The 72,089-nt window shown below is 33.6% G+C and overlaps 3 protein-coding genes across 4 annotated transcripts; all 3 read left to right on the top strand.

Moving 5' to 3' along the window:
* Positions 1-13,837: 13,837 nt before the first annotated feature.
* On the top strand, positions 13,838-17,343 carry LOC127103559 (uncharacterized). The gene is made up of 3 exons (XM_051040810.1): positions 13,838-16,134; positions 16,213-16,524; positions 16,611-17,343. Exons 1-3 carry the CDS (start codon positions 13,838-13,840, stop codon positions 17,341-17,343), a joined length of 3,342 nt encoding a protein of 1,113 aa, XP_050896767.1.
* Positions 17,344-17,940: 597 nt separating this feature from the next.
* Positions 17,941-21,567, top strand: LOC127103560 (uncharacterized). Its single transcript, XM_051040811.1, has 5 exons — positions 17,941-18,629; positions 18,779-18,905; positions 19,008-19,286; positions 19,393-19,494; positions 21,076-21,567. Exons 1-5 carry the CDS (start codon positions 17,941-17,943, stop codon positions 21,565-21,567), a joined length of 1,689 nt encoding a protein of 562 aa, XP_050896768.1.
* A 1,738-nt stretch (positions 21,568-23,305) lies between these two features.
* Positions 23,306-26,482, top strand: LOC127102485 (probable fatty acyl-CoA reductase 4). 2 transcript variants are annotated; one of them, XM_051039852.1, is made up of 10 exons: positions 23,306-23,504; positions 23,609-23,712; positions 23,802-24,004; positions 24,089-24,189; positions 24,270-24,471; positions 24,572-24,733; positions 24,845-24,926; positions 25,275-25,544; positions 25,880-26,007; positions 26,103-26,482. In XM_051039852.1, the coding sequence occupies exons 1-10, from the start codon at positions 23,426-23,428 to the stop codon at positions 26,254-26,256; spliced, it is 1,485 nt and encodes a 494-aa protein (XP_050895809.1). In that variant the 5' UTR covers positions 23,306-23,425; the 3' UTR covers positions 26,257-26,482. The 2 variants fall into 2 exon arrangements, with proteins under 2 accessions (XP_050895809.1, XP_050895810.1); XM_051039853.1 differs by having other exon boundaries at positions 24,285-24,471.
* Positions 26,483-72,089: the final 45,607 nt, after the last annotated feature.

Below are 72,089 nucleotides of genomic sequence, written 5' to 3' on the forward strand. Positions count from 1 at the left end.
TCTATGGGGATTCAACTTTGATTGTGAATCAGATCAAAGGTGAATGGGAGACGAATCAACCCAGTTTGATACCATATAGAGACTATGCGAGGAGGATTTCAACTTTCTTTACAAAGGTTGAGTTTCATCATATCCCTCGAGATGAAAACCGAATGACAGATGCTCTCGCAACGTTGGCTTCTATGATTATGGTGAAGTTTTGGAATGAAGTTCCCAATCTGATTGTAATGCATCTTGATAGGCCAACTCATGTGTTCGTTGTTGAAGAAGTCAAAGAGGAAAAGCCATGGTATTTTGATATCAAGTGTTTTCTTCAAAGTCAGATTTACCCGCCTGGGGCATCTTTGAAAGATAAAAAGACTTTGAGGAGATTAGCTGGCAACTTCTACCTAAATAGTGATGTGATTTACAAGAGAAACTTCGATATGGTTTTGCTCAGATGCATGGATAGACACGAAGCAGACTTATTGATGACTGGAGTCCATGAAGGTTCCATTGGTACTCATTCCAATGGACATGCTATGGCAAAGAAGACGTTGAGAGCATGTTACTATTGGCTGACAATGGAATCTAACTATTGCAAGTTTGTGAAGAAATGCCACAAGTGTCAAATTTATGCAGATAAGATCCATGTTCCTCCGACACTGTTGAATGTTATTTACTCTCCATGGCCTTTCTCCATGTGGGGAATTGATATGATTGAGCCCAAAGCTTCGAACGAACATCGTTTCACTCTGGTGGCTATTGACTACTTCACAAAGTGGGTTGAAGTGGAATCATATGCAAATGTAACCAAGCAAGTTGTTGTAAGGTTTATCAAGAATCAGATTATATGTCGTTATGGTGTGCTAAGTAAGATCATTACTGATAATGGATCAAACTTGAACAAAAATATGGTGGAAGCTCTTTGCAAAGACTTCAAGATTGCACACCATAATCTTTCTCCCTACAGACCCAAGATGAATGGGGTTATTGATGCTGCAAACAAGAACATCAAGAAGATCATCCAGAAGATGGTTGTGACATACAAAGATTGGCATGAGATGCTCCCATTTGCTTTACATGGATACCGCACATCCATCAGCACTTCAACAGGGGCAACCACTTTCTCTCTTGTTTATGGTATGAAAGTTATGCTCCTCGTAGAGGTTGAGATCCTATCATTGCATGTTTTGGTGGAAGCTAAGTTGACAGATGCTAAATGGTGCCATACCAGATATGATCAGTTGAGTTTGATTAAAGAGAAGAGGTTGTCTGCCGTGTGTCATGGTCAATTATATCAATAGAGAATGAAGAAAGCTTTTGATAAGAAGGTCAGGCCTCGTGTGTTCCGAGAAGGTGACCTCGTGCTCAAGAAGATTCTATCTTTTAAACCAGATGCTAGGGGCAAATGGACTCCTAACTATGAAGGCCCATATGTTGTTAAGAGAGCCTTTTCAGGCGGTGCTTTGATTCTTACAACTATGGATGGTGAAGAGTCCACTCGTCCTGTGAATGCCGATGCAGTCAAGAAATACTTCTCCTAAAAAGAAAATAATATCTCGCTAAGTTGAAAACCTGAAAGGGCAGCTTAGGCAAAAATGAGCGTCTCGGTGAATTGAAAACCCGAAAGGACGATCCAGGCAAAAATTAGAGACATAAAACAGAAAATTTATCCCGATAGATTGAGTACCCCACCTTGGGGAAATCTATGCAAAAAATAGGGATTATGGAAAGTAACTGCATTCGGTTGGTCCTAATCATTGGATCAATTTTGAGCAAGTCAGTCGGTTCTGATTCATCATTCTCAACCGAAGCCAAGAGCGCAGCAGATATTAAAGTTGGTAGAAGGATTAGTGATCATTGTATTCAATGTATCCCCTTTCCATGTAAATTACCATTTTTCAACTTTTGTAAAAGATCTATGGAGTCTTGTCATTTACACACTACCATCCTATTAAATAAAGTTGGGCCTTTTATCCAATTATTTTTACTCTTATTTATTCAGCCAAATAGAATTGAATTTTATGATGATAATTTTGAAATTGAATCAATAAGTAAAAATTATTTTTCTCAAATAATAAGGAAAGGAATTACTTTAAAAAAGAATTCAATGACAATAAGGAATATTAACATCAATTTGAGAACATGTAAGTCCTAAAGTGCGAAGCATTGTTGGTTTCTCCCAAGTGGTTGGTTTGGTAGCCTTTTCCTCCCCAATGGCAAGTCAGTTTCCCCAGCTGAGTTTGTAATTACCTCCCCAGCTGAGTTGTAGGCTCACATCCTCAACAGTTCGCATGGATCCAACATAGAGTTTTATATCCTGTAAGTCCCCAACGGAGTTCCTTTCTGATCCCCAGTAGTGTTGATTCTTGAGCAGTATTTGATTTGGTCCCCTGCGAGATTGTCTCATTTGATATGATGTTGACCTAGAATTCCCCGCAAAGTTGACAGTTCAGGTTCTCACCAGATCTTCTCTCTCTATCCCCAACCAGGTTTGAGATGTTCAGAGCCAGTTAATTTGCATCCATTCCCCAGTATGTTTCTCCAGTTGGTGTTTCCATCTTGTCGAGATTAGCCGAGTGTTGTAAACGATGATTCAAATTAGTGACATTTGTATCCTTTATGATTGTTTTGTCAGCATAATCATCAACCATATACATGCACATTCATACATCAGATATTTTATTATGCATGCTATTGCATTTGATTCCTTATTTTATGATCCTCTGTTATGGTGATATTATTTCTCCATGCAGATTTGGCGTGTCTGTCCTCCTTCAATTGTAGAGTGTCAACCCCTTAAGTAGAAATAATTTAACCTTTCTCACTCCCCACCGAGTTATTTCCTCGTGGATGATTATCATTTCAGTTTCCTCCCTATTTGATTATCTGGATTGAACAACTCCCCCTGAGTTATATCCTCATCAGGTCGAGTCTTTGTTTGATCGTTTCTTTCTAACTCTTACCTAGATAGATACTTTTGGGTCCCCCGAGAGTCTATTATCCAGTAACTGGTAATATTCTTTTCGATTTGCGAGTACCTTACTTTTACCCAATACCCGGTAAGAGTAATCTACTTCCTACATTTTTCCCAACGGATCCATTTTCACGTTTCCTCAGGCAGTCTATCCTTGATATGTTCATCCTAATCGATGACAGATATTCTCCCCTTCATGGTTTTCTACCCAGTAAAAAGGTAGTCGTAATCCCTATTTCATTCCTCAGAGAGTTAATCCTTGATATGTTCATCCTAACCGATGACGGGTTTTCTCCTCTTTGTGGTCTTCTGCCCAGTAATCGGTAGTTGTAAATCCAACTTTCCCCTCTGAGTCTATCCTTGATATGTTTATCTTAACCGATGACGGTTATTCTCTTTTTGGTGTTCTATCCAATAACTGATAGATATAATTCCTACTTTTCTCTGGCAGTCTATCCTTGATATGTTCATCTTAACCGATGACAGATATTCTTCCCTTGAGTCTATCCTTGATATGTTCACTTTAACGGTAACAAATATTCTCTCTTTCGTCTTCTGCTCAGTAACTGGTAGTTGTAAATCCTATTTGATATTTTCCCCAGTAGGCTATTCTTATCCAGTACCGGTAATGAATACACCTCCTTTTTTTTCCTCAGCGATTCATCCTTAATATGTTTACCCTAACCGGTAACAGATGTCTCTCCGCCAAATTACGTTATCTTCCTACCCGGTAACCGGTAATAGATAATATATTTCTGGTACTCCTGTGTTGAAGATCATTCTTCCCCAGTTGAGTTTGATTCAGGTATTCTAGCTTTGTTTTGATTTACCCGTTTCCCCAGTAGATTCTTCTTTATCCCCGACCCAGTTCTTCCATTGATTTATTTTTCATGGAAATCCCCTTGTGTCTCTAGCAGTTTTTAAGTCGTAGCTTGGCCTACGCACAAATTTTATTCCCCAGAGTCTTTGTCTCCCCAGTGAGTGTTCCTTACGGAGTGCATTATGTTCCTATGGACTTTCAATCTATCCTGATTCTTTTCCTTTGTGGAAACTTTTTCCCCATATAGATTAACTTTAACATTCATATCATATGCATCATGAGGTCTCTTAGGGATCAAAATTCATTCCTATATGTAGTTACTTAAGTCCATTCTACTGAGTTGATACAAAGATTTTAACCTTCATATCCTCAGTTAGAATGTCCTTAAATAGGGGCAGCTGTAAGACCCCAATTTTGACCCTAAGATCCCTCATGCTATCTCATCATATGCATTGGAATTCGGATCACACCTTGGAATTCTCCTTACCCCTCATTCATTGGGATTTGCATTGGGAGAGGTCACCAAGCACATTTTGATTGTATCATACTTTGTCTTTCATTATTTACTAACCAAAATACCAAAAAATATGTCAATGTATAGTTTGTTGTTTTTGTAGGTAGTGTGTATGCTCACCTATGCTCCATCAAGCTCATGTCTAGGGTTTGAGACCCTAAATTCAAGGAGACTAATCAAGATATGGTTCACAGTGACTCTAGACATCATATATGGATCCCCATGGTTTTCACATATCATTTTGATCAAGAATTTATCAAGAGTTGGAAGCTTGTTTGCCTTGGAAGCCCTAATCCATATGGGTATCTTGTGTGACTTATTCAACAAGTTTCTTTAACAAGTGATCAAATATTTCAAGGGATATTTCATATTACATCATCTGATGCATATATGATCCTCCATGAGTCCCAAAAGTCAGGCTCGCAAGATGGTTCATGTTGGTTGACCAGAGAAAATTAACTGGGGTTCCCTAGACCCTATCTACTACAATTTTTGTCATATAAAAATGATTCCAAGAGCAAAGTTACTTAAACTGACATTCCAAACAACTTTCATGTTGAAGTCAAGAACTAGTTTTTCTTGGAAAGTCATTTTTATGGTGAAAGATTATAGGTCATTTTGTCTAAATCCTAGTTTGGAAATCAACTTCTCAAGACCATAACTTGCTCAATTTTTATGAGATGAAGGCCATTAAAATTACATGATCAAATTCAATATGTATAATTAAACTTTTATGTTTGGAGGAAGTTCTAATTCAACTTTAAAGTGCATGTGCCAAGAGGAAACATTATAGGTCACTTTGGACCACTACCATTCGACAAGTGATTTTCCTCAACTTCTAAAATGCATAACTCCTTCATTCCAAATCCAAATAAGGTCAAATTTGTGACCAAATTTAAGAGGTTTGAAATAGGTACAAATCCTATGAAGTAACATTTTCCATTTGAAGTCCATATCAAAAGTTATTCAAGATAGAAGAAGTGAACATTTGACTTGGTACTTAGAAAAATTTCAAATATGTTTGATTTCCCAAACTTCCACTCAAAATTTCTCATGATCCAAGCTTCAAATGGAAAAATGTTCAACATGAAAGTTGTTCCCCTGGATCTCACCTTTCTGAAAAGTCCAAGATTATCTCATTTGGATCAATATTGAAGGACTTGCACATGGGTGCAATGTAAGGTACCATTTGGAAGAATTTCATGATCCAGTTCAATTCAACAATGCATGGCTTAATGCAACACTTTCAGCATGACTTATGCATGATTTTGGAACTTCGCAAATGATTGTTTGGGTTTTGTGCATGCCCATGCTAGCTCATGAACAAACTTGTTATTTTTGAACATTTGAAAGAAAGTGTGTGGAAATCAATTGCATTGGCTATAAATAGGAGTTCATTGTGATCAGAACTCCATCAGCACCTTGCCCAAGCTTTGCTAGCTTAATCCAAACCCTCCATTGCATAGAATTTTTGAAGATTTCTTTTGAAATCGAGCTTGAACTTCATCTTCTGTTAGAAGTTCAAACTCCAGAAATTTACTTCCCTTTTCATCTCAATTGGTTTCTGCAAGCAAGAGGAAGAGAAAGCAAACAAATCCAGATCAAAATCAAGTGAATTTGAAGCAACTCGAATGTGATTTTTCAGAAACTTCGTCTCTTTGATTCTCTCTCAATTCTTCACCATTCTTTGTGATTTTTGGTTGTCCGAAGTCCTACCAATGTAGGCAACAAGATTGAGTTGCTTTGAGGTCAAATCGAAGCAACTCAGTTCATGATCCTGAAAATTCAAATCCCTGTATCTTTCTATATACTTGGAATTGGAGAAAATTGAGGCCAGATTCGAGCTCCTGAGCATTTTTTTCTTTGAATCCATGTCCTTGTTTTTTATTTTAGTGATGGTTGATGGTGGACCATTCCGGTGAGGTCCCCCAGAGAAGAAGACCGGAGCCCTAACTCCGGTGGTGTATTGTCATGCCTCTCAATCATCAGATCTGTTTAAATTGTTTTAATCATGGCCTTTGGTTTTAAATACCAAGTTTGCAATGCGTTGACTGCAATGCATCATGGAACGCGCCCGCTTAGCCATCAGATCTGCCACCTCAATTAATGAGGGAGATCTCATGGCCCTTGTTTTTTATTTTATTTTTTATTTTTATGTTTAATCCATTTATTTTGATTAATTCATGTTAATTTCATTTTTAATCCAAAAAATATGGGACTTTCATCAAAAATCTTTAAATATTTTCTCCTTTCATTTTCTGAATTAAATTATTTTTTGGATTAACCTTGATATTTTTCATGAATTAATTGTTTTTGTGCATATTTTAAATTGTTTAAAAATACTTCTGACTTTTCAAAAATCATGAAAAATTTTGTCTAAGGTCCTTTGACCTTGTTTGGACGAGGGTAAATCTCTTGGCCATTTAATTGGTGTTTGGAAGAGATTTTAGGTTTTGACCAAATTAAATTAAATTTAAATGAATTTTTAATTTGATTAATTGTGCAAAAATTATGTTGAGACATTTTTATTGACTTGTGATGTTTGACTAGGTGTTTGGGCCTTGATCAAGGTTGATTTGACTTTTGTTAGATTAAAATCGTTGGATTTAGGGGATTGATGAAATGTACATTTCATCTCCCAAAATAAATGAATGATTTTAATTTGATAAAATTCCTCCCATGACGAATTTGTGTGTCTCTCACCTCCCTTTCCTCTTCATCTTCAATCCCATTCTTTCCCATCCCTTTCAGTTACCAATGAAATCTCAAAATCCCAAGGCTAATTGGTTCATCAATAACTTTGTGTTAGATGAACCAATAAAAGTATGGATGAGATAGGTCCATCCCTTTTGATCTTTTCTTTTACTGTATGGTATATTTTAGGAGTTTGGTTCATTATACCAAATCTCTAACATGCATTAGAACCTAAATTTTTATTTCCCGGCCTCAGATAGTTGTGACTTCTACATAAGTCCAATTACGATTGCTTAACATAGAGCTAAATTTGACCCTAAAGGCATAACATTCTAGTAAGTGAGATTGTAAGTCTCCCCTCTTTCATGGTATTGTGTGGAAACTTGGTCTTTTTTCCTTCCTTTGGAAGATGTCTTGGTTCAAGGATCCATGCATGTGAATAGATGGTTGAGTGTTCTCCAAAGAATGACTTAATCAATTGAAAAGCAAAATTCCACTAACATCTAATTAACTTTGACTAACACTAAATTTTATTAATATTGATTTTACTTTCAAGTCATTTACTTTATGCAATTCAATTTCTAGTCATTTACCATCCATTGTCATTTACATATCATTTAACTTGTTTATGTTTATTCCATTTTCACTTTGCTCATTTGAGCCATATATTGTGATTGTATATATTTGCTTGTACATTTTGTTTGTGTTTGTGGTCTTAGGACCTTAAGATACCTAATAAACAACAAAAAAACCCTAAAAAATGTTTGTGTGGACTGTTGGGTTTGATCTGAACTTTTGGACTTAGGACTAGGAAACATTCCATATGCAAAAGGACTTGGACAATGCCAACATTTTGATACCAATTTATTGTGATTTGAGCCTTCATCTGATGCAACTATTGGGACCTATTTGAACTTATCTGCTACATGGTCTTGATGCAACTGTTATTTTGAGCTTATGTTTGATGCATTATTCTGAGTTAATCAAGGAGTATATTATCTGATACATGAGAAGACAAAAGAAGATTGTTAGCTATTGATTTGCTTGCTTTGATGTGGTCATCTTTATTTGATGCCTTGTTCTTCATATTGCCAATTGCTTGTGGATACTTTCTTGATTCAAACTCCAAAGAGAAAGTGCATTTTCTATATGACATTCTTGTCTGTTGGATTGCATCCCATTGGTCAGATCTTTTCAACTCTTAAATTTTAATTTTATGCTTAGGATTAATCTCTTCATCTTCTCCCACTTCTTCAATTTTAAAATCTCTCCCCCTTTTCAAAAAAATTCTTTGCTTGTGATTTCAAACTTAGACATGTTTTAAATTAGAAACTTTGGTCTTATGCCAATGAATCTTCAACTCTTTTCTTAATCAAAACTTGTAAATGAACTTAACCATATTGACTTAAAAATTTCAAAAGACAAAAAGAACTAACACTCATTCAAATTTCTGGGCCCTTTGTGCCTCTTTTAAACTTAAATTTTGATTAAAAGAAATTCACTCATTTTAAAATTGTTACCATGAACTACGAGGTTATGATCCCTCATTTTTATGTTAGTACGTAGGCACATGTCCGAAGGTCTTGTCAAACATTAAAATATAATCAATGAATTCTTTTCTCATCCCCACACTCTATTTTTCTCAAATATTTTTTATACCAAAAACACATACACACATAAAAAAGGGCTCCCTAGGAGTACCTAGGAGACTTTGGGTGTTAACACCTTCCCTTTGTGTAACCAACCCCCTTACCTGTAATCTCTGGCATTTTATTAGTTTTGATTTGAAAACTTCTTATCTTTGGGTTTTTTTCGTACTTTTTCCTTTTTCTTTGGAAATAATAAAAGCGCGGTGGCGACTCTGGTTTTATTGACGTTAAGTTTATTCATAGCTTAATGGTCATGAATTTACCGCTACAATATGCATAACTCGTTAATAACACACAAAAAAACCATAGTCTTTTAGGGGGCGTTAGCCATATATTTGATGTTCCTCGCAATTAACATCCCCACATTTATTGGATCGTCATGTAGAAATTCGATGAGGGCATGACACCCTTTCACAGAAAATTCTGACTGGTTAGAAACTGCCTATAAGGTTTGGACTAGAAAGGATGCCGAAGCCTTAGGTATAGGTTGCATCTTTCTAGTCCTAAGCTTGATATACTTGTCTTGTGCCATAATCCACTAAGCCCCCGGATTACAAAACTCCGCTAACATTGCTTGACTCATCTCATCTGAAAGACAAACATTCCTCCTAGTTTGAAACTGCGACTAGGAAGAGCTTTGAGACGAAGAAGAGAATTAATTGCTTGAGGAGAGTAACTGACATGTTTACCTCGAACATATGATGAATAATACTGAGGTTCTCGGTTGGCGGCATTTTCATAAAACTCAAATCCAATGGACTGATTTTTTTTCCTTAATCAACTTATTCAAGTGTGTCCACCCTCTCGTTTCTAGAAAGTCACACAAATCTTCGTAACCACTCAGATTTTCCATATCAAAAGCACACTTCCTTATCAGTGTATACTCCTTGATTTGTAGAATTTTTTTGCACTTGCTTGAGTTGCAAACTGATATGTGTGGTATTCTAAGGCAGTTTGAGAAGCTGAGGCAGATGATGTTGGTCCACCAGAGGTTCGTCTTCTTTTTTATGGGGCCAAATTTTCTGCAAAGAGTTGAAAAACAATAAGTAGATGTGAAAATAGAGTAAGGTTAATGAGAATAAGAGAGAATTAGAGGTGGGATGTAGAGAAAAAATGGAAAAAGGCCATTTTTGTAGAGCTTTAGCGTGCCTAGTACGCCCGCATTGAAGTCTAACGCGCCCGCATTGGCCAACGGTCAAATCCAACAGTTATATCCACAACAAGCATAATGTGCCTGCGCTATGCAGTAACGTGCTCACGTTGAAGGCCTGACGCGCCCACATTAAACCTTCTAGAAAACTCCTTTTTTCTGCGCATAATTCTTCTCTCACACATTGCTTCCTTGCTACTTGATACTTCCACATCCCTTTTAAGTATTCTACACATACAACACACACATTAAAAATACCAAACACCTAAAAACACAAAACATGCTAACATTTAAAATTAACTAAAATTAAATGAACACAAATGAAATTAAAATAAGTTACCAATTCATGGGTTTCCTCCCACACACCGCTTGTTTAAGGTCACTAACTTGACTCAAGAGCCTAAGGCTCTACGAGCATTGGAGACACCATCTCCAATGCTTTTTCAGTATGTGGCAAGACTCTCAACTCATTGCCCATAAAAATGAAGACCTTTAAGTATCCAGGATCCTTCACTTCAACACTTTCATCCTCATAAATATTCTGAATTATGTAAGGCACAAATGACTCAAACGTAAACATGCCCAAAAGTCCCTTTAGTCTAGACATCCGCCATCGGACCCTCAATCCAACTTTCAATTATGTTCTTGTCAGCTTTTGCTTGTCGAGTGATTTTTTTTATCTTGCTCACCTTGTAGCATTAAGGTTGTTCATATTGGTACTTTGTGGATTTAAACACACACTACTAGAATAAGTCATTTTAGCCTCCTAGTTTAGAGTCGGCCACCGACACGGACACTATTAGTGTCGGCTAAGCCTACACTAACGGACTCTATCTACGTACATCACTTAAGACAAGTTATTTTTTTTAATAGTGTCGGCCAAACCGACACTACTTGTTATGTTACCTTTGAAGAATGTTTGATTAATTTATTTAGGGTCGGTGTGACCGACTCTATCTAGTAGCATTATTTTTTAATTAGTATTTATTTACTTAGAGTCTGCTTAGCCGACGCTATTATTATAACATATAATTCTTCCATTTATTTATCTATAATATGTATATATATTTAAGGTTTAAGTATTTTATTTATTAAGTAGAGTCCGCTTGGCGGACGCTAAGGAATTTTCTAAAAATTGCGCGACAGCTTATTTCCCTCTTTCCTTTTCCCTAGTCATTTTTCACTCTCCCTCCATTTCATTTCACAACACGAAAATCCTAATTCCCAATTTCGTGAATCCGTTTTTTCCCAATTTCGTGAACCGATTCGTGAATCCCTAATCCGTGAATCCATTGAAGAATCCCTAATTCAAAATCCCTCATTAAAGGGTTTCTGAATCATCAAAGGTAATGCATATTCGGTGAATCCCTAATCCGTGAATCCTTTTCGATGTTTATACATTTGTGTGCGTGGTTGTTTGCCCAGGCTGTCTATTCGGTGATATCTTGCTGTAGGAGGGAATCCTCTCCTCTTATATGCGATTTGTGTGCGTGGTTGTTTGCTGTTAATGTTTGTTCGTTGATATGGTTTGTGTAACTTTGATAGCTTGATTATTTTAGCTCGCCAACTCTTTTCTTAACTGTTGATAGCAATCTGTCTCCTTCCACTGTGGTTTGCTTAATTTTCCTGTCTTATGTAGTAAATTGGTTTTATTTTCTTTTTCTATCTAGTGAAGAATCAAATTAGATTTTTTTTTCATTTAATCAAGAGCTTTATATGATTTTGAAAGTTATTATCATGGTCTGTAAATGATCGCTGAAACTCAAATTTGAGCAGGGAAGCTGAATGTTTGATAGTGTTTTATGAAGTTCTAGGTTCTGAGTGTTTTATCTCTGTCCAACATAACCAGAATTGCATTAATTTCTGTATGGTGCTCTAATGTAAAGTTGATTTGATGATGTTTACAATGATTTCTAATGCCTTGCTATTGCAAATCTAATATGATATTGGTTGATGTTTGCTCTATCATGTGTTTATGAAAGGTTTGAAAATAGCTTGTAAAATTCAATTATTCTACTGCCAGATAAAGCTAATGTGATTGTTTTTCCCTAAGAAAAGAATGTCTTTTAATTTTATTCTCAATTGATTTTGTATGTTAGTTCACAAGATTGGAAGGCAAGACTAAAGATTCCACCAGCTGATACACGCTATAGGACAGAGGTATGATTACAAACAATTTAAAGCTGTTATCATATATATTCCAAGTGATTGTTTATTTAAATTATGTATTATGCTTTGGTTTTGGTCATATATTTTGTTTAAGAATTGCAATCTTTGAGTTTGTCAGGAACAGTACGCATCCCTTGTTGGAGTTGATTCTCTGCATTGGTTTTAGCTTTCATTTTGTTGAGTCATGTCATTTTTAGTGCCCTATGGCCTGTGCTCAGTGCCTTTTAGACATTTTATTTGATATGCCATTTTTCAGTCATTAGATCATTACGGCTTAGAATTTAGAGTATAAACATGCTTGATGAGAGTATAAACATGCCATTTTTCAGTCATTAGATCATTACGGCTTAGAATTTAGAGTATAAACATGCTTAGAATTTAGGGGAATATTCGTTTAAGGAGACTTATTGTACAATTATGGATGGTTTGCTAAGAGGTATCAGGGTTGAAAAAGAACTAGCGTATGCTTGGAACAAATTTGTTTCATTAAGAATGTTTGTGCTTGTGTGGAGAATTTGGCAAAACAAAATCTCGACTACAATTAACTTATAAAAAAGAGGCATCTTAGTTGAATATCAAAATTCATGTCTGTTTGCCTGTGGTAGTGAAGAGAATGTCTCACACATTTTCTTCCAAAGTCCGCACGCGTTTTTGGTATGGAGTGAGGTCCAAACATGGCTGAAGGAAGGTTGTCTATGTGTCTCATTTTTCTAGGATACATATGGAATATTAGGAGAAGATGAAATGAGAAGGTGTTCAGAACATCAGACTGCAGGGTAGTTAATATTATGGAAGAAATTCAATTGAACTCTTGGAAATGGCTATCGGCTAAAGTGAAAGGTTTCTCATATTCTTTTTGGCAATAAATGTCATTTCCGAAAGAATGTTTGGGATGGATCATGTAAAGGGTGGGAAGTCTCTGTGTTTTTGAGTGATACAGTGAATTTGTCAGGAGCAGCAGGTGTTAGAGGCGGCTTTCAGTTGTTACTGATGTTGTTGGCTTCTGTAGACGTAGTCATGCTGCAGCTAAATCAGTTTAAAAGCCTGTTGCTGTATTCTTTCAAGCATTTAGTTTAGGGGTAGCAATGTTTTATTTTCTGTTCTAGTGGAATCAAGTGGGAGAGTGGGAGAGGAGCTGTAGTGTTGTTGCTGGATGGACTTGCTGGTTGTTTTTCTACCTGTGCTTTTTGCTTTTGGAATCCTTTTTTATTTGTGGCATTCCTTATGCCTCTGTTTTCAATACAAAAGGTTGAGTTTTGGCTTTCAGGGAAAAAAACCTTCCACTAGCAAAAGCATATTGCAACTCAGATACAGGCAGCCAATAATATGTAACACTTGTGAAAAAAGACTTGCGAATTGTTTATACTCCATTGTCAATCAGCCAGGAAACAATCTGATACGATTGTTGATTTTCGTTCTACATATGTGACACTTGCGAATTTTTGATCCACACTCTCTGCAAGTCTGCATTTGAATCACTTGTTAATGATCATTGAATGTATATGAAGCATATGGTTCGGTTTACATTAAAAAATAAACTAAGAATTAAGGCTTACATTGTTTTAGTTAGATTTCAGGAAGTGAGTACAATAGCTTATTGGATTTGTTAAAATATACAGCAGCTTATTGGATTTGTTTTAGTCTGAAATAATAATGTACAATAGTATTAAAATTTGGTATGTTCGTCATGTTTAATTTTTGAACCACTGAAAATAAAATAAAAATCCCTTGGAATGCATGTATTCTATTCTCTCCTAATACCCATTAGGAAGTTATCTGGTTTTCTCCTAATACCCATTAGGAACTTATCAGCCATTCATTTTTGTCTAATATATGTTTTAATTTTCAGTGGTTGACGAGTTAATTGTTTGCCTTATAGAAAATGGATCGTACTTGGATGTACGATAGAGTATATTCCAATAGACACGGATTGAAAGAAGAGTATGTTCGCGGGGTTAAAGACTTCGTAAAGAGGGCTTTGAAACAACCTATTTGTAAATCTGAGGGAGGGATAAGGTGTCCGTGTATAAATTGCAAGTGTCTCAAGATAAGAACACCAACTAATGTTAGACTTCACTTGTATCGAGATGGATTTCAACGAGACTATTGGATTTGGACTCAACATGGAGAAGTAGAGCTCAATGTTAATACAAGGAATGATTCAAATAGTAGTGAGCATGTGCATCATGATGACCAAATTGAGGCAATGAATCAGATGGTGTATGATGCTTTTAGGCCTTATGGAGTATTCTCTCACGTGAATGATAACATAGAAGTTGAGGAATATACGGAGGATGAGTTTCCCAACGAAGATGCCAAACGATTTTATGACAAGTTGATATCTTTCAACAAGCCCATTTATGAGGGAGCTACCCAATCAATATTATCAATATCTACTCAACTTCTTGAAATTAGGTCTAATTGGCATGTACCACAAAAAGGTTTAGATTTTGTTGCACAAATGCTTAAAAGTGTATGTCCAGTTCAAAAAGGCTTGCCCGATAACTATTACCAAGCAACACAGTTGGTATCTAAGTTAGGGCTAAAGGTTGAGAAGATTGATTGTTGTAAGAATGGTTGTATGTTATATTACAAGGATGATAGCAATCTATCAGAGTGCAAATTTTGTAATGCTCCTAGGTTCATTCCTCGCAAGACTGGCATGGGAAAGTACAAAGATATCCCAGTGAAGAGAATGTTCTACTTCCCAATCATTCCCAGATTACAAAGATTGTATGCATCAACTGAGTCGGCAAGTGAAATGAGATGGCATCACATGAACAAAAATAGTTCCAACATCCTTCGCCACCCGTCAGATGGAAAAGCATGGAAACATTTTGATAGTGTATATCCTGACTTTTCTAGGGAACCCAGAAATGTAAGGTTGGGTCTGTGTTCAGATGGTTTTACTCCTTACATTCAAGCGTCTGCTTCTCCATACTCATGTTGGCCAATAATAGTTACTCCGTATAATCTCCCCCCTGAAATGTGCATGACCAAACCATACTTGTTTTTGGCATGCCTCATACCCGGACCTAAAAACCCTAAATTAAAGATAGATGTCTACTTGCAACCATTGATTGATGATCTACATCGATTGTGGTCCAATGGAATATTGACCTATGATATATCTACAAAACAAAACTTCATCATGAAAGCCTGCTTGATGTGGACAATTAATGATTTTCCAGCCTATGGTATGTTATCTGGATGGGGAACACAAGGTAAATTGGCATGCCCTCATTGTATGGAACACACTGATGCTTTCACCTTGAAAAGTGGCCATAAGAATTCCTGGTTTGACTGTCATCGTCGTTTCTTGCCATCTAATCACTCCTTCAGAAGGAGTAAAAGAAGTTTCCTAAAAAATAGGGTTGTGACCAATGAGCCACCTCCCATTTCCACAGGGAAAGATATATGGGCGGTAATAAGTAATTTTCCAAAAGTTACTGAAATTGGATGGGAGGCGAAATGGAAAGAATTCGAAGGGTATGGAGTGGATCACAATTGGAAAAAGCGAAGTATTTTTTGGGATCTCCCATATTGGAAGGATAATTTGTTAAGGCATAACCTCGATGTGATGCACATAGAAAAAAACGTCTTCGATAATATATTTAATACTGTCATGAATGTTAAGGATAAAACAAAGGATAATGAAAAGGCAAGAGAAGACTTGGCTAAATTATGCTTTCGCGGGGACTTGGAGCTCCAACCCTTAGAAAACGGAAAGAATGGTAAACCAAAGGCTAGTTACACTCTAACCAAATCTGAAGCCAAGTTGGTTTGTAAATGGCTTAAGGAATTGAGAATGCCAGATGGCTATGCTTCAAACCACAGTAGGTGTGCGAATGTAGAAAAGGGTACGGTGCATGGGATGAAGAGCCATGATTGTCATGTTTTCATGGAATGTTTACTCCCAATTGCATTCCATTCATTGCCAGATTTGGTTTGGAAACCATTAACTGAGCTAAGTCGATTCTTTAAAGATCTTTGTTGCAATACATTGAGGATGGACGACTTAATTAAGTTGGATGAGAATATTCCAATTATCATATGCAAGTTGGAAAGGATTTTTCCACCAGGTTTCTTTGACTCAATGGAGCATCTTCCAATCCATCTTGCCAAAGAAGCAATTCTAGGTGGTCCAGTACAGTACCGATGGATGTATCCATTCGAAAGGTAATTGTTGTGGTTGATTTTATTAAGTTATTGCATGTTTATCATAAATTAATAAACGTGGAATGATTGAATGTGCAGATTTATGGGAGTCTCAAAGAGGGCAGTGACAAATAAGGCTAGAGTTGAAGGTTCCATATGCAGTGATTATATACATCGCGAGACAAATTACTTTTGCTCTCATTATTTCAACTCTTTCCGTTTGTTGCCAACCATAAATCTTAGTAACAAACCTCATTTAGACAATGATGACATTCTACCTACAATGTCCATTCTACAAAGTGGCGGTCGACCAAGTGGGAAGTCACGAAAATATTTTCTATCTGATAAGGAATGGAAGTCTTCACATGTGCATGTCTTGATAAATTGTGATGAGGTTAAACCATATCTTGAGTAAGTGTGCATCATAATATATTCAATCAAATTATTGATGCATATCATAATAGATATTTACTTATGAATCGTGTGATTTATTTCAGCATATTCTTAGAGAACCACTCTCTAGATATAGAAGATTCATCTGGGCGCATACATATAGAGTTTCCCATATGGCTGAAGAAATATGTAAATGAGGAGACAAATGGAGTTACTAACCAAGATATAATTGCCTTGTCTCGCAGTCCTGCATCAATGGCCATATCATGGAACATGTATTTTATCAATGGGTACAAGTTTCATACTGAAGAATTGAGCAAAGGTAGAAAAACTAGCAATTGTGGTGTGCACGTGAAAGGTCTTGCAGAAGGAGGAAATACTGATTTTTATGGAATAATCAAACATATCTTTGAGCTAGATTACTTTGGTCTGAAGCATAAGATTCCAGTTTTTTATTGTGAATGGTTTGATCCAACAAGGAATACGGGCACAAAGGTTCACCCACAATATAAAACTGTGGATATTAAGATGGATAAACGTTATCGTCCTTATGATCCTTTCATCCTTGCGCAAAATGCAAGACAAGTGTATTATGTCCCATATCCAGAAATGTGTAGAGATATGCGTGGATGGTGTGCGGCAATCACCACAAAACCAAGGGGTCGCGTAGAGATTGACAACATAGAGGATGAAGTACCTTATCAATCTGATGGGATGTTACCGGCGCTACCCAATGTAGAAATTGAAGCAATATCTTGTTTGCGTGACATGTCACAATTAGATGTGTTTGAAGAGATTTTTGATTGCTCTACTAGTGAAGCAGATAGAGGGCATTGATGAAGATAAATTAAGTCGCTGTGCATTTATCTTTTCCCTGTAGAGAACTTTTTCTTTGTTTACCCATCCTTTGTTAGCAGCATTCCTTTGTATTTGATTACAGGGTTTCTATAATGGAATATTTGAACACTGTAGATTTCCTTGATTAATGGATTTTCTGATGACTTCTGAGTACTTTCTATTTTGTCCTTTTTCGGTTGCATTTCTGTTTCCCACTTTGCAACCTTTTCCTTCAATCAGATGCAGGTAGGATATCGTACTAAACTTTTCATTTTGATATATCATTGTAACTTGATGCTGCCAAGTATAGACTGTTAAATTACATTTGCGAGGAATTATTTTATATTATCATATCCACTGTTGTGTAAATGTATCTTATGCATTCTTTCCACTGTTGTTTTCAGAAGTGATGCTTTCACAATTGATGAAATAATTTGCAGTGACTTTACTATGCATTTGTTGAACTAAAATTAATTTAATATTATACTCGCCACATCTTTTCTTTTACTTTTAATTTTATCAGAAACTGCATTTGATAATGTTATGATACTGTTAAGAGTGTGACACTAACTAATCCTTTTATTTTTATGACAACAGATGACTAAAAGAGGTGGAAAAGCTAAGGTATTAGCACCAGGAAAACTTCAAGAAGAACGAAATCGCATAATTAACAAGAAGCATATCGTTAGGAAACCTGCTCAAACAACATTGTCTATGCAGGATGCATCATCGGCACCAACACCAGCTCAGGCAGCACCGTCCGTGCAGGTTGCATCGTCGATGCCAACATCAGCTTCGAAAAAATCATCTGTGCAGGCTGCATCGTCGATGCCAACACCAGCTCAGGAAGCATCGTCCGTGCAGGTTGCATCATCAATGCCAACATCAGCTTCTAAAAAATCGTGTGTGCAGGCTGCATCGTTGATGCCAACACCAGCTCAGGCAGCATCGTCCGTGCAGGCTGCATCGTCGATGCCAACACAAGCTCAGGCAGCATCGTCTGTGCAGGCTGCATCGTCGATGCCAACACCAGCTCCAACTGTAGTACCTGTTCATGCCACTACCTCTGAGAAATTCAGTTTTATGCCTACTCCAACTTTAAGCCATCAAACAATGGTTGGCCCTCAAAGTATAAACCTTCAAACAATGGCTAGCCCTTCAAATTTGGCAGAGGAGGAAGATGTGGATGCTGATGAGGATGAGGCGGTGGGTCAAGAAACTATTACCCCTCTTGTGCCAACAATAGATGAGAATGGGAAAGTTATTATAAAACCATCTGGTACTGGGTAAGTCATATATATTCTCATAATTTAATAATTTAGTAGTTTTATTATTGTATTTTGTCTATAATATATATAACCTGTTAAGAAAGTTGAGAATATTACTATCCATATGATTCTTAATAATTTAGTAGTTTTATTATTGTATTTTGTAGGCTAGTTCCTGCCAAAGAAGTTGCTGGTGCCATTAATTATGCGATACGCAAACAATTTTATAAACCTATACATCATTGGTCTGCACTCGATCCTGATACGAAAGCTGATTGGTTTAAGTTGTTTGGAGTAAGTATTTATTGACTTTTGTCACTTAAGTTGATCAAATTATATTTAAAAAAGTAACTAATTGGTTATTAATATTAATTATGTGATTTTAATTATTTTTAGGAGAAGGTTTCGTGGGATCCTTTCGATCATGCATTTGTCTATAGTGCATTTGAAAAAAAAGGAAGAAAACGATTAAACGACATGTTGGGGAAGGCGAGGAGAAAAGGGACTCGACCTTCATGGATTGGTGATGATGCTTGGGTTGAACTTCAAACTTATTGGAAAAAGACCGAGTTTTTGGTTGTGTCTTCTCAAAACAAGACCAATCGAGCTTCTGCAAGAGGCGGAGCAGTCCACACCACAGGCCGTAAGGCTCATATTGATGTTGCACTTCAACTTGTAAGTAATAAAATCCTAAAAAATTATTATTATTATGAAGATTCTTTATATCTTGACAGTTTTACTCGTATTCTGTATTGATTATTGGATTATTTGATTTTTGTAGTCACGTGAACTTCAAAGGGATCTGCGTCCCGATGAGTTATTTTTAAAAACACACAAGAGGAAAAATGGTGAATGGGTTGACAGTCGTGCTGCATCTACTTATGTAAGTTCTCGTAACTATCAGTTTGAAATTCCTGCAATCAGTTTGCTGTGCTGTTTGATATTTGTTTTAGTTGCAGTCCTAACACTAACAGTCCTAACACTAACAAATATTTGTTGTAAGTTAGAACACCTTTTAATATATCCAACTATTTATCTGAATGAAAATGAATAGTACATCATACGATTCCATATACACATTATGTTACTTCAAGGCCTTCACCTACTGCAGATATATATTTGGTAGTTATATTTTACGTTCAAAATTCAAGAAACTAATGGGTAGCTATAGTTAGTTCGGTTGATGTTTAGAACAGTTAGAATTTGTTAAGTGAAGAAGTTAGTCTTGTTTTAATCAGTTAGTCAATGGGATACTACTATATGTTGTTGCATTAGCTCATATTTTGAATCAATTGTTATGTGATTTGGAAGTGTTTCAGACTGGTGCTGCAGTGAATTCGTTTAATGTGTTTATAAGTGGGAGCTGTCCACATCTTACTAGTCATTTTATAAGGTTGTGTTAGGCCCAGCCCAAATTTTAAGAAGTTTAGAGGTAAGTGGTCTATCTTTAGGCCTAATGCATGATAGCACATTATGATTTTGACTGATCCATATAGTCAACTTTACCTAGTAGCAAAAATCTTGGTTGTTTACACTTTTTCAATGACCATCTGGCTTGCATCTTCAGGTGTAAATTTTTGCAATCCTGAATTTGCGAACATCTTTTTCAATAATTTTCCACAACATAATCATAAAGGTCCTTTTGTGGTTTAAAGAGAGGTTTGGGAAGAGGTTAATAAATCTTTATACGCAAATCTCACCTTAGTATTGTTGAGTAGTAGCATACTGATATTGATATATGAAAGAAACTCATATCTATGGTTCAGAAAATAAAAGAATAAACACAGAATTTATTACTGTACCCTCTGAAAAATGATTCTCAAAACAGAGGAATTTATTTTACAATATACAGACACACAATACTCACAGTTTTTGCATAAATAAGAATAAAGGATTCCTATCCAAGAAATTCAAGAGTCTTGGTCTATCCAAATCAGTATTCAGTCCCAATTAATTGTCTTCTGATTTTTCCTTCAGTTTTCACTCGGTAACTGTCTAATCGCATAACTACTGCCTAATTCATAAAATAACCGCAGCATGTAATATATTACTATAGTTTGGCTACCATGGTTTGAATTGTTGGAAATAAATGAAAGTAGTTTGGCTTGTTTGGTTATTGACATCAAAAAACTATTAGGAAGTTAGTATGTTAGTTTATGACTATGAAGTGTAAATTGGTTACGAATTGAATGTTAAATGGAACCTGTTAAATTTTGATTATTGAACTGTTACAGAAATGGTGAAATACTTGGATAGAAGCTAATATGAAATGGTGAAATACTTGGATAGAAGCTAATATGAAATACTTGGATAGAAGCTAATATGAACTGTTATAAAAATCAACCTTTTAACAACATTTAACAAATTCTAACAATTCTTAACAGAGCACTAACTTCTAACCAACATATCATCTCTAAATTCTTAACAGAGCACTAACTTAGCATTATAATGTTTTGTTATGCAGAAGACTTTTAAAGAGAAGTTTGATGCAGAACTTCAGCCAACTGAAGAAGGGAATGGAGAGGTTGTTCAGGTGTTAGATGGAGAGCGTGTAAATCAGCTATGGACAGAGGCTGCTGGGGGCCGTAACCGTGGTCGGGTTTATGGCGCTGCAGATTTAGCTATTAATCTAAAACGTGGATCAAAAAGTTTTACCCAACAATCTCAAACTCCTCAACACTCTATGTTTGGGATGTCATTAGAAGCTGAAAGAGCAGCTAGAATTAGAGCTGAACAAATTGTCGAGGCTGCAACGACCCAATTACAAGAGGCTAACGAAGCAATGCGAGCTGCTACCGAGGCTGCAAAAGCTGCTACCGAGACTGCACAAAGGATGGAGAGGGAGATGAATGCTTGGAAGGAATTTATGATGAAGAAATTTGACACTTCAACTTTTGTATCACATTCTCATCATTATGATGACGATTTGGATGATCAATCATTAGATGAAGATTGATCTTGTACTTTTAGTAGAATGAATTAATCTCGGATGTGATTACTTTTTGTGTATGTTTTTTGGAAGTTAATGTGGGTAGAACTTTTGTAGTTACTTTCACGAATGTTTAAAATTGTTTCCAAATGTTTTACCATAAATATGATATTGTGGATTGAAAAAATTTGTTCGAGTGAGGTTGTCATGTTGCAACCCGTTATTGTCCTTTTTTGTTGAATTTAGAGTCGGTGTATGCAAGGCTAAATATTAGTATAGACTTTTCTATGTTGACTTTAGTGTCGGTGACACGGACGCTATCTGTTGACTTTTTTGTTAACTTTAGTGTCGGTGACACGGACGCTAAACATAATATTGACTTTTCATGATTTTGAAACAACATAGCGTCGGTTCCGTTAGTGTCCGATTTAGCCTCCGTCGCCCCGAGGCTACGTAGCGTCGGTGTATCTTTGGCCGACGTTACACAGTAGCTTCGCAACTTTTATTCAAGGCCCGACACCGACGCTAGACCGACGCTAACCACATATTAGTGTCTGTTTTTCCACAGTTAGCGTCTGTAAATGGCCGACGCTAAAAACAGTTTTTCTAGTAGTGACATTGAAGACCACTTATTCTTTGTTGAACATTAATGTTAACTCGTGAAAATACGCATCAATCAAAGCTCTCTTTGTTGCCAAGAATGACCTTCCAAAAATCAAGGGTGTTTCATCGTCTTCCAGCATGTCTAAAATCATAAAGTCGGGTGGAAATACAAGGTTATCCACCTTAACTAATACATCCTCCAATATTCCATAAGGATACGTTATAGATCGATCGACTAATATGAGGGTCATATTGGTAGACTCTGGCTCTCCACAACCCAAACTCCTTATCATTGAGAGTCGCATCTGATTAATACTTGCCCCCAAATCATAAAGAGCTTGGTCCACTTTCACAGGCCCAATAGAACATGGGATAGGGAACCTACCCGGATCAGTAAGTTTAGCTGAAAACTTCTTTTGAATTATATGGATATGACATTTGTTAAGAAGTGTGGTTGGGCCTAACTCAATCCTACAAAACCAGGTGGTAGAGTGAGGACTGTCCCCACTTATAAACACATGTTCAGGCCATATATTGTTCGATGTGGGACTCTTAACACACCTCCTCACGCCCAGGACTGAACATATAGAGCGTGGAAATAAATGGTGGGTGATCCGATAGCGGAAACCATAGTAGCTGGTCCACTGAATCTTAAACCAAGCTCTGATATCATGTTAAGAAGTGTGGTTGAGCCTACCTCAACCCTACAAAATCGGTTGTCAGAGTAATGACTGCCCCCACTTATAAACACATGTTCAGGTCATATATTGTCCGATGTGAGACTCTTAACAACATTTTCATCATCTCTTAGTCGTCGTTTTCCGAATAATAGCTCTTTCATAAATTTAGAATACACTGGCGTGATTGTGGTATGTATGCAGTTGAATTGAATTTGGATGAACACAAATTATTGATTTACCATGTGTGTCCGGATCTATTTCTTAGATTGTTTGGTTGGATATAGGTTATTTGGTTTGGTTATACCCTTCTGATTTTATTTTTATCAATTAATATGAGTACATTGTTTGGTGTGAATTCTGTAGTGGACCCTTTCATAAGTTGTCAATGATGGTCAATATTAGTACTTTCCATTTTTTTATTTATTTAATGAACTCATAGTCTTAACCGTAAAAATAAATATCAATCCATTCATGAAGAGAAAAATAAAACCCAATAATTTATACTCCAACTGAATTCAAACCTTTACATCTATATATAAATGATAACTACTATTGGATCATAACTCATTACACAACTTTGATAAGAAGTTCATTTCTCTAAAATGAACTCTGGAATGATGCAAAACTTTCTGAAGGGAAAGACTATTTTAGTGACTGGCACAACAGGTTTCTTAGCAAAAGGTACTATATTTATATAACTAATCTAGTTTGTAAATTGTAATATTAATGATGATTTTAATTGTCAAAATTATATATATCATTGTTGAGTTTATATCCTTTTCCAGTTTTTGTGGAAAAGATACTACGGATTCAACCAGAGATACAGAAGCTTTATCTTCTAGTAAGGTCTTCAAATACCGACTTGGCCTCAAATCGTTTGCAAAATGAGGTGCATTTTCAACATTCATTTGATTTTCTTATAAATATGCATTTTATGAATAAATACTGATGAGTTATTACATTGCTATTTTTTAATAGGTATTTAGGACAGATTTATTTCGACTGCTAAGAGAAAAGTTGGGTGGAGATTTTAATTCTTTCATATCAAAGAAGGTTGTGGCAGTTGCAGGAGATGTTGCTATTGAAAATTTGGGAATAAAAGATGAAAAGCTTAAAAATGTGATGTTTGAAGAGATAGACATTATTGTCAATTCTGCTGCAACTACCAATTTTGATGAAAGGTGATCGCAAAATGAAGGCAAAATCTTACTTTTATTTTTCTTGTCAAATAAATTGATTATTTTTTATTTAAAAAAATTCTGCAGATTTGACACTTCCATGGGTGTTAATACAATGGGTGCTTTACATGTCTTAAACTTTGCAAAAAAGTGTCACAAAATAAAGCTTCTTGTCCACATATCAACCGGTAACTATCTAAACAAAAAAAAATCAATTATTAATTATATAATAAGTTATTCATATATATTTATTAATTATTAATTCTAGCTTATGTGTGCGGAGAGGCTAAGGAAGGAGAATCAATTTTTGAAGAGAAAGCATTTAAAATGGGTCAATCTCTAAAAGGGACTTCAAAACTAGACATAAACACAGAAGTAGATTTGTTGGAGAAAAAACTAGATGATTTTAGAGCAATGAATGTGGATGAAAACACAATCAAATATGCATTGAAAGACTATGGGATTGAAAGGTTAATCAAATTTTTATTATACTTTTTAATGCTTATAGTTATTATGAATTGATCTAATATTGTTCTATATATGATCTCATATGAACTAATGCAAAAATAGAGCAAATTTGCATGGTTGGCCAAACACATATGTATTCACAAAAGCAATGGGAGAAATGCTTTTAGTGCATCATAAAGATAATGTTTCATTGATCATTATTCGTCCAACAATGGTAACTAGTACTATCAAGGATCCATTTCCTGGTTGGATTGAAGGTTTAAGGTATTTTTAGAATTTTAATATGTAATTGAAATTATATTTAAGTATAATTTTCGTTGCTAATTGTGTTTTATATATATATTGTGGTGATAATTGTTTTATTTGTGGTTACAGAACTGTTGATAGTATGATATGTGCCTTTGGCAAAGGGAAACTGCCATGTTTTCTTGGCCATCCCAAGACAGTTTTAGATATAGTAAGTTACAAGACTAAGTTCAAATCTACAAATTTTTTTTTATTTTGATGAAAATATTAGTGTTTTTCTTTTATATATTTACTCTCGATAGTTTTATTTTAAGTTTAAATTGTTGATTTATAAATATCAACAATTTATTTACATTAATATCTAATTGTAAATAAATATTTCTGCGAGAGATTGAACTATAGATCATTTACTTTTATTTAACACAATTATTACATCCTAGTCGAACTATTTCATCCACCGATTTATCTTTAGTAATGAAATATCTGAAAATATATCACATCAACAATGTTTGGAGAAATTGGAGTATAATGCAACTAATCATTTGATAATGATTTGTAGATGCCTGTAGATTTGGTCATCAATTGTGTGATTGCAACCATTGTTATCAACTCAAATCAAGCTCCTAAAAGCTTCATCTACAATGTTTCTTCTTCATTAAGAAACCCTCTTAAAATTTCTGATGTTCACAACATTTCACATCAATATTTCATGAAAACCCCTTGCATCAACAAAAATGGAAAGCTGATACTCGTCTCCAAGGGAATTGCCTTGAAAAGTTTGGCTGCTTTCAACATTTATACAGAGATCAAATATGTCCTCCCACTTAAGGTATGCTAGACCAACAACCTAGATTTTAAAAAGTAGTCCGCTGAAAAACAGATGCGACAAAACGGTATTAGAAGCTGCATAAGAAATTAAGGTTAATTTACGTCACCGATTAGAAAACTGATGCGATAAAACAGTATCAGAAGCTGCATAAAAAATTAAGGTTAATTTAGATCAACGACTGCAATCTGTATCGCAACACTTGTTCCAATCAAAATCGCAAAAGTCTTTACGCAAGTGCAACACTATCGTGATTATCAGCTATCTAAAAACCTTAGTATTAAAGGAAGCAATATAGTATTTTTACTAATTTAATCATTTTTTGGCATGTATTCAAGGTCTTACACTTGGTGAACAAGATGGTTTGCCATTCCTATCAAGATGTTTATGATGACAACTTCAAGAAAATTAGAATGGTGAAACGACTTGCAAAACTATACAAACCTTACGTGTTTTTTAAGGCAGTGTATGTAATTTCATTTCCTTTTCAATATAAATACAATGAATTTTATCTATATTTTTTTTCTTCATACTAATGAAAATATGATTTTTTTTTTGTAGCTTTGATGATACCAACACAGAAAATTTACGAAGGGAAACAAAGGTATATAACATGAAGGATGAGAATCTAGAATTTGACCCTAGTAGCATTAATTGGAAAGACTACATGATGAATACACACATTCCTGGACTTGTCAAATATGCGATGAAATAATTTCAAAATTAACTACTACTTCAAATGGCTGGAAATTGTTCTTTAGATCTTATTATTTTAATATTATTGATAATATGTAGCATGCTATTTCATGATTCTGATTATCCAAATATGAGTTTAGAGACATTGCTCTTTAGAGCTTGTTGTATTAAAAAGTATTGAGAATGAATTGTACTATTTCATATGATTACAAAGATTTAAATATGAACTTTGAGACGTTGCAAAAAAATAGAGAACGGATTCATACTATTTTATCAAAAATGAAGTTCTTATTGTTTTTGTTTTATATTTTAGAGAGTAAGATTCTACAAAGCTCTGATCATGGTTTCTTATAGGAGCATGTATGGGATTTTCCGAAGTGTAACCGAAGATAGAAATAATTGGACTTTGAAATTTAAACTACTAAAAATACTCGGTTTTTCTACGGAAACTTATCCACATGTTTACTGCGGTTTTAACTGCAACTTTTACAAATGAATAAAGTTTCCAACGAATTTGTATTTTGCAGCAAATTCCCGCATGCCGTTTTTTCTGCGGATATTACATTTTCAACCAGAGCCAAACTGCATTTTAATCCGCAGAAAATCTGCAAATTTTGTTACGGATTTTATTTGTAATAATTTTTAATAATTTTTTTAATATAAAAAATAAAATATTTGTTTTTGTATAAAAGTTTAATAGATTTATACGTTTCTAAAAATAATAAAAAGTTTTTATTTAAATTTTAGCAAAATTAATTTTAAATACAAACTTATTTCCTTTAAGATAATTTTGACACATATTAATCTCATTTAATACATACTTTTAAATTTCCATAATCGTGATAAGAATTTTTGAAAAATATTTATAAAATTAAGATGAGACTTTTAATCCCTATTTGTTCTATTTTACTAGTAATTTTAATTATTATTAAGGTGTTTTTAAGTTCTTTATTAAATTCAATTTCAATCAGATTTTTTTTAAAAAATATTTTGACTTAATATATATATATATATATATATATATATATATATATATATATATATATATATATATATATATATATATATATATATATATATATATATATATATATATATATATATATATATATATTTGAAGATTAAATAATATAATTTTATGGCGAATCCTTGACGTGGTGCTAATCGTAAAATTGATGATAATAATTCAAAAGCACACAAGCGTTTAGGTTACATCTTTAAAATTAGAAATGAGCAATTAATATTCGATTGAATTTTGGATTCCATTAATTTCACATGTTGAATTGAGTGCGTTAAAGGTGACCATGAGTGAATTGGTATATCGTTATCATGTTATTATCAAATGTATATATCATTGACGACATTCTTAAAAACTAGTATGCATGTATGCATTCAAATAAACCAATGTGGGATCATACTGTGACGCGAGTAGGATTAATATATTATAATGGGAAGAAACTAAGGATAATGTCGCATTCTTACACACACAATTTAGAGCCATACATGTTTTAAAGTCTATGTTTAATTTTATTTATTTACTAAAACAAGTTATTTTGATAAATAAATAAAGAATTTGTTAAATTTGTTTTCATTGTCATTATTGATATATGATATATTATTTATTATTGTTTTATTGTACTTCGTATAACAAAGCAGCCATACTGATTGGAACACGGACATGTCATTTTGGTTTGCGTGATTGTGCCCCTTAATTGTTTCATCCATTAACTTTTGTACATTTTTGTTCATGTTTTGGCTATGGTTTATAAATTTATACAAAACTTAAACATTTTAAGTGAGTAGTTGAAATGAAAAAGTCGTTAAAGTGACATCTTTTGTAAAAATTACTTATGAAAAATATTAAATGTTTTTCTGGTTGTGTGTATGTTTGTCCATGTGAGTATCAATTGATCCAAATGACAGTTTGTGGTTTGTCGATTTTCATACGCGTCTGTGATGATAAACATGTGATAATTAAAAGGTTTCAGATGTGAATAATAAATCAATCTAAAAAGGAATTTATTATTTGATATTTTTTTATTATAAATGTTTGACCGTTACAACAAGAGTACCACTAGCAGTTAATATTAATGTTCAAAGATTCAATATTGATGTTGCACTAAGTATCTTGAGATGAGTTATGTCTTTATTTGAAAAAATAGAAAATTCGGTTACAATTGCTTCAACATCTAGTATTATGAATAAGGTTCAGGTCCTTAATGGGATAAATTTTAAGGATCAGAATGAAAACATGGAAATTGTTCTTGCCTGCATGGATCTTGACCTTGCATTAAGGGTGGAACAACCACCTTCTCCTATGGAATCTAGTACCTCTAAACATGGGAAAAATTATGATAAGTGGGATCACTCCAATCACATAAGTCATGGTTTGGTCTGTTCTGAGGTCAATTTAGCTTTAGTACCAGGAAATACTTGGTGGTTAGACTTTACAACATCTAATAACATCAGTATTTCAATGACAGGTTGCCTGAACTACTGAAAGTCAAATGATGTTGAAAGATACATTTATGTGGGAGATGGCAAGTCGGTGGAGGTTGAAGTTATAGGGCATTTTAGATTATTGATATGTACCAGTTTTTATTTGGATTTGAATGACACTTATGTGGTTCCGTCATTCAGATAGAATTTAATTGCAGTTTCTTATTTGGATAAATCAGGTTACTTTTGTTCATTTGGAAATAATATGTTCAAGTTGTCTTTTAATTTAGATATTGTTGGAACTGGTTCCTTTATGGGTCATGATAATCTATATTTGTTTGACACTATAGCTACCTATGATGAATCCTTAAATGTGGAATCACGTGGAACTAAGCGTAAAATCGATGATAATAATTCAGGAGCATTATGGCACAAGCGTATAGATCACATCTCTAAAAGTATAGTTGAGTGACTAGTGTCCGATGAAGTTTTGGATTCCATTGACTTCACAAACTTTGATATTTGTGTTGAGTGCGTTAAAGGTAAACAAATCAAAACAAAGAATATGTTGCATATAGAGCTACATATGTCTTAGAATTAATACATACAGACATTTGTGGACCATTTCCCACACCGTCTTGAAATGGTCAATAATATTTTATATCATTTATAGAAACTATTCTAGATATGCGTACATATTTCTTATGCATGAAAAGTCTACATCATTGGATGTGTTCAAATCATTTAAGATTGAAGTTGAGAATAAAATCAAGAAAAGAATTAAGAAAGTCAAGTCTGACCGTGGAGGTGAATATTACGGCAGATTTGACGGTTCAGGTGAACAATGCCCATGGCCTTTTGCAAAATACTTGGAGGAATGTGGAATCGTCCCACAATATACCATGTCAGGATCGCCTAGTATGAAAGGCGTTTCTAAAAGACAGAGTTGGACTCTTAAGGATATGACAAGGAGTATGATTTGTCATTCTACCTTGCCAGAGTCACTCTGGGAATGACACTAAAGACTGTAGCTTACATCCTAAATAAAATTCCAACAAATGTAGCTGCCAAAACACCTTATGAGCTTTCGACTGGGCGAAAGCCTAGTCTAAAACGTTTTCATATGTGGGGTTGTCCAGCTGAGACAAGGCCTTACAGGCCAAATAAAAATAAATTTGACTCCCAAACAGTGAGCAGTTACTTTATTGGCTATTCTGAAAGATCTAGGGGATACAAATTTTATGATCCGAAATTAAATTAAATTTTTAAGACGGGAACAACCACATAATTTAAGGATATTGAGTTTGGGGGGTAAGAATAAGGTTAGAGACTTTGTCTTAGAGGAAGAATCAATAATAGTTCCAGAATCAATTCATATAGTTGTTTTTTATCAAGCAAGAATGGATCCTCCATAAGACATTGTTGAAATTCCTCCAACTCAAGATGATATGATAATTCATGAAGAACAAATAAAAGATCCTCAAGAACAAGTGTTTCAAGAACCAATACATTTGTGAAGATCCACTAGAGAAAGGAGAAATGTTATTCTGAATGATTAGATAACCTTTCTCCAAGAACATGAGGAACATAATGGTATGATGGAAGATGATCTAATCAATTTTCGTCAAGCCATGAAAGTTTCCAACTCAGAAAATTGGATTGAAGTAATGAAGTAGGAGTATAAGTCCATGCAAGAGAATAAAGTTTGGGAACTTGTCCTGTTACCAGAAGGTGTGAAACACATTGGTTGCAAATGGATTTTTAAGACCAAACGAGATTTTAACGGTAATTTGGAGAGGTATAAAGCTCATCTTGTGGCTAAGGGATATACTCAAAATGATAGGATTGACTTTAAAGATAGTTTCCCTCTGGTTTCATCGAAAGGCTCTTTTAGGACAATCATGACTCTTGTTGCACATTATTATTTGTAACTCTATCAAATGGATGCCAAGACGATTATCCTCAATGGCAACATTGATGAAATGATTTATATGGTGCAACTCGTCAGTGGTACCACAAGTTTCATGAAGTAATTCTCTCATTTGGTTTTGAGGTGAATCTTGTTAAAGATTGTGTGTATCACAAATTCAGTGGGAGAAAATACATTTTTCTGGTCCTATATGTTAATGGCATATTGCTTGTCACCAATGATATAGGCATGATGCACGAAACCCCTAAATTTCTATCAAGAACATTCGAGATGAAAGATCTTGGTGATGCCTCCTTTGTATTAAGACTTCAAATACATCGGGACCGATCTCGAGGTATTCTGGGATTATCACAAAGGAGTTATATCGAAAAGATACTTAAAAGGTTTGACATGCAGAAATGTAAATCAGGGGATACTCCAATAGCTAATGGAGACAAATTCAGTCTCAGTCAGTGCCCAAAAGGAAACTTAAAAATTCAAGAAATGAAAAATATTCCTTATGCTTCAACTGTAGGGAGTCTGATGTATACCCAAGTGTGTATGCGTCAGGATATTGCGTTCATAGTTGGGATGTTAGGCAAATATTTGAGCAATCCTGGAATGCATCATTGGAAAGCAGCCAAAAGGTCATGAGGTATTGAAGGGAACAAAAGACTATATACTCACATATAGGAGGTCAGACCAATTAGAGATCACTGGATACTCTGACTTAGATTTTGCTGGATGCCAAGACAGTAAGAGATCTACTTTATGCTATATCTACATGTTGGCTGGTGGTGCAGTTTTTTGGCGCAGTGCTAAGAAAACTCTTACACTTCATCCACCATGGCAGCAGAGTTTATAGCATGTTATGGAGCCTTCAACCATGGGATTTGGCTAAGGAATCTTGTCATTGGGATGCGAATTTTGGAAGGATTTGAAAGGCCTCTTAAGTTATATTGTGACAACAAATCAGCCCTCCCGTATTCCAACAATAATAGGAGCTCAACCAAGTCAAAACATATTGACATCAAGTTCCTAGTTGTTAAGGAAAGGGTACAAAATGGACAGATCGCCATAGAACACTTGGGAAAAAACTTTATGGTATCAGATCCTCTCACAAAATATCTTCCATCCAAGGTCTTTCATGAGCACACTACTCGCATGGGTGTTTTACCGTTAGAGGAGTCTTTGATTTAGTGAGAGTTAGTTGATTATGAATTTTATGTTATGTGTTTGGTATTATCTATTCATACTATGATTTTGGATATTTTCCAATTAATAAAATTTGATATTCAGTAGTTTATATTTTGTACAATAAAGTTATTGAATGATCTCACTAAAGTAAAGTAGGACCAGTTGAAAATCAACATATACAAACCAACTTCATGTGATTTTTATTATGCACATTTCATGATGAATCTATGTCATTTATTTGTGTCACTATTAGTGATCTTGAAGGACTTAGTTATTATTGATATAACGAAAATCAATTTGATTATGTATACTGACATGACTAATAGACGAGATACTCTGGATATGCTTAAAAAATATAATGACAAATTTTGAGCTCATAAAGTTTAACACATGTGTAAAGTTACATATGTGACCAGTGGGACATTGTTAGAATTTTTGGGTCACAAATATAATAGTGCATGTGTTAGGGTCATTATTTAATTAGTCAACACTGCAGTGGTCTAATTAATATTAAGTTTGTGGTTAAAAGCATAAATATCATAAAATATGAGATTATTGTGTAAATACCATAAGTCAATATATAACTTGATGAGATGAGCAAATTAGAATATTGAAAACTAAGAAATAACCATAAGATTATTTATAGGGGTTATGGTCCCCATTTATAGAGCGATTAGAAAATACGGCTCATCAAAAAAATTCTCTCTTCATCTCCATCAGAGGAGATTCAATGAGCCATAAGAAACTCTACAATTGAAATATCACATATCTGACAACCTTCAAAGATATGGGTTTAAGGGATAAAGGTTGATTAGACATCAACTCATAGGGATCATATTATAGTTTGGTTCTTGATCTCTATATCGATAGAAATAATAAGGTTATGAATATATCTAACAAGTCGAATGAAAGGTAACCATATCTAATTCAATTTAAATTTGGAAAATTTTTATATTAAGATTCTAAAATTGAAATTTTTTTTATCTTTCAATTTGTATAAGGTTTTTTTTATGCTGGTAAATTAATCAAATCGCACATGATTATTGTTTTAGATGTTTGTCGTAACCTTCTGTTTCAAACTGTTTGGTTTGAATAGTATTTGGCTTGTTTCGTCATCTACGTTATATTGTTTAGAACACTTAAGGTCAATTTTTTTTCATACTGCTCGATCAGTGAATTGGTATAACGTTTTCATGTTATTATCAAATGCATATATCATTGACGGTATTGACTTACTGACAACATTCTTAAGAACTAGTATGCATGCATTCAAATAAACCAATGTGAGATCATACTGTGACGCGAGTAGGATTAATATATTATAGTGGGAAGAAACTAAGGATAATGTCGCATTCTTACACACACAATTTAGAGCCATACATGTTTTAAAGTCTATGTTTAATTTTATTTATTTATTTATTAAAACAAGTTATTTTTGATAGATAAATAATTAATTTTGTTAAATTGGTTTTTATTATCATTATTGATATATAATATATTACTTGATATTGTTTTGTTGTACTTCGCATAACAAAGCGGACACTGATTAAAACACGGGCATGTCATTTCGGTTCGCATGATCGTGCCCCTTAGTTGTTTCATCCATTAATTTTTGCATAATTTTGTTCAAGTTTTGACTATGGTTTGAAATTTTTTACAAAGTTTAACCTTTTAAGTGAGTAGTTGAAATGAAAAAGTCGTCAAAGTGACATCTTTTATGAAAATTGTTTATGAAAAATATTAAATATTTTTCTGGTTGTGTGTATGTTTGTCCATGCGAGTATCAATTGTCCCAAATGACAGTTGGGGGTTGACCGATTTTCATATGCGCATGTGATGCTAAACATGTGATAGTTATAAGGTTTCACATGTGAATAATAAATCAATCCAAAGAGGAGTTTATTATTTGACTTTTTTTTATTATCATTGTTTGACCGTTACAACATGAGTACCACTCACAGTTAATATTAGTGTCCAAAGACTCAATATTGATGTTGCACTAGGTATCTTGAGATGGGTTATGTATTTATTTGAACAAGTTGATAATTCAGTTTTTTTTTGTGAGTACATTTATAGTGCTTATTATGTTCTATTGTTCATCTACACTTGCTTCAATACCTGCTAATATGAATAAGGTTCAGGTCCTTAATGGGATAAATTTTAAGGATTTGAATGAGAACATGGAAAATGTTCTTGGCTGTATGGGTCTTGACCTTGCATTCAAGATGGAGCAAACATATTCTCCTACGAAATCTAGTACCTCTAAACAGAGAAAAAATTATGAGAAATGGGACCGCTCCAATCACATGAGTCATGGTTTGGTATGTTTTGAGGATAATTTAACTTTAGTACCTGGAAATTCTTGGTGGTTAGACTATGAAGCAACTACTAACATCAGTGTTTCAATGAGGGGTTGCCTGAACTACTGAAAATCAAATGATGTTGAAAGATACATCAATGTGGGAGATGGAAAGTTGGTGGAGGTGGAAGTTGTAGGGAATTTTAGATTATTGATGTGTACCGGATTTTATTTGGATTTGAAAGACACTTTTGTGGTCACATCATTCGGATGGAATTTAATTTCAGTTTATATTTTGACAAATTAGGTTATTTTTGTTCATTTGAAAATAATGTGTTCAAATTGTCTTTCAATTCAGATATTGTTAGAGCTGATTCACTTATTGATCATGATAATCTATATTTGCTTGACACACTATGGTGTATCCAAAAATGTGGAACCATGTGGTACTAAGTGTAAAAGTGATGATAACAATTCAAGAGCACTATGGCGTAAGCTCCTTGGTCACATCTATAAAAATAGAGTTTAGAGACTAGTGTCAGATGGAATTTTGGATTCCGTTGACTTCACAAACTTTGATGTTTGTGTTGAGTGCATTAAAGATAAATAGATCCAAATAAAGAAATATGTTGCAAATAGAGCTAAGGGTGTCTTAGAATTAATACATACACAAATTTGTGGATCATTTCCCATACCTTCTTGGAATGGTCAACAATATTGTATTTCATTCATAGACGACTATTCTAGATATGCATACATATTTCTTATATATGAAAAGTCTCAATCATTGGATGTGATCAATCGTTTAAGGCTGAAGTTGAGAATCAAGTCAACAAAATAATTAAGAAAGTCAAGTCTTGCCTGAATATTTGTGTGTGAACTCTTTGGGAGTTATTTGACTAATGTTTGGGATTTGGATTCACACAGTAAAATTTTATTTTTACTATGTTTCAATTTTAACATCTAACAAGGTTTCATTTATTGCTACTTCTTATATTGTTTATTTTCTTAGCCCTCCTCACATTGTTTGTATTCTTATTAGTATTATGATTGCTTATAATTTTTGTTCTCTACTAATTATGGTCCTCTTTTGTTTATATTAAAATAAATTTAGTTTAATCTTTTTTATTTACCATGAAGGTAAACAGATTCTAAGACCTTTGATGACACATTAGTAATAAATAAATTCAATTATAATTTTTTATTTTAGAAAAGTATTAGTTGCGGATTATGAATAATTGCGGTATTACCTACGGTTTATTTTCTGCGAATTCGAGCTTCCTGCCAAAAATATTACCCATGAAAGTTTTATATGGGAATTAGTAACGGCAGGAAAAACCGCAAGAAAATGTTTTCCTGTGGATTTTTATCTTAAATCCATAGGAAAATAGAGTATTTGTAATAATGTCATTGTAATGCCAGGATTACTAGTTTCTATGTCATGTAAAAATTAAAACATGTTTCAAACTAACTTCAAACATTCTCATTTCCCCAGACATAGATGTAACACTACAGAAGAAAAAAAAGTCATTCGTCACGTGAAATTCACACCACAAAACGCAAATATCACGTAAGAAAAGGAAATTAGCGACGTGACTGAAACACGTCGCAGGAGCACTCCTGACAACATGAAAAACACACCACTAACTTATGGCATAATATTGACGTCACTAAATAAAAAATAGATCGCACCACACGATATCACTTCTACGACGAAGCTTTCACCTTGAACATTAAAGCATCGACGGAATATATCCTGAGAGCGTCATATTTTCTTTTACTAAAAACTTTTTCTCTCAGTTTTGTTTAAAAACTAAGGTGATATATATATATATATATATATATATATATATATATATATATATATATATATATATATATATATATATATATATATATATATATATATATATATATATATATATATATATATATATATATATATATATATATATATATATATATATATATATATATATATATATATATATATATATATATATATATATATATATATATATATATATATATATATATATATATATATATATATATATATATATTGCATTATATATTATGTTTTTTTTTGTGTTAACCTAGGTTACATGTATCAACTAAGAGGTCATATATTGTGTTAATATTTATTAATTACTTTTTTCAAAAGCTTCTTTTTTTAAATTTATTTTATGAACTCATATACATCGGTTTTCTTGAAAAAACGACGTGAAAGATATTTTAATTGAATTCTCATAATATGGCGCTATAATTCTTTTTCTTTTTCTTTTATTTTTAATTAATGAATACACATCGCTTTTTCCAAAAAACCGGCATGCAGATATTTTGCATGAAATACTTCAAAGAATTAGTCTCTAACTTTTTGTCTACATATCAACGTTTTAACTTCATTGTCATTCTCTGCTTTGAAACCCTAGGCAATTTTCATTGTCACTCTCTCATCAAAACTCTTCCAACTGTTAGGGAATTTCATCGTCACTCTTATCAAAACACGAACATCATCTCTATTTCCAACCTTAACTGAATCTTCGTCATCACATTTGAGGTACTTCTTTATCACCTTTATTTTTATATTACTGAAATGGTTTTAGTTCATATCACTGAAATAATTTTAGTTTATATCAACACGAACATCATTTATATTCCCATACAACGCCATTGAACTGGTTTACTGAAATGGTTTTAGTTTACATCACTTAAATGGTTTCTCTTTATCATTATTTTTTCATTTTGATTATTTCTCATCCGTCATGGCCGAATTGCATTTGTTTTTCATTAAAATTGTGTCTCTTCATTTGTTACCCTTGCATTGGTTTTTCAGTTGCATTAGTGTTAGTATCACTGAAATGATGTCTCTGCTATTATTCTTTATTTAGATAGTCATGACCGATACGAAAAACAACTCCCATACAACATCAACTAATCACCCGGAAGATGTTGGTGTTTCGATGAATTAAACCTCCACGACTCATACAACTACCTCTACAAATACACAACATAAAAGAAAATTTAGAGGTGCCACGATGTATACCAAAGTGAAAAAAGCCCATGAACCCGGTATTCGCTTCCGGGTAGAGTTGATGTTGCAACCAGCAAGGCTTATGGTGAACATGCTAAGGATTTTACGTGTTATATTGCGTTACAAGGTCGAAGTAAAGTGAGTATTTTGTTTGATAGTTGGCACGACGTTGCCGATTATTTGGAATACAGCTTATGGACCGATATTATAGTATTTATATTTAATTTTATGATTTGTTTTACAAGTATATATGATCATTTAATTTTTATTTAATACTGATAACAACTCTATTGTGTAAACATAGGACGTGTTTATTGTTAGTTCAGATGATAATATGGTGAAAAAGAAAGTGTTTACATATGGTGGTGAGCATTGGAGAGCCTTTAAGACATAACTCACTCATGATTATATTACTCATACAACAACTAAAAGTAAAGAAAAGCCTATATATGTGATGTATTCATATATTGATCAGGATTATTGGGAGGAATTTGTGAAGTCTCGCACCACTTTTGGCTTATTGGCTAAGAGAAAAAAAGGAAAGCTTAATAGATATAGAAATGTTTATCCACATAGATTGTCTCGTGGAGGATATGACAAACATGAAAAGAAGATGATTGAAGAAAAAAGATAACAAAAAGAACTAGAGTTGGGTGATTCTATAAGCCTTGATCATTCTCCATTTCCACCATCACGTCATAAGAAATAGAAAAGGGCACATCAAAGAAAAAGCGGTGAGTTCACATCAGATGTTACACGTGAAGTGGTTGAAAAGATTGTAAGTAGATTATTTTTTCAACAATATTATTTATTTTGGTTAAATTAACTTGGGAAAGATGAATTTTTATATGTGTTGTAGGATTTATTGGTTCAAAAATCCAAATCCGTCCTCTACATTCCAGAAGATCGTCATGACATCTTGGTTGAAGCGATTGGAATCGATGAGTATTTTCGGCGTGTTTGTGGTCTTGGAAGAGGCATTGGCTTCAAGACTTATTTTGGACGATCTTAATCAACTAGAGAAGTACATAGTAAGGAAGAGATTGAAGAGATAGTTGTTGTTAAGTTGGTGGAGGAAAGGGAGAGGTAGATTCAGGAGGAACATCGAGGGGTGCAAATGGAGGAACGAGAGAGGGTGTTATAGAAGGAGAGTGAGAGGTTATTGTAGCAGGTGTGAGAGCGGGTCCAAAAGGAGCAAGAGGAGCGGGAGAGGTTGGCTGAGATGGAGCGAAAGAAGGAGAATGATGAGTAGTATGAGAGGATATTCGTGAAATCCGCGATGTGCTTAGGGTATAAGTATAAGTTTAAAAATTGTGTTGTATGTTGTTGATATTATTGTTTGCTTTATAATTTTTGTATAGTATTTCTGTTGTTTTTATGATACAGAGATTGAGTTCATTGGGTTTACTCAACCAAACAAATTTAAATCAGTTGGAAATTTAAGAGAAGGTAGTCTTGAAACTTATGAGTGGTACGAGTATAAAAGAAAGTTGTTCTTCCCACCATAACAAGTAGATAACATCTAGAGACTAAAAATGATAGTAGAGAGTCTTCCATATCTTTGTGAGAATATTCAATTAAGTCATGTTCCATATCCGTATTACGTACTTTCTAAGTATTCTATTATGGAATTTTTGAAGGGGGATGAATTGCTAGACGTTACCACATTACAATTGTGGTGCTCGTAAGTATAACTTTTACGTTGATCATTTCTATTTATATTCATACATGATCGTACTTTAGTAATAAACATTTGAATCTTGTAGTTACATACATGATATGTATGTTGAAAGGGATTTCATAAAGTATTTTTTCACAGATCCAAATACCATTAGCCTTCATGGTGATACAGTATCAAACAATATGAAGGTTTACGTAAAAGACAGGTTGTTAGAAAAGAACAAACAATGTTATTTGGTCCCGTTTTACCATATAAGTATATATTCATTTCTATTTTTATTTATAAATCAATTTTATACATATTATTAAATATTTTGAATATTTACGCAGTAATCATTGGAAATTAATTATTATATGACTAAGGCAAAATATTGTAGTTATGATTTTCTCTATGCACAATACCCTTACTGAAGTTATGTTAAATATTTTGTGTGTGTGTGTGTGTCATACCCCAAAATTTGCCCGTTAATATTACAAGGCATTTCTCAGGATACTCCAACTTATTTTTCAAGGCACTGATCCCAAAAGAACAAAGGCCCAGCACACAGATGGCCAAATCCAGAAAATGGCCCAAACTGGCCTGCTCGCTACGCGAGCAAAACCTTCGCCTAGCGAACCCTTCGCTGTGCCACTCGCCTAGCGAAGCTTGCGAATACCAGAAAATTCTGGGCTTCATTCTGAGCCCATTAGGTCACGAAAAAGCATTATAAATACTAAGGACTTCATTCAGAAAAAGGGAACGAAGACAGAGGGAGACGAACCGGAACCCTAGCAATCAAACCTCGGAGGCTAACCAAGAGAATTCAGAGCAACCCTAAAGGAAACCCTGAAAGCAACTCATATGCACGAAGGTTACCTCCGCCCAACTCAATCCGATACCAAAAGGGATCTGCCAATTCAACGTTGCAATTCAATTGCAAACAGGTTTGTGCATCACTACTGTTTTATGCTTCCAATCTGTAATCTCTAAATACATAATGCATCATGATTGAATTTTTGGATATGTAATTATATTTTGCATGTGAGTTTAAGTATGCCTGAATATCCTGAATGTTTGACCATGTTATGTCTGTAATTGAATGCCATAGGGTTCGGGGTTTTGGAAATCGTACTGCTGTCAAACTCAAAACCCGTAGCCGCTCGCTAGCACATCGCTAAGCGAGCATGTAGCGAGCACTCGCTAAGCCTTCGCTAGGCGAGGCAGCAGCGAACATGACAGTCGCTGAATTTTTCTGTTCTGTTTTGTGCCTACCTGATCTGATTCATTATAATTATGCATTATTTCGCCTGACATTACTACTGCTGTGATTCTTTTGTAGTGCAATTCTCAATTGCACTTTGTCTCGATATTCTAACCCGTTTGTTGAATTTTGAAAGGGCTCACATATTCCCGGAAAAGTCGTTTGCTAGGTATTCCACTTTATTTGTGGGATACCCTTGTGGAGATTCATCCTAATTACTTAATCGATTTTAATGTGGAGATTCATCCTAATTATTTAATTGATTATAATATGGACCTAATTACCTAATTGATTATAAAATATTGCCTTTGAACATGTGATCTTGGACCTCTCTTTGTTGCCTTACGGTATTATGGTATTACGGTCATGTCCCGCGAATGTAGGGATACACTTAGCAAAGACCCTTCGGTTAAATCATCATGTCCCTATAAGATAAATCATAGTCCCTCGGATGTTGCCTTCGAATATATGATTTTGTCCCTCGATGACCCTTCGGTGTGGCCTACGGTTAAATGATGATAGTCCCTTCGAATGCTAAGGTATCCTTATAACTCTTGCCTTCAATGACCAATCGATGACCCTACGACGTCCCGTTACATCCAAAGGATAAAACTACTTACTTCTCAATAGTAAGGACAATTTTACCCTCATAAGGATAGGAAATGCCCATAAAGACCTTGGGTAGGTATAACTCTTAATTGCTGACTCACAACTTAAAACATTTTTCATACATCACACTTTTCAAAACCTCCATTAGAAAATCACCACTTGGCATACATTCGTACTAGAGTCATTGCCAAGTTATATTTTTCTAAACAACTTTCAAAATTAAACGAGATAAATACCTTGTATACATTCGTACAAGAATCATTACAAAGTTAAACTCTCTTTTCGAAGCATTTTCTAAACAACTCTCACACACTTTTTCAGACAAGAAAAACATAAGTGATCGAGCAATTAAGAGCCCATGGATAATCATGGATACAAAGGGTGCTAGTACCTTCCCTTTGTATAATGTACCTCCCGAACCCAAAATCTAATTAAGGTCTTTCCTGTTCTTTTCCACCTTTCCTTATTGGATAAAAGAAAAGTCGGTGGCGACTCTTGCTATCCGCGACATTGCGATTAAAAGCAAAACATACCAAGTCAGTTCACCGTATGACAGTGTGGTATTAGTTTTTATTCAAATTTGAACTTTAGTTTTGAATAGTTTTTATGCATATTTAATTTTTACCGACATGTGTAGAGCGATGGAGGGATACAATGCAATCAAACGTAATTTAATTGGTAAAAAGCCAATTATTCTTTCCCCAAAAGTAAGTATATCTTGTGCTTTTTTATATTCTTTTATTTGTGTGTATTAATTAGTAACTATATGAACATTATTTGTAGTCGAGAAGATAATCGAGTAACTATTCTTGTGGATACTATGTTATGAAACATATGCTTATTGTCACCGGAGGCATTACAAATGGATGGACCAAGCGTAAGGTATTAGCTTAATCCATATACATGTAATTTATGTATATTTCTTAAGTTAATGTTGTCGTTGTTAGCTTAACATAATGTATACTTTGTTCTAATTATAGGAGTTTAGCGACAAAACACCATTTCACAAGAAGATATAGATGATGTACAATTATTTGGGCTGATGTTTTTTAATCTTGTCATGAACTTCACCAATAATAGTTTTCCTTTTGTTATAAGCTGAATTTGTACATATAGAGATTTTGATATTTTCATGTGCAAAACTCTAACTTTTGTATTATGCGTTGATGACAATAATGTAAATTTGTATATTTGGTTTTCCCACAATGTAAATTTGTAATTCTGTATAAAAAAAGGAATACCAATTTTATTATTTGTTTCTGATTTGGTATTTTGTCTTAATTTGGTATTCTGTATTAATTTTATAGTTTCTGCATGTACAAAATGATACATGTCTTCCAGTAAAATGAGAATCAAAACAAATTTATATAGAAATAAAGTTGATTAAGCTCATTGGTTAAAGTCAAAAACCGACGTACAAACATAGCTTATTATCTCGGTTATTGAATAAAATCGAGAGGCATGTTTTGCGTGCTAGTTAGTTTTGAAAATAAAAATATATTGTTGTTAGGGATCGAACCATTGACCTTTTGTATTTTAATCTCGACTTTATAAAAACCGAGGGGTATAGTTCCCACTCTTCATTTCACCCTTTGTTACCTCGACAGTCTAACCAATGTGAAATCCATTTTGCGTCTGACATGACATGTGTTATTTATGGTAGTGCACTAATGGACTTGTTGAATTAGACTTGTTGAATTTTTATGGTTTTTATGCAAGTTCCTTTTCTTTTTACTTTTCCGGAAATACGTTAAGTGTTGCAGCTTGATTTTAAAAATGTTATGTAGTGCAGAAAAGTAAATGACACAAATATGTATACTAGTTCCCCTTTCCAACGATTGGTACATCTAGTCCCCTCACACTACTTCATTGTTTTCCAACAACACCAACAACAATGGTGAACTTTGAATCAAAATTAATTCAAAAGACCTTTTTACAACAATCACCAACACCTTGATGATAAAAAAGAATACATATTTTATTCTTGAGTTTGTATCTCTTTGGACTTACTTGCATTACAAGATATATGAAAGTTTTGGCTTTTATCTTTCTCTTTTTGATCACAATACAAACATATATGCTTAAGTTCTCATAAATTTCGAGAATGAAATTTGTTTTAATGATGTGAAAGTTTATGAATAAAGTTTCATTTGAAAATATATGAACACTTAGAAACTTTATTCAAATACAACTTGTAACAAACAACATGGTTTGGTTCCAAATGATTTTAAAATATATGTTGGAAATCCACCACAACCTATGGAGAATTTCTATCAATCTTGATGAACAAGATTGTTATCAACCATTCAATCACAATGAAAAGACAAGAACAATTGAGAAAGAAAGAAACAAATGTTGGAAAAGAAGAAGAATATTTTCTTCATAGTTTTCTCTCTGCCCACAACCTATGGAAAACTTCTTTATTCACTTTGCAACTACAAAATTTTGTGAATACAATGTTATGAGTTCATCTTTTAAGAATAGGGGTTACTCCCTCTATTTATAGATTTAGGTTAGCTTACTCCCTAAGCCAAAGCCCAAAACTATAAAAGGCCAAAATAGTTAACATTACTTAAAAATAGGCTTAAGTCGAAATCCTATGTGAAGCAACATACTTTGACACTTCGACACACTAATACAACTCGACACACTAGGCTATTCGACACATCCTTGTTCTGTTGAACAACTTGCTTCGACACAAGGAATTACAATATAACACACCACCTAATTCATTGTGTCTAAGTTATCTACATTCATCATAGCTCTTAATCTTCTGAACACTTCGACTTGCACTCCCTTCGTCACGATGTCTTCAATTTGATTTTTAGTTCTGTTGTGTTCCAAATTCATCTGCCCATATGCTACCCGCTCTCGAAGATAATGGAACCTCATTTCGATGTGCTTGCTTTGACCATGTGATATCGGTTTCTTCGCCAGATTTTTAGCTAACATGTTGTCGATATTCATGGTAATTGCTCCATGACTTTTTGATGTTATCTCTTTGACCAGATTCACCATCCATGTTCCTTAACATGCACAAAGGGAAAAAGCTATGTATTCTGCTTCGTACAACGATAGTGCCACTACTGACTCCTTTCTCGAACTCCAAGCAACCGGTGCACCATCTAGCATAAACACATAGCCAGTTGGGGATTTTTGATCCTCAACATCACTACACCAACTTGAGTATGTGTATTCCACTACTTTGCATTCTTTTCCTTTATTAGCTGCAGGAAACAAAATTCCATAGTCGAGAGTTCTTTTCAGATGCCTTAGTATCCTCTTCGTCGCTGCTAGATGTGATACCTTTGGCTTCTGCATGAATCTACTCACCATACCTACATTATATGCTAAGTCAGACCTTGTGTGACAAAGGTATCGAAGTGACCCAATAAGTCTTCTATATTGGGTTGGGACGACACAATCTTCATCTGAATCTTTCGATAGTTGTAATATGGACTCAGTTGGATTCAAAGTTGGGTTGCAATCTTGCACTAAAATCTCTTGAGTATTTCGCCTGCATAGCTTCTTTGACGCATCATCAATTCTTTACCACTCTTGTAGAATTCGATGCCAAGGAAATATGAAATGTCACCCAGATATGACATTTCGAATTCTTTGTTGAGATCACCTTTGAAGTCTTCGATCTCCTTCTTGCAGCTACCTATTATCAACAAGTCATCGAGATAGAGACATAGTATAAGCAATTCCCTCTTGCTTCTTCTTACATATACTCCATTTTCAGTTTTGAAATTCACAAATTACTTCTCCCTTAGAAATCCATTTATCTTCTTGTTCCAAGCTCTTGGAGCTTGTTTAAGTCTGTACAAGGCTTTATGCAGCCCGTACACCTTTACTTCTTTGCCTTGTTTCACAAACACAACTGATCGTGCAACATAAACTTCTTCTTTTAAGGGGCCATTAAGGAATGCACATTTCACATCCATATGACACATCTGTCAACTGTTCATGTTTTTTAGACCAACAACCAACCTGATTGTTTAGATCCTAGCAACAGGTGCAAAAAATTTGTCGAAGTCGATTCCTTCTTTCTGAAGAAATCCTTTCGCCACAAGTCTCGCCTTATGTCGAGTCACTTCTCCTTTGGGTTTCAACATTTCCTTGTGTACCCACTTCACATCGATTTCCTTCTTGTCTCGGGGAAATTCGATAAGTGACCAAGTGTTGTGTACTTCGATTGATTTTAGTTCTTTGTTCATTGCTTTCACCCACTTCGAATATTTCAATGCCTCAACTACATTAACTGGTTCGACATATTCATACAAAGCATAGTGTACCAGCTCAACTTCTTCATTGACCACATCATCTGATGTAATCAACCATTCTTGTAAACTTGCAGGCATGTATCTTGCTGTTTGAGGTTTTCTTGGGCCTACTTCACCTCTGAATTCTAGTCGAACTTCTCTTTCGACTTCACTAGTTGGTTCATCATATAAATTCTCATTGAATCCTTCTTAACATTCTCAGTCCAATCCCATTCCTTAAGCTCATATATGATCATGTCCCTGCTGATCACCACTTTCTTATTCACTGGATCGAATAACTTGTATCCTCTAGTCGAATGATATCCTATCAGGATCATCTGACTCGACTTGTCATCAAGTTTTATTCTCAACTAATCTGGCACATGTCTATGTGCTATATATCTAAACACCTTCAGATGACTTAAGCTAGGCTTGGCACCAGAATAACATTCTTCTGGCATGATTCCTTCTAGCTTCTTCGTCGGACATTTGTTCAGGATATATGTTACAGTCGATACAAATTCTCCCCATAATTATTTAGTTAGATGCTTTCTTTCAACATACTTCTCACCATATTCATGATAGTTCTATTCTTCCTTTCTGCGATTTCATTCTATTATGGAGTGTAGGGTGGCACCACCTTATGCACAATACCTTCTTTCACAGATAATGCGTTGAAGTCTTTCGACACATATTCTTCATCACCATCATTCCTCATAATCTTGAGCTTTCGAACGCTTTATGTTTCGACCATAGATTTAAACTTGGCAAATACCTCGATCACTTCACTTTTCTTCTTGATTAGGTAAGCCCACAATTTTCGACTGAAATCATCTATGAATATAACAAAGTATTTGTTACCTCCAATCGAATCCACCTGGATAGGACCACATACAACAAAGTATATGACTTCAAGAATTGCATTTGACCTGCTTCTTGCATCCTTACTGAAGTTGTTCTTGTGGTGCTTCGCCTGCACACATTCTTCACATACTTCGTTTGGAATGTCGATTTTTGGTAATCCGAAAACCATATTTCTTCTCTTAAAATCTCTGATGTTTTTGAAATTTAGATGGCCAAGTATATAATGCCATATTCATTCATCTCTCCTGGCTGCTGTTGCAAGTCACTTATGCTCCATAACATTAAGCTCAATCTTGAAGGTTCTATTCTGAGACATTGGAGCCTTCAAGATCAACCTTCCATTTGAGTTGAGAACTCTCATCATCTTGTCTTTGATCGACATCTTGTAGTTATTTTGAAATAAAAGCCTTATGATGAGAAAATTCCTCTTCATGCCTAGTATGTAGAACACATTTGATATTAATGACCTCTTGCCATCTTTACTCATAATCAGAACATCACTAACACCTTCAGCTGCTAGAGTATTGTCATTTGCAAATTTCACCATGTTCTTCATTAGGGATTTATTTTTAATTTCACACCCTAAATTTTACCCCTATATTTCATAATCATTTGCATCCTAGACATCATTCATGCATAGCTAACCTCAAGATCAAGATATGCCTGATTTGTTTCATCTGTGAATTAGGGTTTTACCTCAAAGAGCTCAAAGGATTAATCAGTCAAAGTTTTAGATTGATAATAAATAAATAAAGTCCTCATACACTCAATATATCTCTCCCCATCAACAAATAAGTGTATTGTGGCCTAATCATAAGTGCATCAAGCTTCACTTTCATCTGGCTCACTAATTAGGGTTTCTCAGCAACATTCAATTTCATCTGAGAATTTTGATCAAGACATGATATCAAGCCTTTAGACATGAATCAACATACTAAAGTACATCCTTAGAGCCCATCCATGATGTTCAATTACCTCAAGAGTTTGAGTTCATTGAAGATCAAGAAATTCAAATTCATTTGATACACAACCAACGCACTACAAAGTCAAACCTTTGACTTTTGAGATTTATGATCAAATATGAACTTCTCAAGTTAAATTTCATGAAGATATGTTTAATTGATGAATTTTATCAAGAAAAATTAAGATAATTAAGGTTACTTGCAAAAAGGGCAATCTTGAAGACATTGAAAATTTTACTAAGTATCCAAATTTCATGTCAAAAGTGGCAAACTTCCTAAAGCCATAACTTCCATTCCAAGCTGCCATTTTCTTTGCTCTAAAGAACAAACGAAATATCTTGTTCCATACTTCAACTTTTTCCTAGAGGGTTGATTCCCTTAAAGTGCAAGGATTTTGAGTTATGAAGCCATGAAATTGGTGTCTCAAGTTGAAACACTTCGAAAATTTTCAAATCAACTTTGATCCCTAAAAAGTTATAAAATTTAAAGCCATATTTCATTATAATCCACTTTGATTCAGAAAAAACTCAAAGTACAAAAGTTGTAGAGCATGTCTAGGGCTTTCTAAAAAGTACAAGTACATTTTTTTCCAAACTTGAATTTCAAGTCATGTTCATGATGAATTCTTGGAGGAAAACCATTTCAAATGTGCAAATCCCTTGATTGTAGGTCCTTTTGTGTACAAATTTCTCCATAATCATATGTTTACATGAATCCTAAATGCATTACACAAGGAATTGAGGTTTTGTCCATTGCATTGTACCATTTATGGATGAATTTGCAAAAAGTCACATTACTGCTTTGATAAGGCAAGCTTTATACCAATAAATCACTCTTTCATCCTTGAAACTTGTCCCTAAAGATCACAAATAATCTTAAGTGATCAGAAGAAACCTTGTAGAGGCTAGAAAAGCATTACAAACTCCTTGAAACTCCACATTTCATGCAAACTTCTCATTCATTTTCAACCAAAACCATAACTTCACAACTTTTGTTTCTAACCAGTTCCAATTCCCACTTTTTCCCTATAAATGAAGGGATCCCTTAAGTCTCAAAATACACAACAATTACCCCTCAACACTTCAGCAAACTCCCATTTCATTAGAATTTGCATAAACACACTATTTTTACAAGTTCTCTAACCAAACTTATTCCTTACATGTATCTTCCAAACAAACACTACAAATCATCTCTAGACACCATTTAGAGCATGTCTAATCACTTGAACAAGTTATGTATCCTCTATTTTATCATTCATCATTTCACTTCTTCATTTTGCAAAAACATTCGTGTGAGATAATACAAGTTATTTCTGACCATTCTCATTGTTCAAACACTATCCTCAAGGATCAGCAAGGCTGGTAGAATCTCTCTCTTATCTTTGTAGTAGCTAAGAACAAGCATTGGACTTTCTCCAACAGGTAAGTACACTTACACTTGAAAACTCTTGTTCATGCATCATTCTTGAATATTTATTAAAGTAAAAATGTAGTACATAGTATATTTGTTGTATGTTTTCTATTGTATGCATTATACCATACCCATACATTGAGATTTTATTGTTAGAAAATTAAAAGTGCAGTTCTGGTTTTTCCCTTGGCACACTTTGTACATTAAGTTTTAGGATGAGATAATGATACCATTAGACTCCTTGCAAAAAAAAGAGCAATTTAGGTTCTTACGGTTTTTAATTTCATGGAAAATTGAGAGAGTTATGGTTGTTGGAAGTTTGAGAAGAAAATTGAAACAAGGTCGTAAGGTTGAAGAAGATGAGTTGGCGCCATTTTTTGAATTTCAGAACTTGTTTTGTTATATAATTAAGTGTTTGCATTTTGTTTATTGGATGTATCACCTCCCCAACGGTTAGAGCATGCAAGTTGAGGCTTTGTGTGTGCAAGAAGTCTGGGGTTCAAATCCCCCTCACCCCAAACCCATTTTTATTCATTGTTTTTTTGCCTATTTATTTTTGTTGTTTTTCATAACTTCAAAGGCTCATAACTTGATGATCCCTAAACCTTTTTGAGCCACTCTTTTTGCTATGTCTTCATGATTTTATCTATTTTATGATGGTAAAAAGAAATTTCAGAATTAATTTATGTTTCACATACTTATGCTTGTCTAAAGTTGGTACCTTTTTAGGATTGTTTTAGGGTTTCAAATGACCTTCTTTGGTTGATACTTTAATTTTTCTTGATCACCATGACTTGTATGAATGTTGTGCATCATATATGAACTTTGTTTGATGTTGTCGATATGTTCCTCTTGATTTTGACATAATTTTGACTTACTTTAATGTATGTTTACATATTTATGTGCTTTGAACTTTGCTACTATGCCATGAAATTTTGTGTGTTTACTTTTCCATTGATCCATGATTCACATGTCATTCTTTCATGTCTTGTTGAACCTTTGTGTTCATGTGTGACCTTGTGTTTGTCTTTGTTTATGTGTTTGCAAATGCTTTAAACTTGTGATAACATGTTTTTGTGTGACTTGTATGCTTACATGTTCAAACCTTTTGTATGATGTTGAACCTTTAATTGTGATCATATTGAACCTTAACATTCATGTCTTGAATACCTTAACTTATTTTCATGATTAAGTTGATGTTATGCCTAAACCATGTCTTACTTCTTGCATATACATGTTCTTTCATACTTATTATGACATCCATATACATGTTCATGCATTATTATGTCATTCTTCTTTGTTTCTTCATGATAATATATCCATGTCATTCATATTCATGTCAACTTTATACATATTTGATTGATGTTGTTGTATCTTCGTTCATGTTCACATGTTGTACATATGTGTTTACATACCATTGTTGATATTATTATGATCATGCTTCCATATCTTTGCTGATGTCATGTATGAACATCTTCTTCATTTGCTTATCTTTGTATATGTCAAGCTTTAACATCTTCTTTATAATGTGTTTACCTTTGTGGATGTCATGCTTGAACATCTTCTTCATCCTTGTTTGTCCTTGTTGATGTCATGCTTGAACATCTTCTTTACCATCTGTTTATCTTTGTTGATGTCATGCTTGAACATATTGTTTAACATGTTCTTATCTTTGTTGATGTCATGCTTAAACATCTTCTTCATCTGCTTATCTTTGTGGATTTCATGCTTGAACATCTTTCTTTACCATTTATTTATCTTTGTTGATGTCATGCTTAAACATCTTCTTATCCTTTGATGTCATGCTTGGACATCTTTCTTTATCATTTTCTTATCTTTGTGGATGTCATGCTTGAACATCTTGCTTATCTTTTATTTATCTTTTTACCCAAATCCAAGGGAAAAGAACTCTTTATTGACTTGATGTCATAGGTAGTTTAGCAATCCCTAGTCCCCCTTTGACTTTTTTAGAGTCATTTTGACTTTCAACTTAGATTTAAGTAAGAGATTGCAAATCTTGTAAGTATGTTTGTTATGAACACTTACTTCCCCCTTTTGAACCTTGATCACTATCAAGTGTTCTTTCACCCTTAGTTAGATGAACTACTGTTGCTCTGATGTTCATCCTTATAAGGATACGTAGGAACATGACCGCGAAGTTTTGGCGAGCAAACTTAATAAAACCTTTAGGTTCTTCCCAATAAAACATTTCCAAACAATAACAGACAAATAATAACATAACACAAATACTTTCAAAAGGTTTCTATAGCATACTATAAATACTTATGATGCTAATACCTTCCCTTAGTATAACCAACCCCCGAACCTTAGATCTTTTCGCACTGTTTTTACATTGCACAATTAGGGTTTTATTCAATCTTTTCCCTTTACCTTGGATAAATTAAAGTTCGGTGGTGAACATTCAATGTTTTGTGATTCAAGTTAATACAATAGCTTGATATCTGATTCTCACTGTGACATTGACAAACCAGTCTTTCATTCCAGACATGTGTGATGAGCATCTTGAGTCCAAGTACCACTGGTCCTTGAATCTCTATTCATCTCTCGTTGTAACCATCAACAACATCTCTTATTCTTCATGTTTCACCAACTTTGCATCATTTTCTTGATTCTTCTGCTTTTTTGGACAATCAATAGAATAGTGACCATGCTTCATAAAATTGTTACACTAAATGTGACTCTTGTCTGGATTTTGACCACCACCTCTTCCTTTACCTGCAGCACCACCTCTTCGGTTGCCTTGGTTCCTTCTATCATTCGACTAGTTTCCTTCTTACTGATTTCGACCATTCGAATTGTTGTAGCCTCCTCTGCCTTTGTTGTCATTCCAGTTTCCATTGTCTTTCCTTTCTTTTTCTAATTGTGCCTGCAAAGCCATATCACTCTTCAACTTTCGTGCAGCTCTTTCAGCCATTCTTTGTTCGTAAGATTCAAGCGTTCCTTGAAGCTATTCCTTTGTTAGTTTTGACAAATCTTTCGACTCTTCTACGGCTACTACCACGTGGTCGAACTTTGGAGTCAAAGACCTCAAGATCTTTCCAACAACAGATCTTGATGTCAACACTTCTCTATATACCTTCATTTGATTCACCAGTTTTGTAACCTTAATGAAGAAATCAGTTATGCTTTCATTTCCTTCCATCTGAAGCAATTCATACGTCTTTTTGTGAATTTGTAACCTCACCTATTTCACCTTGTTCGTGCCTCCAAACGACTTCTCCAGAATTTCTCCATCTTCTTTTGTTGACTCTACATCACTAACCTTTTCAAAGTTATCTGGATCAACGCATTAATGTATTATAAATAGAGCTTTATAATCTTTCTTTTTCAATTCTTTATGTGCATCCCTTTCTTGATACGTCACATTTTCTGCAAGCGTTGTTACTCTTTCCTTCACAAGATCCCAAAGATCTTGATAACTCAACTCAACCTTTATCTGCTTGCACCAATTTTCATAATTATTCTTCTTGAGAATTAGAAGATTCGCTAAAAAATGCATGTTTGGATTATTCATTTCCATCTTGATTTTCTTCCCACGAATCGCTCAAATCGGAGCTCTAGATACCGGATGTTGGAAATCCACCACAACCTATGGAGAATTTCTATCAATCTTGATGAACAAGATTGTTATCAACCACTCAATCATAATGAAAAAACAAGAACGATTGAGAAAGAAAGAAAAGAACATTGGAGAAGAAGAAGAAGAATTTCTGTAGAGTTTTCTCTCTGTCCACAATCTGTGGAAAACTTCTTTATTTACTTTTCAACTGCAAAATTATGTAAATACAATGTTATGAGTTCATCTTTTAAGAATAGGGGTTACTCCCTCTATTTATATATTTAGGTTAGTTTACTCCTTAAGACAAATCCCAAAACTATAAAAGCCCAAAATAGTTAACACTACTTAAAAATAGGCCTAAGTCGAAATCTTGTGTGAAGCAACATGCTTCGACACTTCGACACACTAATACAACTCGACACACCAGGCTATTCGACACATCCTTGTTGTGTCGAGCAACTGGCTTTGACACAAGGAATTACAATTCAATAATATGCACAAATTATTTAAAGTGAATTATTCATAATGTTCTAAGTCATTAATTAAGATATATGATATGAATTGTAATGCATACTTTAACCATCTTGATTTTTTTCTTTGATTTGTGATAGTCTTCTTAGACAAGCTTTTGTCTTATTTTTGTTGATGTGTTTGTCTTCATCAAAACTTTAACCAATATCAAGAAGAACTTTTCTTCACAATAGATGGATTATCTTGTGAGAGACATCATATTCCTCAATAAAACCAGAAGAAATACTATGTAACATTAACATATTTTCTATTTAAGAGTCGAAAAATTAGGGGGAAAATAAAAATTATCAGATCATTTTGTTAGTACCTAGAAAGAGGGTTGCAACTTTAATTCCTCATGTTTTCTTCTCATTTATTCTTCCATTCTCTCCATAATTGGATCTTCTATGCAGCTTCTGTTTTCTTGCATCACTTATTTGTTTTTCTGTAAGTATTTTTTGAATACCATCTATGAAGATAACATTCACATAATTCATTTGATGATTCAACTTTTTGAACTTGTGTTCATTCTCTCTTGTTCAATATTTGGAGTGACTCCGTAAACTATTTCAAGAGTGTCCGAATTTTCCATGGTGGAATTACAATTAAGGACATAAAGAAATTAATTTTTATTTAAAGGCATATCTAAAAAGTTTTTATCTTTAAAATAAAATTCGAACATTCTCTTATCTTCTTAGGTACAAAGGAAATCAAATTTATCTACTACTTCACCATTAACATGTGAGTTAAGACAATCAAACCCTTGATTATAAAATTTCATAAGTTAAAATCAAAACTTTCAATAAACATTTTAAATCTAGTTTTCCATAGACCAAATCTATCACCATTAAATAATGAATGTATCTTTAGGAAAGTCCTATTTTTAAAAGAAGCATTAGAAGACGTCTTCCCCCTGAGACGATTAGTCTTTAAATAAGAGTTAGACTCTAATACCACTTTTTGGACATGTGACTCCATACAAAAGAGGGGAGAGTGTGAATTGTGGAGGTTTGAAATACTTTGATTGAAAACAAAATCAATTGGAAAATTAGAATTTGAAAACATTTTAAAAACAAACAAGAAAATAAGCAGTGGAAAGCCAAATGAAAGAAAATAATTGAAAAGGAGAAAGAGAGAGAGAGAGAGAGAGAGAGAGAGAGAGAGAGAAAGACCAAAGATTCATATAGTTGCATCCTAAATTTGAACCTCTCATTATCCCATGAATTATTCTTGAGATTATACACTGATTTTAAGAGCTTTCAATAGGATATGCCCACAAACCTCCTTATACGAGGATATTAAGTTTAAACTCTATCTTCCAATCAAATAGAGAACATAGCTTAGACCGATTATACTCTGAACTAAATAGAGATTTTTTACGGGCTGGTCTTTCGCCAAGATGGAGCTTTATTCTAACTAGCGTCCAAATTGAGATGGAGCATCATGCGAATTGAGATGGATTTTTAATTTATCTATACTTTGAATAAGGGTTTTACATGGGCTGACCTCTTAACCGATATGGGATTTTACACGGCCTAATATTGAGCCGACTAAGATTTTAAACCATCCTTAACCTAGGAACCAATGTGAGATTTTACACAAGCTAATCTCAAACCGACAGAGCTTTTACACTAAATTGAGATTAGGAACCACTCACTAGTGCAAAAAGAAGAATATAATTTTAAAAGTTACACTCGTTTTACTAAAAACGGATGTAAATAAAAAACACGGTGGCAAGTTTGTAAATAAATTGTCATTTTAAGTAATAGCATGTGACATAGATATCCTATTTTTTCTAAAACCATGTGTAAAATTAAAATATTATTATAATCAAATATCTATTTTAAACTTAAAACGGGTGTAAATTTAGATGGATTGAAAAAAAATGTTTTATCAAATATTTTGTTAATCAAATTAAAAAAATTAACACTACTAAAAAATGTTAAATATTGACGGAATTTAGAGACGAATGTTTATCACTCTCTAACAGAGATGGACATTGAGATAGAAATTTACAATTTGAGACCAAAAATAAAATCTTGCCAATGGATACGAAATTTAGAGAAGGAAGTAACTGTCTCCAAATTATTCCGTCTCAAAATTTAAAATTTTATTTTTATTTATTAATTTATATATCATTTGAGAGGTCAAACCACTGGTGAACCTTGAAAACATAAGTCATTACTTGAATGTTGTTTGACCACAATGTTGACTATAAAGAGATGACTTGATCTTGAAGAGCGTCTTTAGAAGGATAACTTTATGAAACATCTTGAGCATCTTTGACCGTTTGAGCTATCATCAATATATAATGACTTCACCATATATCATTTGATATCAGACATTATCATCATCAAAACCAAACATCCAAATCAATTGATTGCAGCTTTGTTATTAATAAATTCCACCATTTTGGACCACCTTAACAATACCTGTACACACATAGACCCACAAGGATTGTTGAAGTACTTACCCAAATCATAAGGAAAGGTGACCTTGTCCATATTTTTTGATGGGTGTAGCACAATGAGGCCGAAAAGAAGAAATAACATGGACCCACCAACTAAGGTTTAGGGAGCAACTTTTATGAATTGGGATATGGCATAAATCACCCAAAATTAGGTTACCCAAATCTTAGGAAATATGACGAACTTTGGGATGTAGACGTCTTAGAGACACATTGATAAGGACTGCCCAAACCATGAAGACCGTCAGATTATAGATCTTACATGATTCTTTGACACTTGTTCCTTTAGACAAATGTCTAAAGAAGGTTATCCTAGATCCATATTATAAAGTCAAACCAATAGTTTAAACCCTAAACCTCACACTCATAACCTTTAATTACTTTATAAACAAAACATTTATAGGTATATCTTTCACCTTTGGGAACATCAGATCAAAAACCATCGTATAATATTTTCTATTACTTAAACACTTTACATCCATTCGGGTTAATAAGGCATCTACCTGTTAGAGTTTCTTAAGGTAAAGGGTCATTAACATCAGGTAAGGGTGGGAATATTCTGGGTTGAGCTTGTATTTGTCAAGCTTAAGTCTGGCCTGCTAAAAATATTAAAGCTAAGTATGACTTGTAGTCTGTCATAAGCTTATTTTTAGCATTAGCCTGGCCATTTTGAAAGCTTGTTTGACATGTTAGCCTACTTAAAGGCTTGTTTTATTTGAACATATATAAATAAACAATTCCATTAATGTTTATATAGACTAAAAAAATTAAAATATTAATGATACTAAAAGTTTGTTTGGATTGACTTACTTGAGCTTACCTAATATACTAAGTATTATGAGACTATTTGTTTAGGAAAACTTATGTAAACAACTTATGACATTGTTCATAAGGTGTTTTTGAACCTATATTTATAATTTCTTCAAGATAATTAAGTTTTATTTTTGTATTTTAACTTAAAGTACAAAAAACAATATAGTAATAATAATAATAATAATAATAAAATTATTCATATTTATTTAAATAGGTCGGTCTAATAAGCTTAAAACACCTTTACTATGGTCTGAGACCTAGCATTTTTTTATACTAAATATGCTTATAAAAAGCCTATACCTTTTCTATTTTAAAAAAAGTCTGGTATGACCTATGTATGTGTAGGCTAGGCCTTAAGCCGCCTGTTAATTGGTCTAGCCTATTGTCACCCCTAATGCCAGGGGAAAATCTAGTGTGTCATGAGGGTGTACACCTTAACCTCTTGAATTTAGAAAGCTTAAACTAATATCATCCTTTTTTTTCAATTTAACCCCTAAAAAATATATAATTTGCACCATTGTCCCGATTTTGAACAAATAATCCTAAAGATTTCTAATTCATTTATGATATCTAATGCATTTCAAGAGAGGGTTGCAGACGCACAAAAGTCAACTTTTCCAATTTCTATGTATTCAATTTTTTATTTTACTTTTCTAATAAAATAAGTGTGAAATATTTGAAATTAGATTATGCATTTTTCAAAAATGAACCACCATAAAATTGAACCCAGTTCATGCACATCAAATGAAATCATTTAATCGCTAAACAACGATGAAATTTTTTGTTGTATTTTGAATTTCCTTAGCTCTTAATATATGTTGGAAAAACATCCATATAAGAAATGATGTTGCTTTTTTAAGACATTTCACGGCACTGTCCAAAACTATATAAAAAAGTCAAACTACCACGACGCCTCCAGGAAAAAACAACTCAGATCTGTCGTATGATTACTACATGCTCGGTAGGTAATAAGTCAAGAGTTACACCTTAAAACGGCATACAGAATAGTCGATGAAGGTGTTATGGAAAATAACGAGTGGTTGATGGCACAAATAAGCCACTCACTCGAAAACAGAAAAGAAACAAATTTAAGATGAAGCGGAGACGAGAGATAGAACAAAGATTTTAGAATTCGGAAATTTGGAGTGAAAAATGTGAGATTAGGAAGTCTCTATTTATAGGAAAAAATTTGTCTCGAATGTGAGAGAACGTAGGTAAAAGTGGAGCGGATCCGACCCAAAACTAGCCGTTTTGGAACTTACCATGTTGAACTGATCGGCTAGACGGAAGGTAGCGACAGGAGCTTGTGTGTAATGGTTCATGGTAGGATGTTCTCACCCAACCACAAAATTGGGTACCCTTGGCCCCTAACCCAATTGGTCAACTTGGATATATAAACACTACTAAAATGTGTTCTCCATCCAATGTGGGACTTTAATGGACGTTTTCAAATTTACCTTCATACACACTAGCTCATACTTGAGCTCATTTATTTCCAACTTAATGCCACCAAATCCTTCAAATTCCCCATTAACCATTTGATTGGAAACAACCCCCCACTTGAATTTAAAAGATAATTCCCTAAAGAAGATCAAACATTTCTAAGATTGTGCGTAAACAGAGGTGTATACGATTTAAACCTTTATGTAACGAGTAGGATTCTAATTCAACAAGAGTGAAACAACTATCTTGAACTTTATCTAAGACATCAAACCCGTACAAATCCTTTTCTTAATGTGTATTATAATATCGCGTGTTTTAATTTCCCTGCACGTGTTTCTCAGTTTAGTGAATGCTCTTAGAATTCTGCCTCAAAATTCCATTGGAACCAACCTAAGTTCCACAATCACATAGGTGATTCTATCAAGAGTACTCATGTAGCTAGGTATTCTATCATACAAAGTATATATCTCATTAAGAGTTTCTATTATATTATCCTCTTATCACTTCAGGACTCATGCTTATTTTATTCACACTAGCATGATCACATCATATTACTGACAGTCTATTAGGTCGAGTTACCAACATGATAAACTTATTTCTCTATAGGCATTAGTCCCATATTCTTGGATGTATTATGGACTTTCTCTCTAGATAGTCCTTTTCTCAAAGGACCTGCTAAATTTTAATCAGTGCCTACATGATCCACTCTTACAAAGATACGATATGTAACTATGATGTGATTTCTTCTTATTTGACATCTTTTACCATTATAATAATAGTTATCAATTTTTGCAATAGTCGTGGTACTATCACACTGGATCAACACAATTAGCATAACTTTTTCCCATAAAGGGATCTTAACTAACCGGCATCTTAACCATCTTACTTCTTCACTAACAATCGTTAATGTTGTCATCTCAGACTCCATCATGGACTAAGCCAAGATAGTCAGTTTCTTTGATTTCCAAGATACAACCCCCCTAGTAATACTGAATATATAGCCACTAGTTGGTTTGGAATTATCTTATAAGGTATTCCAATCTGCATTATTGTATCCTTCAAGCACAATAGGAAAAAATATGATAATGTAAACCGAAATTCATATACCTTTTAAGGTACCACATGACTCGCTCAATAGAATGCTAATATTCATTACATGGTCTACTAGTAAACCTGCACAACATTCTTACGACATATGCAATATCGGGTCTAGTACAATCAGTGTTATACCTAAGACTGCCAATGATGCTCGCATATTCCAATAGTCTGACATTGTCACCAATGTTCTTCAATAGTTTTAGACTTGGACCGTATGGTGTGCAAGCAATTTTACAGGCAAAGTAGTTATATTTCTTGAAGATGTTTTCTACACAGTGAGATTGATTCCAAGAATCACACTCACTTCACCGAGGTCTTTCATATAAAAGTTGTTGCTCAACAATGATTTCACATCATTAACAACCTTAATGTCTGATCCAAATATGAGTAGATCATCTACATAGAGACATATGACACACTACAATAATTAATACATTTAACCTCTATTGGAGATGAGGTGTTACCTCGGTTTCATATTCCTAGTAATGAAGGGCGTCATAAAAAGTGTGTCACATTACCTCTGAGTTTTTAATAAATAGGAAAGATGTAATAGTCATGGGTTCAAGCCCCAATGATGACCATTTTGGAAAATTTAAATGGCAAAAACACTTTTCCCCTAGGTTTTGACATTTAACTGACGGGTAAAACATAATTGAGTTTATTATATCAAATGTAGATTTTTTATTTTACCAAACACTAACTGAACATACAACTTTTTCAAATTGATTTACAAAATTTCCTGGTACGAAGGGCGTCCAAAAAGGTATGTCACATTACCTCTGGGTTTTTAATAAACCTACGGGAAAGGTGTAATAGTCATGGGTTCAATCCCCAGTGATGACCTTTTTGAAAAATTTAAATGGTGAAAACACTTTTCTCCTCAGTTTTAACATTTAACAGACAGGTAAAACATAATTATGTTTATCATATCAAATGTGGATTTTTTATTTCACCAAACACTAACTGAATATATAACTTTTCAAATTGGTTTACAAAATTATTATATGAACAATTATGTTATAGTTGAAGAACAACTCACAATTATAAATGGTTTTCGAGCATCTTGTAGCTTATCATTCATCTCTCGTTCTTTAAAGGTTCAAATCTCATTAATATTTCAAGTTCTTCATTGAATGACAACTAGAAGCATTGAGATAAATTTTAACCATTAAAGAATATAAGATGAATGATGAGTTGCGAAATGCTCAAAAAATCGTAACTAGTGTAAGATGTTTTTCAAATACAATATAATCACTGCAATTTTTTGTCCATATACCAACTGAGGTTTCTAGTGGAGGTCACTAAAACCGTAGGTAAAGGGATCTTATTCCTACAAATGAATATAGTGAACCGTGGGTATAGTTTTGTACAACTCATGAGGTAAAATGGATGAGTATAAACTTTAATTAATTAATTATCATTATATTATTGTTAGTATTAGTTAATATTTAATTTAATATTAATTATTATTTTTTTGATAAACGAAATGTATTTTGAGGAGTACATGGGTACTCAACCCTTTAATACAAAGAAGGAAACCACAACCAAGGAAAAGAGAAAAAAGAAAAGCAAAGGAAAAATACATTAAACATCTAATAGGGGCCAACTTCCAATCCTCCCAAAGCCCCAAAGAAGGTTGCCGAATGAAAGCAAGAAACCAATCCTAAGTCATCCTTAAAATTATATCAAAACAGTCCCAACCTTCCGCTTCCTCCGAGTTGAAAACCAATAAATTCCTACGCAGCCAAAGGACCCAACAAACACAAGGCCAAAATAAGCAATCAAAACAATTCTTAAACACCTTGGAGGATTTAGCAGAAAAAGAGTAAAAAAATTCTTCTAAAGAATCAACCTCACCAAAATGATCAATGCCTAACCAACTGAAGACTTTGAACCAAATCTCCATACTGAACTCACAGGTGCAGAAAATATGAAAGATATCCTCATTGACTTCAGAACAAAAAGGGCATATCAAGCTAGAAGAAACCATCATAATTCTGTGAGAATGAAGGTGGTCTTTTGTCGGTAGTCGATTGAGAAGCAACCTCCAACAAAAGACTTGAATATTACTAGGAATAAGAGACTTTCATACCTTGGAAAGAAGGGGTAGAATATGTCTTCACCACTCCCCGAAACCTCACACAATTCCGAAATCACCGAGTAAACATGTTTTACCGAAAAAACATCCTTGCCAGACCACCAAACAAACTCATTTGCAGTCTCTATAACATGAATAATGTTGCGAAGAACCCGGTAAAGATCTTTCAACTCGATTTCTTCCTCCAAATTCAACGACTCTTTATCTAACCGAACATGCCACTGCACGACTCCTCCAAACCAGAACCCCTCTTCTAGAATCTTGGTATTTTGGTTAGCAGAACAGGAAAAAACCATAGGGAGAACAGAAGATAAACTACCTCCTCCCGACCACTTGAAGTTCCAAAAAACAATAAGGTCACCATTTCCCAACTTGCAACGAACCTGATGGGCAAACCAGTTACGAGAAAAGGAGAACTGATGTGCAAATTCAGTAAGTCACTTCACCAATGTGAGTCTATTTTCCTCGAAGGAAAAACGGATTGGTTAAGAATGAGAGCATGCAAATCACCATATCGATAAGGCAAGATAACTTTCCAAGGAGCATTCAAACCAGTGATAATCCTCCACAACCAGGTGCTAAGAAATGCTTGATTGAAGCGACCATGGTGTTTTATACCTAAGCCTCATTCTTTCTTCGACTTCCAAACCGTTTTCCAGCTCACCCAACAAACTTTCCTTTGATCATCCTCAGCCCCTAAAAAAAGTTTCGCTGAATCTTAATGATGTCGTGAATGATCGCCTTGGGTTCCCTGTAAAAAGAGAAATGATATATTGGAATCTTAGTTAAAACCGCATTGATCAAAGTGATACGGCCTCCTTGCGACAAAAACTTTCCCTTCCTCGATGCCATCCTACTACGAATCTTGTCCAAAGTAGAAGACCAAGATGAGATCCTCCTAGGATTAACTCCCACATCCACCTCGAGAAATCGAAAAGGAACAGAACCTACACCACAAGACAGAAAATTTGATGCAACTGTGATGAAACTTACTTCCAAATTCAAACCGAGAATTTTCGGGGGCTGTCCCTTTTCACATTTTCTAAAAACCTAAAATCACAGTCAACATGTTTTGTGAATCGCCATTTCAATCCCTATTATCTGCAATCTCCCAAATTCTCTCATTTACGAGCCGATTCAATCTTCACCCACAATCAGCTTTCAACACTAACTTCTCTCTATGCGTGGCCTATTCAACCCGTGCCTTCAGAACTTATCTCTGACTTAGAGGTCGCTTCTTTTCCTTTTTTTCTTCATTCACTCAAATTCAAATCCATGAAATTGCAAAGGTAAGACTTAAATACAAATTATGTTCATAATCGAATGAGACAATGGTCGTTCTCATCTTTTGTCGTTGTCCAGATTCACACTTCACCTCTCCTAATAAACAAACGATTATTAAATTCCAGTGATAATTTCTTCTAAATGTGAAAATACCAAAAACAATTTCAAAACCATAATCTCCAATTTTACCATAATTTTTTTCTAAGTTTTGGTGCTTTATGTTCTGATTTGTGCTTAAAATTTATATAATCTTTGTTGAGTTCATTTTTGTGTAGTTTTATGGATCTGTTATCTTGTCAATGCTTTTATTTGACTTTGAAAGATGTTTCTATACATGGGAAAACACGAGATATGAGTATGAAGTTCTAATATATTTTTGAAATTATTTATTATTATTACTTTTTGTTTTTATAATTCATGAGATTGTTGTTCAAACGGGTAAACTCGGTCATGGAGATACAATTCAACATGATTGGCTAATAGTGGTGTCATAGTTTTCAAAATGAGTTTGTATTTTCTGTTTTAGTAGAAAATAATTAAATTCTCATTCAGCTTATGCATATTTGCTGATTATGTTGCTTATAGGGGTGGTTCAAATTTTAGCTTCCTAACTCATTAAAATTAAATGTTTACTGTTTTGCTAAACTCCCTTGACCTATTTTCCATGGTTATCTTAGGTTTGGTTTAGATACGTTACTCCCTTCATTCTTTATTATAAGTCGTTTTTTATTTTTCAAACGTATAAAGAAAAGTAATAATTAAGGGTATAATAAAAAAAAATATTAATGATTTATTAGTATTATAAAATGATTTATAATGTGATACAAAATAATTTTTCAAAACGATTTATAATAAAAAACTGAGGTAGTATATGAATAGTGAACTAAATGGTATATAATGCAATTGAGTAAAGCTATTATATGAGTGTAGCAGGGTTACCACACCAACAATCATGCTAACATTTTTTCTATTTTCCTAAGACATGAGTGTCTTGACATGCTAGTTGAACATATGGAGAGTCCTTGGGGATAGGGTCCATCGAATTTCCATTGAGCTTATAACAATTTTCAAGGTTTATTCTCGACAATTTTAGAATTCAATGTTTGAATTTTGACTTATATTTACCCATTGCTGGGTTTAGACTCATTCAACAAGTTCTGATTTATTTGTTCTCATGGTTCTGTTATTTTTCTCTCTTTTTATCATCTATCTACTATACTTTTTATTTGAGCATTTTGTCAGTTTCACTATGTTCTCATGGTTCAGTGATTTTGCTCCTCTTTTCTCAACTAGCTCATTTCGGTTTGAGCATTTCATCTTTGTTACACTTTTGTTTAATTTATATATCTCTCTATATATCATATGCCTAATTTAATTTTACACATTTTACTTTTATTCTTATTCTTCCGATAAATATTTATTTGAATGTCCAGGTGCATGCCATCTCTTAACAAATATAGGGATCTATTGTAAACAAGATTTCTCATGTTATCATTCGCATAGTTGGAAATTGCGGTCCACAATCGCAATTGCACCGCAATATTGCGAATGCGTTTGTCTCTGCAACTGTATCAGACCGCAATTACAGTGTGATTTTAAAATTATACCTTCAGCTGTATGATTAACCATATCAAACCGTTCAAATCATGATTCTTTAAGTATTTTAATCAAAAACACAAAATATTATAATTCTAAAATTCAATTTACTTTTCAGGTGTAACTAAAAAACTTAACATTAAGTGTTTTTCAACATTGTATTTCAAACACCTACCTATAAAAATTCACACCGCAACGGCCATAATGCGCATCACAACAAGCGTAATAACCGCAACCGCAACCATAGTCGCAACCGCAATTTAAAACCATGGTCATTCGTATGAAGATACTAGTTTAGATGCTTCTAGTAGGAATCTTGAGACATATTCAGAATATAACAACACGGACTTGAAGAACTTTGTCTATGAAAAGGATTAAGAAGAAATTAAAGAAAGAAAGGAGGCCAGTGAAAGAGTTCAATTTCATCTTCATATACCCAACACACTTTTGAGTTTATTAGATGGTATAAGTATCAAATTCACTAGGATGCTTTTTTAGTGTTTTATGTAATTATGAAAGCATTAAGGAGTTATAAAAACCATAATTTTTTCAATTAACAAAATCCCACTTTCGAATAGAGATTACAAATTATTCGACCTAGTGAACAAGCAAGTAGTGATCAACAAGGATGTGATCATAGATGAGTTTAATGAATGAGATTGAATTGAAAATGTAAAGAAGGATTCAATGAGAATCTCATGTGAAGAACCAACAAGTGAAGTTGAAAGAGAACTTCAACAAGAAGAAGTCAGAGGTAAAGCAAGCACAATCAGACCTCAAAGAACAAGACAAATGTATACAAGGTTGCAAGAATGTGTGATTACATCAGATGATGTGGTCGATGATGAAGGTGAGCTGGTACACTATGCTTTCTATGCAGATGTTGAATCAGTCAATGTATGAGGAACTAGAGTCCATCGAAGTCAACAACACTAATTGGTTACTTATCGAATTGCCTCAAGGAAAGAAGGAAATCAATGTGAAGCGGGTATACAAGGTGGAGTTGAATCCCAAAGGAGAAGTAACTCGACACAAGGAAAGACTTGTGGCGAAAGGATTTCTTCAAAAGGAAGAAATAAACTTCGACGAAGTTTTTGCACCTGTTGCTAGGACCGAAACAACCAGGATAGTTGTTGGTCTAGCAAACATGAACAACTGACACATATGTCAAATGGATGAGAAATATACATTCCTAAATGGTCCCTTAGATGAAGAAGTTTATGTTGCAGAACATTTAGGTTTCTGAAACATGACAAAGAAAGCAAGGTATACATGTTGTGTAAAGCCATGTATGGACTTAAGAAGCTCCAAGAGCTTGAAATAAGAAGATAGATAGCTTTCTAAGGGATAAGGAATTTGTGAAATACACTACTGAGCATGAAGTATATGCAAGAATAAGAAATGATAAATTTCTTATACTATGTCTCTATGTCGATGACCTGTTGATAACAGGAAGTTGAAAGAAGGAGATCGAAGACTACAAATATGACCTAAGTGAGAGTTTGAAATGTTAGACATGGGAAATCTCTCATACTTCCTTGGTATCGAATTGTACACGAGTAGTAGATATTTAATGATGCACCAAAGAAGATATGCATGTGAAATACTCAAGAGATTTGAGATGCAAGATTACAACCCAACTTCGACTTTAGTTGAGCCCAGATTGCAATTGTCGAAAAACTCATAAGAAGATGATGTCGATCCAACACGGTACAAAAGACTCATTGGGTCACTTCGATACCTTTGTCACACAAGGCCTGATCTAGCATACATTGTAGGTATGGTGAGCAGGTTCATGCAGACGCCAAAGGTATCACACCTAGTAGCGACGAAGAGGATACTAAGGTATCTGAAATGAACTCTCGATTATGGAATTTTGTTTCCCATAACTGATAAAGGAAACAAGTGCAAGTTAGTGGAGTACACTGACTTAAGTTGGTGTAATAATGCTGAGGATAGAAAATCCACAGTTGACTACATGTTTATGCTAGGAGGTGCACTCGTTGCTTGGATTTCAAGAAAGGAACTAGTAGTATCACTGTCATCGTGTGAAGAAGAATACATAGCTATTTCTCTATGTGAATGTCAAGCAAAATGGATGGTGAATTTGATCTAAGAGATTACAGGGAAGAATCATGGAGTGATTACCATGAAGATCGAAAACATGTCTTCTATCAATCTAGCGAAAACTCGATAGCACGTGGACGAAAAAAGCACATCGAAATGAGGTTCCATTATCTTCGAGAGCAAGTAGTAGAAACGAAGCTGAACTTGGAACACTGCATAATGGAGAATCAGATTACAGACATCATGACGAAAGGAGTGTAGGTCAAAGTATTCAAGAAGTTAAGATCTATGATGAATATAGATAGCTTAGACACAATGAATTAGGTGGTGTGTTGAATTGTAATTCCTTGTGTCTAAGTAGGTTGTTCGACAGAGGTAAGGAAGTTATCGAAATACATTGTATTGTTGAAAAGTCAAAGTAGTGTACCTCGACAGGAATTTTGTTTTAGGTCTAATTTTGTAGTGTTAGTAGAAATAGGTATTTTGGAATTTGCTTAGTGAGCAAGCAAACCCAAATCTATAAATAGGGAGTAACCCCTACCATTGTAATAAGAAGAACTTGCAATTCAAAGAATAAAATTATATTTTAGAAGAAAAGAGAAGCTCTGCAGAAAATATTTTCTTCTTCCCTTATTTTGTCTAAACCCTAATTTCTTTCTTCTCTAATTTCATCTTTTCATTCCTCTTGTGCAACGAGAATCATCTTGCAACCAAGGTTGGTTGATTCACTTGAGTGAAGAGTGAAGTACAAGAGGGAATTCAATCGATGTGATTGAATCTTGTTCATCAAGATTGCAACGGAATTCTCCATAAGTTTTGGTAAATTTCCAACATCTGGTATTAGAGCCTGGTTGAACGATTTGTGGGAAGCAAAACATAATGGCGTTATATCATCCAAATGGACATTTTATGGCGAGTCTCCCGATTCTTAAGGGTCAAAATTATGAGAATTGGTGTAAACCGTTGAAGGTTGTTTTCTGTTGACAAGAACTTTGGGATCTTGTGAAGGAGGGAGTAACACCGCTCGTAGAAAATGCAACGGATGAAGAAAAGGATGCACACAAAGAATTGAAGAAGAAAAATTATAAATTTCTCTTTATAATTCATCAATGTGTTGATTATGATAATTTTGAACAGTTGAGTGATGTGTATTCAGCGAAAGAAACATGTGAAATTCTGAAAAAAATCGTTTGGAGACGCTGAGAATGTGAAAGAGGTGAGGTTACAAGCTCACAAAAGAACGTATGAATTGCTTCAGATGGAAGACAATGAAAGCATAACTTATTTTTTCACTAGGGATACGAAACTGGTGAATCAAATCAAGATATGTGGAGAAGTGTTGGCATTAAGATCAGTTGTTGCAAAGAGCAGTGTGATTGAATTTTATTCATCAAGATTGCAACAAAATTCTTCACAGATTTTAGTGAATTTTCAACAATATTGATGTGGCCGCTGGATCTCTATCCAAACAGAGTGGTAAAGTAACAGGAGGTACATGTTTTTGCGCACAAACCAGCAAATACATATTTACTTACAGGAACAAGCTAATACCATTGAAAAGTAAGCAACTTGAAGTCTTGAAACTTGTATTAATTTTTTAAACATAATTTTAACTGCAGGGCCACCCCTGTGCAAGTGCAGCATGTACTGCAACACATGGCTCTAAATTGTGAAATTTTCAAAAAAAAATCATAAATATTAATAAAATTAAATAAAATGTTATTAAAAAAGCTCAATAATTAAAATAAATGTTATGATAAAAACTCAATACATACAAAAGTCAAAATTGATCAAAATTTAAAATAATTATAATTAAATTATTTTTAATTAATATATAATTGTATTTTTAATAGATTTTTTTTAATTATTATAATTCTATTTTTTAAAAAAATTTGAATCCATTTTTAAAAATAGAACAAGTATGATTTTGCAGACCCTATTTAACTGTATAGTTTGTATATATTATCTTTCAAATATTATTCATTTTGCAGAAATGGTAGTACTGTTTCTCTGAATGGGTTTGAAATCATTCTACGCCACCTACAAAAGTTGGCACCTGAACTACACCATGTAGATTTTAGAATTCATTAATTAACTAAGTTTTGAAATGATGAAAATAAATTTGAATTTTATTTTATTATAATGATAGAAATTGCTTTTAGATGGATTAGTATCTGTTTCTAGTACAACTTTTCATATTGGATGGCGTTGAAGTATGCCACTCTTTTTATCATTTATATCATAAAAACCATTGCTAAATGTGTGTTACTTTTAACGTATCTGACCCTGCACTTATTTTTATAATAACTAAAATAAATTTTAAATAATTAAAAATATTTAAATAAAATAAAATAAAATATTAAAAATAAATAATATAATATATTTTATTAAAAAACGAATTTGAATTGAAATACGACAAATAAATCTGAATTGACAACGACAAATAATATTGACTTGAATGACAATCAATATTGAGTTGGATATCGTGATTATATTTGAAAGAGATGGTGTGATGATAATTGAGTGTGGTTGAAAGAAAAATTATTATGGAGTAACAAAACTTAGAAGTTTTAATGGTTATAAAAAAATACAATTTTTTTTTGTGATTGAGAAATATATTTTAAGTTTTGATATTGCCGTATTAAAATTTATAAAATAATTTAAAAAATATTAATTTGATGAATTTTTTTGAACCGAACGGTTTTACAAAACCGATTCAGATTTTTTGGTTCGAATGATTTTGAGCGGTTCATCCGATTTTTTTCAGTTTTATTCCGATTTTAATTCACTAATGATTTTAAATGATTAACCCAACCGGATTCATCTCCGATTCACACTCCAATCAATTAAATTGTCCGGTTCGATTCAGTTTTTAAAACATTGGTTATAGGCTATTAAGTGGAAACAATTTGTTTTTAAGTTAGAACGTCTATGCTAATTTTATGATCACAATTTTTTTTTTGTTATTAATATAACTCTCTAATATAGTTATGGATTGACATGATTTATCTATTGTTAATTTTAAATTTGTAAGACTTTGTTAATTTTTATATATATACGTTTGTAACACTTGATATTTTGATAATATAATTGAATTTTTTTTTAATATTGTTTTAAATTTTGTGTGGTGCATAAAAAATATATCGTCATTTGATTCTTAAAAAATATTAATTAAATGAGAGAAATATTTGTAAAACAATATATATATATATATATATATATATATATATATATATATATATATATATCAACGATTAATTTCATCTTATACCAACGAAAATATGTGATGAATAAAGTTATTAAGGAGTGTAAGTCGTTGGTATAACTCTGAAATTGTGTCAACGCCTGAAAATTATCGTCGGTATAATGATTATAGTTGACAAAAGCAAAGATCCGTTGGTATAGGTATTTTTACTTTTACTTATGGTTTTTGGACCTTTATCAACAGATTTTTTCGTGGGTAAATGGAAAATTTCTTGTTGTGAACTTTTCATATTATTATTTTTAAAATCAATTTAATAGGTTATAGGTTCAAAGAAGGGTTACTGAAATAAACAATGACACTAGATATAGTAAATACAATTGTATTTTCTGTCACTTTAATGTTCTCTTGACATGTTCAAAGGAACAAGATGAGAGATGCATAAAGAATTACAAAAATATAATCTCAAACTCAATAACAACAACTAAACAACAACATATAGCTTTCAAAATATTGCTAGGAGGTAAAACAACTAAACATCAACAATAATAACAAAATCAACGACTCACTTACAACAATAAATAACAGCAATAACAACATTAACAATCAATCTCAATCTAAGCAACACCATTAAACAAAAACTACAAAAAAACAATATCAAAACAAAACTATATAAACATCAATAACAATAACAATAACAATATAAACAACTGAAAAACAACAATAAATAACAACAACAACAACGTTAACATTCAATCTCAATTTAAACAAGCACATCATTAAACAACAACTAAAAAAACAATCTCTTAACAAAACTACATATACCTCAACAACAATAACAACATAAACAACTCAAAAAGAACAATAAATAACAACAACATCATCAACAACAACAACATTAAGATTCAATATCAACCTAAACAAGAACAACAATAAACAACAACTCAAAAAAACAAAAATAATCTCAACAAAATTCATAAACATCAACAATAAACCTATAACGTACTTATTATCAACAACAAACAACAACGTATAACATTCAATCTCATTTTAAACAACAACAAGATTAAACCTTTAAGGTTTAGGGTCTCAACAACAACAACAACAACAACAACAACAACAACAAAAATAACAACTCGAACAACAACATCAATGTAACACGAGTAGTGATGTTTGACGTACTTGATATGTGAGGAAGAAGTGATAGAAATGATTTTGTCTTTCATTCTGGCAAGTATCAGAACAAGAGTCATAAATGTTAGACAATAGGCCAAGATCTAGATAGGGGGTGGGGTGAATAGATCACAAGTTAAAACTTGAATCAAAATTGGTTTTGAAAAAGTTTATAGCGCGTAAGCAAGTTTCAAATTTTTCCCGGATCAAAAATCGCCTAACCGAACCTACTATCGAAAAGCTCGGATATGCGTAGAGGTGTCAATGCAATGATAATAATCCACAAGTCAATAAAGAATAATTAAACACAACTAGTTGAATACACTACAATAGGAAAAGTTTATCTCCAATGAATAAAACACACACAAATTAAGTCAAGCAATTTATCGAACACTTAGTGTGTGATAATTTTTTTTTGGAACTTTATATAGTGTTTGTTGTTCTTAGAAATCCAATCACAACCAAATGGTTTGTGATCTACACAACAACACAAATTTCAAAATGCATTCAAAATTATGATCCAAATAGTATTGATCAAACGATCAATGTAATCGATAATTTGCAAACAAAAAATAAAAGAGAGAGAGAGAGAGAGAGAGAGAGAGAGAGAGAGAGAGAGAGAGAGAGAGAGAGAGAGTACACAAGGATTTATTCAGGCAGTTTCCCAATCGACCTCCCTATGGATATGACTGCCCTCAATTCGAATTCGAATTGAGATATTATAATAAATATTACTTTGCAAAATGTGTGTATACAACAGATGAAGAAATCAAAGTCTATAAACCCTAAGTTTGATGTATACTCTACCACCTCCAAAACTCTTGATCAATCTTGATCAAGTAAATAACCATTCCGCTTCAATTCACCTACTGTTTTTACTTCCTTGCAAGGCATCCCTTGTCGCAAGACTTTCACCCGACTGAATTAATCCCAAGCGCATGATCATATAACCAACAATGCCTCTTTAATTCACCTGTTCCTGCTACTTCCTTGCAAGGCACTCCTTGTCCCAAGACTTTCACTCGATCGAATCCGAATTGCACAATCTTGTCCCAAACCTTTAAACCCTGAGAGATCTTGAAGGAAAACCCCAACTCGGTTTTCTGATTTAAATCCCTCAAAGTTCTCAACCCAATATTCTCGGTACAATAAACCTAATTGGATGTTATCAACCCTAGTCTGGATGACATCCAATCAAAAAATAATTATGTGTAGTTTGATTGTGTGTATGCATAAATGAAGTTGAAGATGATGATAATGCTTTGAAATTCTAGATTCATATAGGTTTTACTCACTCTAGAAACCTTTGCTAGAGAATGATACATGTATCAATTATATATATGGATGCAAGTACGAAGCAAAAGGAATGCAAAAGAAATTGAAAAGAATACAAAAATTCAAGATTTTAGGTCTATAGGTCGACCTATACGAGCCATGTGTCGACCTATACAAGTCATGTGTCGACTTGTTTGAAACATAGGTTGACCTGTACAGGTCATGTGCTCCCTATAGGTCGACCTGACAAGGCGACACATGGGACAGAGCCTACAAGCTATAATAAAGCAATATGGGTGTCGACCTGTACACTTTATATGTCGACCTGTAGTTTAAAAAGGTCTTCTATCAGTCAACCTATATTGAGCTTTTATCATCCAAAACCAAAATTTTCATGCACAACACAATATCTTGATGCACAAATCTTTTCCAGACCATTTCTAATAATGTTGATATGCTTCCTAATGCAAGAAGACTAAAATGCACAGCTAGACATGGATGATACCGTCCAATGTACATAAACGCTATTTCCTAGTTTTGACATCATACAAAACATATCTAAACGGAAAGTTGCACTCACACTAAATACATATCATCACTCTAGAGGATGATATGTGTTTATGAATCTCATTGTTTATGACTTTTCATTAGGGTTATGTGTGTGTTGCTTTAGTGTGTTGTTTTTGGTAGTGAAACTCAAAGCTACAAGCTAAGTTATATATAATAAAAGTAAACTATTTTCCCTCGGTTGAAAAATAGAACCGAGGTGAAAAGTGGATTATTTTTGAAATAAAAATAAAATATGAATGAGACACTACTTTTAATAAAATAAAAATATAATATGCACTTATTGAGATTCAATGCATGCACCCTGAATTATTTTAATCTTTAGTTATCTACGAAAACTAACAAAATAGATTGTATTTTTTAGAAGAAAAAAAAATATGGCGCGTCAAAGATTTTTACCTTGTTAGGTGAGGTGACATCGTTATCATAAAATATATTATTTGTATTAGTGATAATACAAATTTGATTCTTAGATTTTTAGTAGACGCATTAGTCACTTTTGTTCATTTTATATTCAATGTAAAACTTTAATAAACTTTTTCAAACTCATCATCATGCATACTACTAACTCTGTTTTTTATTATAAGTCATTTTTTAAAAATATTTTATACTACAATATAAATCATTTTATAATATCAATGAATTATTAATGTTATTTTTTCTATTATACTCTTAAATATTTATTACTCTCTCTTTTCAATCATGTCAATTTGTCTTTTCAATACCATTAATGAAGGACAATTTTGTAAAATTCTTCGTAATTTTTCTTT

The sequence above is a fragment of the Lathyrus oleraceus genome, chromosome 7 (genome assembly GCF_024323335.1).
Source record: "Lathyrus oleraceus cultivar Zhongwan6 chromosome 7, CAAS_Psat_ZW6_1.0, whole genome shotgun sequence".
NCBI lineage: Eukaryota > Viridiplantae > Streptophyta > Magnoliopsida > Fabales > Fabaceae > Lathyrus > Lathyrus oleraceus.

Coding starts and splice junctions, on each gene's coding strand:
- LOC127102485 (XM_051039852.1), top strand. CDS start 23,426: ATGAACTCTGGAATGATGCAAAACTTTCTGAAGGGAAAGACTATTTTA. Junction 24,005..24,088: donor ACTACCAATTTTGATGAAAG/GTGATCGCAAAA, acceptor AAAATTCTGCAG/ATTTGACACTTCCATGGGTG. Junction 24,734..24,844: donor GGTTGGATTGAAGGTTTAAG/GTATTTTTAGAA, acceptor TTGTGGTTACAG/AACTGTTGATAGTATGATAT.
- LOC127103560 (XM_051040811.1), top strand. CDS start 17,941: ATGACTAAAAGAGGTGGAAAAGCTAAGGTATTAGCACCAGGAAAACTT. Junction 18,906..19,007: donor ATTGGTTTAAGTTGTTTGGA/GTAAGTATTTAT, acceptor AATTATTTTTAG/GAGAAGGTTTCGTGGGATCC. Junction 19,287..19,392: donor TTGATGTTGCACTTCAACTT/GTAAGTAATAAA, acceptor TGATTTTTGTAG/TCACGTGAACTTCAAAGGGA.
- LOC127103559 (XM_051040810.1), top strand. CDS start 13,838: ATGGATCGTACTTGGATGTACGATAGAGTATATTCCAATAGACACGGA. Junction 16,135..16,212: donor TGGATGTATCCATTCGAAAG/GTAATTGTTGTG, acceptor TTGAATGTGCAG/ATTTATGGGAGTCTCAAAGA. Junction 16,525..16,610: donor GAGGTTAAACCATATCTTGA/GTAAGTGTGCAT, acceptor GATTTATTTCAG/CATATTCTTAGAGAACCACT.